General features: G+C 43.6%; 4 protein-coding genes and 2 pseudogenes across 6 annotated transcripts; 3 read left to right on the top strand and 3 right to left on the bottom strand.

The window, feature by feature from the left end:
- Window positions 1-7,248: 7,248 nt before the first annotated feature.
- On the bottom strand, window positions 7,249-16,204 carry LOC311140900 (putative peptidyl-tRNA hydrolase). The gene is made up of 5 exons (XM_084176173.1): window positions 15,785-16,204; window positions 8,434-8,657; window positions 8,199-8,294; window positions 8,050-8,095; window positions 7,249-7,820 (listed from the first exon to the last, which is right to left on the bottom strand). Exons 1-5 carry the CDS (start codon window positions 15,968-15,970, stop codon window positions 7,554-7,556), a joined length of 819 nt encoding a protein of 272 aa, XP_084032299.1. The 5' UTR covers window positions 15,971-16,204; the 3' UTR covers window positions 7,249-7,553.
- A 432-nt stretch (window positions 16,205-16,636) lies between these two features.
- LOC311140952 (natterin-3-like) lies at window positions 16,637-18,800 on the bottom strand (the record flags this gene model as incomplete). Its single annotated transcript, XM_084176211.1, has 2 exons — window positions 16,637-17,847; window positions 18,686-18,800. The coding sequence occupies 2 exons, from the start codon at window positions 18,798-18,800 to the stop codon at window positions 16,751-16,753; spliced, it is 1,212 nt and encodes a 403-aa protein (XP_084032337.1). The 3' UTR covers window positions 16,637-16,750.
- A 1,602-nt stretch (window positions 18,801-20,402) lies between these two features.
- Window positions 20,403-26,851, top strand: LOC311140923 (natterin-3-like; annotated as a pseudogene). The gene is made up of 5 exons: window positions 20,403-20,421; window positions 21,767-21,817; window positions 22,191-22,610; window positions 23,605-24,297; window positions 26,839-26,851. The product of its transcript is annotated as a natterin-3-like (transcript).
- Window positions 26,852-40,231: 13,380 nt separating this feature from the next.
- On the top strand, window positions 40,232-40,888 carry LOC311141249 (protein FAM163B-like; the record flags this gene model as incomplete). Its single annotated transcript, XM_084176510.1, has 2 exons — window positions 40,232-40,324; window positions 40,472-40,888. The coding sequence occupies 2 exons, from the start codon at window positions 40,232-40,234 to the stop codon at window positions 40,886-40,888; spliced, it is 510 nt and encodes a 169-aa protein (XP_084032636.1).
- A 979-nt stretch (window positions 40,889-41,867) lies between these two features.
- On the bottom strand, window positions 41,868-69,145 carry LOC311141226 (ADAMTS-like protein 2). Its single transcript, XM_084176487.1, has 19 exons — window positions 69,061-69,145; window positions 66,143-66,245; window positions 65,161-65,303; window positions 64,921-64,996; window positions 64,183-64,285; window positions 63,919-64,064; window positions 63,610-63,733; window positions 63,225-63,305; window positions 62,604-62,779; window positions 61,953-62,280; window positions 48,900-49,218; window positions 45,918-46,021; window positions 45,702-45,828; window positions 45,087-45,300; window positions 44,739-44,894; window positions 44,419-44,589; window positions 44,032-44,208; window positions 43,511-43,655; window positions 41,868-43,055 (listed from the first exon to the last, which is right to left on the bottom strand). The coding sequence occupies exons 2-19, from the start codon at window positions 66,242-66,244 to the stop codon at window positions 42,934-42,936; spliced, it is 2,814 nt and encodes a 937-aa protein (XP_084032613.1). The 5' UTR covers window position 66,245; window positions 69,061-69,145; the 3' UTR covers window positions 41,868-42,933.
- Window positions 46,276-48,609, top strand: LOC311141780 (X-ray repair cross-complementing protein 5-like; annotated as a pseudogene). The gene is made up of 3 exons: window positions 46,276-46,279; window positions 46,768-47,751; window positions 47,869-48,609. The product of its transcript is annotated as an X-ray repair cross-complementing protein 5-like (transcript).
- Window positions 69,146-71,889: the final 2,744 nt, after the last annotated feature.

Raw genomic sequence — 71,889 nt, 5'->3', positions numbered from 1 at the left:
TTTTGGCAATTGTTTTGGTTGTTAATAACATATTCATTACATATTAATTAGTAGAGCCTTTATAAGACCATAAGATACATATGATAACTATAATTAGGCTACGGAGGAATAAAATATTGTGTAGTTTAGGCCTAAGTCTATGCCTAATTTCTCAAATAAGGCTATTGCAGTAGTTTTTAGGAAAATCTTCAAGACATAGACTCGAATTTTTTGTATGGCACAGGTGATTGACAGGTGGACCACAAATGCGCAAGGGTGATGTGGTGCTTATGGGTCTAAAATTGTGACCTCATTCTGATGATACAAACTTACCAGTTACTGTCCAGGCGCTCAGAAGACCTGCAACTATTCTCACTACTACTATTCTTCTGGTTTTCCGACTAAAACATATTTTTCAAATGGCAATTCGATCGAATGGGTAGGATTATTCAATACGTTCGATTGCTATATCACTTCCCTTCGAATATCCATCGCATGGTGTCGAGGTAGGTAAACCTTGCCGAAAAGGCATGCTACTTGCGCTTCACACTCTGATGCTTTAGGCCTATAGCTTGGGTTTATAGGCTACTCCTCTCTGATAAATTATTAAACAGTGACCGCCTTCGGGGTTGGGCTCTCCTCTCTTTTCCCTTTTAAAGACACCTCAGTTGGTTTAATCAGTTAACATTTCCTTTGCTGGGAACATCTTCTCACTTTCGAAGCTCATTTGCCTCTTAAAGGGCCTGCCCGCTGCTTCCTTTTCACTGCCATGTCAGAATAATTTAGTGCAGGAGGCAGGAGATCACTGGAGATTTTGGCTAAAGAGAGGGAAAGGACGCGTTAAAGCGAGTGAGGACTTCACTGTGATTCACTAAACCCATTCAGTTCATTGGAGGAAAAAAAAGACATTATGAACCCACTTATGAAAGTCATAGACTAAAAATATCTGCATTGGGAAGAAAGATAATTATATTTCTCAGATAAGCCTGCAAGTTTTCTGCTGTAGTTTAGCACATCATGGAAATATACGTTTCTGAGAGCTGATAAATTGGTCTTCTTGGGTTTTCTGACAGCAAAAAACGTATCCTGTATTAACAGCATCCTATGGCAATATGCGGGTAAATTTCATTTAATTCATTTCCAGTTTAAGAGATTGAATCTCCATTCATAATTTTTTTGTTATTGTCCTGATGTCAACTTTGGCATTTCAAAAGTTTCAATGATAGCTGATGCTTCCAAGTTTGTCACCACCAGTCACCACTACATGGAACAAACACAAACACTTTCCCCAGTGCAGTGCAGATTTGAGTAGGCCTAGCCTATTTTTCAAGGTCTGAATATAATAACATAATTTAGGCTATAGGAAGCATTTTCGTAAACGTTCAAAGTACACTGTTCAAAAAAATAAAGGGAACACTAAAATAACACATCCTAGATCTGAATGAATGAAATAATCTTATTAAATACTTTTTTCTTTACATAGTTGAATGTGCTGACAACAAAATCACACAAAAATGATCAATGGAAATCAAATGTATCAACCCATGGAGGTCTGGATTTGGAGTCACCCTCAAAATTAAAGTGGAAAACCACACTACAGGCTGATCCAACTTTGATGTAATGTCCTTAAAACATGTCAGAATTAGGCTCAGTAGTGTGTGTGGCCTCCACGTGCCTGTATGACCTCCCTACAATGCCTGGGCATGCTCCTGATGAGGTGGCGGATGGTCTCCTGAGGGATCTCCTCCCAGACCTGGACTAAAGCATCCACCAACTCCTGGACAGTCTGTGGTGCAACGTGGCGTTGGTGGATGGAGCGAGACATGATGTCCCAGATGTGCTCAATTGGATTCAGGTCTGGGGAACGGGCGGGCCAGTCCATAGCATCAATGCCTTCCTCTTGCAGGAACTGCTGACACACTCCAGCCACATGAGGTCTAGCATTGTCTTGCATTAGGAGGAACCCAGGGCCAACCGCACCAGCATATGGTCTCACAAGGGGTCTGAGGATCTCATCTCGGTACCTAATGGCAGTCAGGCTACCTCTGGCGAGCACATGGAGGGCTGTGCGGCCCCCCCAAAGAAATGCCACCCCACACCATGACTGACCCACCGCCAAACCGGTCATGCTGGAGAATGTTGCAGGCAGCAGAACGTTCTCCACGGCGTCTCCAGACTCTGTCACGTCTGTCACGTGCTCAGTGTGAACCTGCTTTCATCTGTGAAGAGCACAGGGCGCCAGTGGTGAATTTGCCAATCTTGGTGTTATCTGGCAAATGCCAAACGTCCTGCACGGTGTTGGGCTGTAAGCACAACCCCCACCTGTGGACGTCAGGCCCTCATACCACCCTCATGGAGTCTGTTTCTGACCGTTTGAGCAGACACATGCACATTTGTGGCCTGCTGGAGGTCATTTTGCAGGGCTCTGGCAGTGCTCCTCCTGCTCCTCCTTGCACAAAGGCGGAGGTAGCGGTCCTGCTGCTGGGTTGTTGCCCTCCTACGGCCTCCTCTACGTCTCCTGATGTACTGGCCTGTCTCCTGGTAGCGCCTCCATGCTCTGGACACTACGCTGACAGACACAGCAAACCTTCTTGCCACAGCTCGCATTGATGTGCCATCCTGGATGAGCTGCACTACCTGAGCCACTTGTGTGGGTTGTAGACTCTGTCTCATGCTACCACTAGAGTGAAAGCACCGCCAGCATTCAAAAGTGACCAAAACATCAGCCAGGAAGCATAGGAACTGAGAAGTGCTGTGGTCACCACCTGCAAAACCAGTCCTTTATTGGGGGTGTCTTGGTAATTGCCTATAATTTCCACCTGTTGTCTATTCCATTTGCACAACAGCATGAAAAATATATATATATATTTTTATTGTCAATCAGTGTTGCTTCCTAAGTGGACAGTTTGATTTCACAGAAGTGTGATTGACTTGGAGTTACATTGTGTTGTTTAAGTGTTCCCTTTATTTTTTGGAGCAGTGTATATGCTAGGCCCAAACATTTGGCCCTCTTATTGGAAACACATTCTCTTTACATTCCCTTACTTTCATTAAAGTTCATCCTGTTTTGTACGCCTATAACAGATGCAATAATATACAAACCAGGCCCATAGCCCATGATCTGTGCATCTCAGTGTAGCCTAACTCATCAAGTTATCATATCTACAGTATATTTTCTGTGACCGTCTGTGTTCTTTTGTTGATAGGGAGAAACCTTCACAGTATTTAGGTGAATGTGTAAACACATTTAGGCTCCAAGCCTCTCTGTGAGTCAGTAGAACTGGGGAATCCTCTTGTTTTCACTTCTCTTGTCATGTTCACCTTTCTCTGGACTTAAAACAGCATGCCAATACTGCACAGTTGCTAGGTAACGAGGGTATAGGGGCCACAATAAGCTAGGTGAGGGTGGCTGGCTGTGACATATGGCATCCCTAAACAGGAGCCTCAATATAAGGTCCTGCACTAAACCATTAGGCTTAGCTTCACAGTCATATCCCAAGGAGTGGGAAGACAGACAGTATCCTCCTTGATAATTACAAAGGGCTTTGTTGAGAAAGTTCACCTTTACAACCAGTCAATTCCATCCAGATTCCTGTACTGATCATGTCCATATTAAGTTATTATTGTTCCCAGGTCAGTGTTGGAAAGCTACTCTGAAAATATAGCTTGCCAAGCTACCAATTACTTCACACTGGAATAAGTTAAACTACACTAAAGCTACCCTTTAAAAATATATAGTTACTTTGAAAAAGTAGTTCACTACATCTAAACTACTTTATGAATAACTAATATATGTAAATATGAAATGTCATAGAGTACAAATTGCAAGAACAGATCACTTTGGGGTTAAAGCTAGAAAACGGTTGACCCCGCCTCTGTTATGGTCAAAAGCTGAGGGATGGGCCTGGAGAAATGTAATGACTCTCCAATTCATAAACAAATCTATGAATGCAAGACTGACCATCCAAGATATCAACATTTTTGTTTTAACCAGGATATACAGTGTTTGTTTACATTTACATTGTTTACAAACATTGGAGTAAAACAAGCTTATATTTTGGGTTCTGATGGGTACGACAGTTGAACTAAGCTCATGAGGCATTTATACATTATATTAATTTATAATTTATAAGTCCAAAAATTGATATAACAACTAAGGATTTCATCTTGAACAGAATGTGTAATTTAGTCTATTAAACACAAAAACAATGTTTTAAGTGAGAATGAGGCTGGTCTGATGACAAAAAATAAATTCTTGCCTACTTCACCCACATTTTTATTTTTTTATTAGTAGTGTGTAGTTCCAGTAGTTATAGCTACACCACTACATGGCAAACAAGTTATTAACTGCTGAAAACACTACCAATATTTTAATTTAGTTCAACTACCACCAAGCACAGCAAATGTAATTAAATTACTAGTTGAACTACATGTAGTTCACTACTCCCCATCACTGTCTATTGGGGATCATGGTGAATAACGAATCCACTTTAAACTCACCTCAACCTCAAGAAATCTCTAAGGGTCCGCAATTGGGAGTGTCAAGAATGCAGTTTGTGTGTGTGTCCATCCCCCCTCCCTGCCTTGTTGTGTATCCCTGGTCTTAGCACATACAGTGGGGGAAAAAGTATTTAGTCAGCCACCAATTGTGCAAGTTCTCCCACTTAAAAAGATGAGAGAGGCCTGTAATTTTCATCATAGGTACACGTCAACTATGACAGACAAAATGAGGAAAAAAAATCCAGATAATCACATTGTAGGATTTTTTATGAATTTATTTGCAAATTATGGTGGAAAATAAGTATTTGGTCAATAACAAAAGTTTCTCAATACTTTGTTATATACCCTTTGTTGGCAATGACACAGGTCAAACGTTTTCTGTAAGTCTTCACAAGGTTTTCACACACTGTTGCTGGTATTTTGGCCCATTCCTCCATGCAGATCTCCTCTAGAGCAGTGATGTCGGGGGCGGCAGGTAGCTTAGTGGTTAAGAGCGTTGTGCCAGTAACCGAAAGGTCGCTGGTTCTAATCCCCGAGCCAACTAGGTGAAAAATCTGTCGATGTGCCCTTGAGCAAGGCACTTAACCCTAATTGCTCCTGTAAGTCGCTCTGGATAAGAGCGTCTGCTAAATAATGTAAATGTAATGTTTTGGGGCTGTCGCTGGGCAACACGGACTTTCAACTCCCTCCAAAGATTTTCTATGGGGTTGAGATCTGGAGACTGGCTAGGCCACTCCAGGACCTTGAAATGCTTCTTACGAAGCCACTCCTTCGTTGCCCGGGCGGTGTGTTTGGGATCATTGTCATAATGAAAGACCCAGCCACGTTTCATCTTCAATGCCCTTGCTGATGGAAGGAGGTTTTCACTCAAAATCTCACGATACATGGCCCCATTCATTCTTTCCTTTACACGGATCAGTCGTCCTGGTCCCTTTGCAGAAAAACAGCCCCAAAGCATGATGTTTCCACCCCCATGCTTCACAGTAGGTATGGTGTTCTTTGGATGCAACTCAGCATTCTTTGTCCTCCAAACATGACGAGTTGAGTTTTTACCAAAAAGTTATATTTTGGTTTCATCTGACCATATGACATTCTCCCAATCCTCTTCTGGATCATCCAAATGCACTCTAGCAAACTTCAGACGGGCCTGGACATGTACTGGCTTAAGCAGGGGGACACGTCTGGCACTGCAGGATTTGAGTCCCTGGCGGCGTAGTGTGTTACTGATGGTAGGCTTTGTTACTTTGGTCCCAGCTCTCTGCAGGTCATTCACTAGGTCCCCCCGTGTGGTTCTGGGATTTTTGCTCACCGTTCTTGTGATCATTTTGACCCCACGGGGTGAGATCTTGCGTGGAGCCCCAGATCGAGGGAGATTATCAGTGGTCTTGTATGTCTTCCATTTCCTAATAGTTGCTCCCACAGTTGATTTCTTCAAACCAAGCTGCTTACCTATTGCAGATTCAGTCTTCCCAGCCTGGTGCAGGTCTACAATTTTGTTTCTGGTGTCCTTTGACAGCTCTTTGGTCTTGGCCATAGTGGAGTTTGGAGTGTGACGGTTTGAGGTTGTGGACAGGTGTTTTTTATACTGATAACAAGTTCAAACAGGTGTCATTAATACAGGTAACGAGTGGAGGACAGAGGAGCCTCTTAAAGAAGAAGTTACAGGTCTGTGAGAGCCAGAAATCTTGCTTGTTTGTAGGTGACCAAATACTTATTTTCCACCATAATTTGCAAATAAATTCATTAAAAATCCTACAATGTGATTTTCTGGAGAAAGAAAATCTCAATTTGTCTGTCATAGTTGACGTGTACCTATGATGAAAATTACAGGCCTCTCTCATCTTTTTAAGTGGGAGAACTTGCACAATTGGTGGCTGACCCAATACTTTTTTTCCTCACTGTATGTGTGCTTAGGGGAAGACCCCCCACTGTGCTTTGGGATAGTGAAGCTCAGCCTATAGCTGCTGAGGAGGGAAAACCATTCCTGAATAAATTAGCCTAGTGTCCAGCCTTATGAGTGACCTCTGACCTTTCAGAGAAAAGTTATTGAGGCCACCACTGCACTCTCCTAGGCTGACCACTCAGAGGGGCTGGGAAAGTGCCCTGGTGGGGGAGGGACTGGCTCAAGGGGGTTCACACAAGAGAAAGCGAACGGGGTAGAGAGGTGGGGGTCTGTCATGAGTGGAGAGATTCCTTTTGAGTCCCATTCCCCACATCCACAAGTGTGTCCCTGATGCTTTGTTGTGACTCTGAGCTACGGCCAAACAGAAGGCTTCAAACAGCCCTATCCTACAATGTTTGGCCCCCATTGTTTTCTCCCCCGCCCTTTCTTTCGCCCTGCATCGCTATCTATTCGGCCCATTGTACCGCTTTTCCTTTCTCTCACTCTTGTCTCTTTACGTACTTTTTATATGCTCTTTTCTCAGTTTTTGTGGGCTCTGGTATTCACTGTGGTGAGGTGCTCCACTTCTTGACCAATTGCTACTTTTCATTAAGAACACTCGTTGATGAAGTGTGGTTATAGGCTGAGAATTAAAGGATGGAATCAATATGTTGAACCAGTAAATACAGCAAAGAGAATGAGCTTAAAATATGTGAGGCTTTTGGAAGCTTTCAGGAGTGGCTGCAACATGAGTGGAATAGGTTATGTTATCAGGAAACCCTCTGGTTATACCTCAGTTCATTCACCACTAGTTCCATTTTTTCTCACCGCTATTGATATGATGGTTTTATTGTTTAATCATTGTAATATCAAGTCTTGGTCTCTCCTTGGACCTTGCACATAATTAGACCACCACAAGCCATCCACAAGTGGTAGAATTTATACCATTCTAGGAGATATGCAATGATTATCTTATGCATATGTACATTATTTGTCTTTGAAACGCAGTGTGCTTACATTGTATTCATTTCACATACATCCCAAACCAGAAAATAAATAAAGTCCCAATAATTAAAAACATGTTCACACTTTCATGTTTCTGCAAGATGCAGCTTTGTTTCATCAGCAGCAAAGCTACTATCCCAGAGTGCAGTCATAGCTTCACTGGCTCTGTCAAAGTCTCTTGTCAGTCTCATGTCTGGCCAGTTGTGTCCTTTGGTGGAAAGATTGAGCACACCCTCTGTTTCCCAGTCTGTAATGCTGGTCTGCCTCCTGGTGGCAACAGTGGGGACTGCACATCCTCCTTGTCAGTGAGCTGGGAGAGGAGAATGTCCACACTCTGTTCTAGAACCCCGATGAGAATCTTCTGCTCCTCCTGAGAGAAGCGGCCCAGAACATGCCGGTGCACTGATGTTTTACCCGATGGTCTGCCAATCCCAACACGCAGTCTGGGCATCACCTGGAGGGCACAAGATAGAATAGTACTTTGTCTATCTTGAGAAATAAATGTGTCTTTTTACTCTGCTCTTACCCTCCCCTCCCCTTTAAGACACCAGTTCCCTTTGACAGACATGACATTTCTCTGGATTGTCTAACACTTTCCCAAAATGTGTCAAAGGGAACAGTCATCTCTCAATTCCTCCCAATGTGGGAAGGGAGAGTATTTGTCTGTGTGGAAAGCTACTTACATCAGTCTGCAGACACTCAACACAGGACCGTACACCATTGTGACCCCTGTCAATCAACAACATATAGAAGGAGCACAAAGTTGGGAGGATCACATTGTTGTCAGATGGCATCATTACTAATGCCGATAACTGTCTGGGAATCAACTCACCAGGCGCTCCCTCCTTGTTTCATGGCAAGCTTCCCAAGGGTCTTGTCCAACTCATCATGAACCAGGAGGATGTGCTCAGGCTTGATGCTGTATTTGCTCGCTTGATTCAAGGTCATTAAAACAAAACAATATCATGAACAATGAATTTACAGTAGGAATAGCTCACTTTTGTCATAATTACTCTGACAGTCAAAATTGAAAATTTATAAAATGTCAAAAGACATCAAGTAGACACAAGAATCCACACCTGCTTTGGCCACCGTTCATGTTCATCAGTAGTCGTGGTCGGAGAAGCACGATTTGGATGTCCTGGATGTCAGATACGATGACCGCACCAGACACGTGCCTATCACCATGCCAGCTTTCAGCTAACCCAAGCCGGGCAGCAAGTGCTTCGAGCACTGCCATGCCCACGCTGTGGCGCGAACCGTTCATTCCAGGGTTGCCCAGTCCCACAACCTGCACAAGGACAAGAAATACTTATTTTCCATCTTTGCATATTATATTTCTCTAAACGCCACTGGAGAGTACAGTGATCTCCTCCCACAAGAATGGACCGATTTGTGTAAATTTAGCCACACATTTGACCTGATATGAGGGTTTTAACTAACAATAATACAAAGTCCTGTTTCAAATGTCAAATACACTATATATACACAAAAGTATGTGGACAGCTGTATAAAATCGAGCACACAGCCATGCAAACACCATAGACAAACAAACATTAGCAGTAGAATGGCCTTACTGAAGAGCTCAGTGACTTTCAATGTGGCACCGTCATTGGATGCCACCTTTCTAACAAGTCAGGTTGGCAAATTTCTGCCCTGCTAGAGCTGCCCCGGTCAACTGTAAGTGCTGTTATTGTCAAGTGGAAATGTCTAGGAGCAACAACGGTTCACAGAACGGGACTGCCGAAAGCTGAAGCGCGTAGCGTGCAAAAATCGCCTGTCCTCGGTTGCAACACTCACTACCAAGTTCCAAACTGCCTCTGGAAGCAACATCAGCACAAGAACTGTTCGTCAGGAGCGTCATGAAATGAGTTTCCATGGCCAAGATCACCATGTGCTCGCCGCCATTGGACTCTGTAGCAGTGGAAATGCGTTCTCTGGAGTAATGAATCACACTTCACCATCTGCCAGTCCGACGGACGAAGCTGGGTTTGGTGGATGCCAGGGGAACGCTAACTGCCCCAATGCATAGTGCCAACTGTAAAGTTTGATGGAGGAGGAATATTGGTCTGGGGCTGTTTTCATGGTTCGGGCTAGGCCCCTTAGTTCCAGTGAAGGGAAATCGTAATGCTACAGCATACAATGAATTACATTCTAGACGATTCTGTGCTTCCAACTTTGTGGCAACAGTTTGGGGAAGGCCCTTTCCTGTTTCAGCATGACAATACCCCCGTGCACAAAGCGAGGTCCATACAGAAATGGTTTGTCGAGATCGGTGTGGAAGAACTTGACTGGCCTGCACAGAGCCCTGACCTCAACCCCATCGAACACCTTTGGGATGAATTGGAACGCCAACTGCAAGCCAGGCCTAATCGCCCAACATCAGTACCCGACCTCACTAACGCTCTTGTGGCTGAATGGAAGCAAGTCCCTGCAGCAATGTTCCAACATCTGGTGGAAAGCCTTCCCAGAAGAGTGGAGGCTGTTATAGCAGCAAAGGGGACCAACTCCATATTAATGCCCATGATTTTGGAATGAGATGTTCGACGAGCAGGTGTGCACATACTTTTGGTCATGTAGTGTATATTGTTGAAAGCAGGTGCATCCAAGCAATTAACATCCCATTATGCTTAGGTCGTCATGTTTAAAAATTCTGGGCAGGCTATTATTTTGCCTACCATGGCTATGACCCAATAGGATGACAATGCCTTCATCCACAGGGACATACTTTTGGCCATGTAGTGTACTTTGTATCCCTCATTTACTCAAGTGTTTCCATTATTTTGGCAGTTACCTGTAACTCGTCAGCCTAAAACAAACTCAGACTGATTGGTATCCCGCTGCAAGCCTAGATAGCACTAATTAACATAACTCGTACACCTAAAACAAACTCTTAACCATCTATTAATAAAAAGACAAAGTCATCAAAGTTAGTTAAAAGCCCTCATTTTTATTTAGAAATCCTTCCCCAGTGATCTTTGCAGCCCAAAGGACACTTACAGTGCTGTGAAATAGTATTTGACCTGTTTTTTCTCTACTTTTGCATATTTTTTATGCTGTTATCAGATCTTCAACCAAAACCTAATATTAGATAAAGGTAACCTGAGTGAATAAATAACAACAATTCCATACTTATATCATTTATTTCATAAACAAAGTAAGTGAAAAATTAATTGCCCCCTTACACTTAATAACTGGATGTCCCACCTTTAGCTGCAATGACTCCAACCAAACGCTTCCTGTAGAGTTAAAGCAGTTCTGCATGGAAGAGTGGGCCAAAATTCCTCCACAGCAACGTGAGACTGATCAACAACTACAGGAAGCATTTGGTTGTTAATTAAATCAATAAGTAGATTTTCTGTTGTTGTTATTTGTAAACAGGTTCTCTTTATCTAATATTAAGTTTTGGTTGAAGATCTGATAACATTCAGTATAAAAAATATGCAAAAATAGAGAAGATCACAGCACTGTACCTAGGTAGGTGATGGCTAGTTGGCTAAGGCAGGGTTTCCCAAACTCAGTCCTGGGGCCCCCCCTGGGTGCACATTTTGTTAAGGTACCTAACGTCTCCTCCTGCCAACGCAACTACTGCACCTCACAGCCCGAGTGGCTCTACGCCTCCTGCGGACTGGGCGAGAGGTGGATCGTCTGGCCATGATTATTGTTACACCCACTGAGCGGCTAGACCCGCGCTTTTATAGGCATTGCCTGGGGACCAAAACTTATGTCATAATGGCACTGACATGATGCAATAGTGATCTATTTATTTTTAAATGTAAATAGTGTTCTGTTTCTTTGGCCAACCCAATAAACCCTGATAGAAAAGAAATTACTCAGGGCTTTATTAACTAGTACTAGTCATTACAAAATATAGCCTAGTTCCCTCAAACTCAACTCTGGACCTGGAAGCCAGTTCCACTGCTTTTTTCATTGTTCCCCTCTAATCAGGGACTGATCTAGACCTGGGACACCAGGTGGGAGCAATTAATGATCAAGTAGAACAGAAAACCAGCAGGCTATGGACCATAATTTCATTGAAATGACGTGGAAACAACGTTGATTCAACTAGTCTGTGCTCAGTGGGCAGAAGATGCAGATCAACCTCTCGCCCAGCCCGCAGGAGGCATAGAGCCACTTAAGCCATTAGGCGTAGGAGGAGCCGTTAGGTCCCTTACTTGCCATTAGCTCCCTGTTTAACCTAACATAGCTAAGTGCCCTTTGGGCTGCAAAGCTCACTGGGCAAAAGTCTAAATTTGAAGACATTCTCTTTTCATTATTAAACGGTTAAAAGTAAATTTCAAAAGGTTCAACTTCATATTCATTATCTCCAGCACCACCCCAACATCAACATACAGTACCAGTCAAAAGCTTGGACACCAGGGTTTTTCTTTATTTGTACTATTTTCTACATTGTAGAATAATAGTGAAGATCAAAACTATGAGATAACACATATGGAATCATGTAGTAACTAAAAAAGTGTTATTTTTATTTGAGATTCTTCAAAGTAGCCACCCTTTGCCTTGATGACAGCTTTGCACACTCTTGGCATTCTCTCAACCAGCTTCATGAGGTAGTCACTTGTAATGCATTTCAATTAACAGGTGTGCCATGTTAAAAGTTAATTTGTGGAATTTCTTTCCTTCTTAATGCGTTTGAGCCAATCATTTTTGTTGTGACAAGGTAGGGGTGGTATACAGAAGATAGCCCTATTTGGTAATAGACCAAGTCCATATTATGGCAAGAACAGCTCAAATAAGCAAAGAGAAACGACAGCCCATCATTACTTTAAGACATGAAGGTCAGTCAATACGGAACATTTCCGACAAACCATCAAACAGGCAAAGAGTCAATACCGGACTAAGATTGAATCGTACTACCCCGGCTCTGACATTCGTCGGATGTGGCAGGGCTTGAAAACTATTACAGACTACAAAAGGAAGCACAGCCGCGAGCTGCCCAGTGACACAAGACTACCAGACGAGCTAAATCACTTGTATGCTCGCTTCGAGGCATGCAACACTGAAGCATGCATGAGAGCACCAGCTGTTCCGGATGACTATGTGATCACGCTCTCCGTAGCCGATGTAAGTAAGACTTTTAAGCAGGTCAACATTCACAAGGCCGCTGGGCTAGACGGATTACCAGGACGTGTACTCAGAGCATGTGCTGACCAACTGGCAAGTGTTTTCACTGACATTTTCAACATGTCCCTGACTGAGTCTGTAATACCATCATGTTTCAAGCAGACCACCATAGTCCCTGTGCCAAAGGACACTAAGATAACGTGCCTAAATGACTACCGACCCGTAGCACTCACGTCTGTAGCCATGAAGTGCTTTGAAAGGCTGGTCATGGCTCACATCAACACCATTATCCCAGAAACCCTAGACCCACTCTAATTTGCATACCACCACAACAGATCCACAGATGATGCAATCTCTATTCCACTCCACACTGCCCTTTCCCACCTGGACAAGAGGAACACCTACGTGAGAATGCTGTTCATTGACTACAGCTCAGCGTTCAACACCATAGTGCCCTCAAAGCTCATCACTAAGCTAAGGGTCCTGGGACTAAACACCTCCCTCTGCAACTGGATCCTGGACTTCCTGATGGGCTGCCCCCAGGTGGTAAGGGTAGGTAACAACACATCTGCTACGCTGATCCTCAACACGGGGGCCCCTCAGGGGTGCGTGCTCAGTCTCCTCCTGTACTCCCTGTTCACCCATGACTGCATGGCCAGGCACGACTCCAACACCATCATTAAAAGTTTGCTGACGACACAACAGTGGTAGGCCTGATCACCGACAATGATGAGACAGCCTATAGGGAGGAGGTCCGAGACCTGGCCGTGTGGTGCCAGGATAACAACCTCTCCCTCAACGTGATCAAGACAAAGGAGATGATTGTGGACTACAGGAAAAAAAAGAGGACTGAGCACGCCCCCATTCTCATCGTCGGGGCTGTAGTGGAACAGGTTGAGAGCTTCAAGTTCCTTGGTGTGCATATCACCAACAAACTATCATGGTCCAAACACACCAAGACAGTCGTGAAGAGGGCACGACAAAGCCTATGCCCCCTCAGGAGACTGAAAAGATTTGGCATGGGTCCTCAGATCCTCAAAAAGTTATACAGCTGCACCATCGAGAGCATCCTGACTAGTTGCATCACCGCCTGGTATGGCAACTGCTCGGCCTCCGACCGCAAGGCACTACAGAGGGTAGTGCGTACAGCCCAGTACATCACTGGGGCCAAGCTTCCTGCCATCCAGGACCTCTATACCAGGTGGTGTCAGAGGAAGGCCCTCAAAATTGTCAAAGACTCCAGTCACCCTAGTCATAGACTGTTCTATAATAATAATAATAATAATAATACGCTATTTAGCAGACGCTTTTATCCAAAGCGACTTACAGTCATGCGTGCGTACATCTTTATGTATGGGTGGTCCCGGGGATCGAACCCACTACCCTGGCCTTACAAGCGCCGTGCTCTACCAATTGAGCTACAGAGGGTTCTCTCTGCTACCGCACGGCAAGCGGTACCAGAGCGCCAAGTCTAGGTCCAAAAGGCTTCTCAACAGCTTCTACCCCCAAGCCATAAGACTCCTGAAGAGCTAATCATTGCTACCCGGACTATTTGCCCTGTGTAGCTCAGTTGGTAGAGCATGGCGCTTGCAACGCCAGGGTTGTGGGTTCGTTTCCCACGGGGGGCCAGTATGGGAAGAAAAAAATGTATGCAGTCACTAACTGTAAGTCGCTATGGATAAGTGACTAAAATGTAAAGAATGTATTTGCACTGCCCCCCCACCCCCATCTTTTACGCTGCTGCTACTCTGTTTATTATTTATGCATAGTCACTTTAACTCTACCCACATGTACATATTACCTCAATTACCTCGACTAGCCGGTGCCCCCGCACATTGACTCTGCACCGGTACCCCCCTGTATATAGCCTCCCTACTGTTATTTTATTTTATTTTACTGCTGCTCTTTAGTTATTTGCTTTTATTTTTTTTACTTAACACTTTAAAAAATTCATTGTTGGTTAAGGGCTTGTAAGTAAGCATTTCACTGTAATGTCTACACCTGTTGTATTCGGCGCATGTGGCAAATAAAATTTGATTTGATTTGATTTGTACGGGCTATTTGACCAAGGAGCGTGATGGAGTGCTGCATCAGATGACCTGGCCTCCACAATCCCCCGACCTCAACCCAATTGAGATGGTTTGTGATGAGTTGGACCGTAGAGTGAAGGAAAAGCAGCCAACAAGTGCTCAGCATATATGGGAACTCCTTCAAGACTGTTGGAAAAGCATTCCTCATGAAGCTGGTTGAGTGAATGCCAAGAGTGTGCAAAGCTGTCATCAAGGCAAAGGGTGGCTACTTTGAAGAATCTCAAATATAAAATATATTTTGATTTGTTTAACACCTTTTTCGTTACTACATGATTCCATATGTGTTATTCCATAGTTTTGATGTCTTCACTATTATTCTACAATGTAGAAAATAGTAAAAATAAAGAAAAACCCTTGAATGAGTAGGTGTGTCCTTTTGACTGGTACTGTATGTAAAAATTGTGGGTTTCTATGTTTTGTAGTAAAAGGAAGATTAGCGTTTCCAATGACATCAACCAATTAGTAGACAATTAGTAGGCAATGCCTACTCATAATTGGTTAAGTTTACAAGATGCACACCGATGATGTCTATCTTTTTTACTACAAAACATAGAAACGTGCAATTTTCACACATGTTGATGTTGCGGTGGTGCTGGAGATGGTGAATATGAAGCAGAAATATTGGGAAATTTCCCTTTAAGAATTCGTTTAACTTTTAGGCAGTTGTTGGTTAACTAGGGGGTAGGCTAATCAATTTGAGAATATAGCTGTAGACTTAGACTACTCATTGACAGACAAGTCAATAACAACCAGGAGCAACGTTTTTGTATTATAACATTAAAACATAGAGTGCTCTCAGGCTACCAAACACAGTAAGACAAATGTGAAAGTACATTTAATGTAGCACTCCTACATTACATTTACTTTTAAATGTGTCTTATTGTGGAACTTTTGACTAGGTAAGCCACTACATTTAAATTCCATTTAGATAAATTGTAATTATAATATTAGCAAATACTTATAAACAGTTAATAATGCGATGTTTGCTAAATTGTAGGCTACTGTGAACAACATCATGTACAGCATCCGATGCGCCCTGTTGACACACTGTCCGCTGTGGTATTACATTGTCGCCTACAACATTATTACATTGTAGGGATGGGCTGCTATGCCAACAGCAACATTGCAACAAGAGGTAGACCTACGATTATTACGTATCAAACTCTGTGAGCAAGACAATTGGCTGCAGTGCACTAGACCAGAAGACATTTGTGCAGCAGTCTTTCTTGAATAATTTACTTACCAGCCTCCGACGAGCATTTGTGTGGACTCCTGCTTCACTGTCCATTATTGGTGGAAAGGCTTCAGTCAGCAACGCTCGGTTTATCATTGTCGATAAAAGTCGTCTCATTGTGACAAATTTCAACAGCGTTTTGAAAAATGGTGACACACAATACCAAAGTTTACCAGCAACAGTGACGTTTCTCATGACTGCAGAAGAGCCAATGTCATAAACACTTTAATCTTGTTGTGTCAATATGCTACTGTCTGTGACCATCAATATCTCGGATTCAATAATGTACTCCTGACATTTCACTTAATTTATAAACAAACCTATTTTAAATGTTTATAGCGTTGACATTTCGAATTTATCAATACAATTGTGAACACAAAAGAAGAAACGTTGGAAAAGAGTAGTTCTGTTACTGAACTAGACCTGCCATGCAACTTCAAACATTAGTCAAAGAGATTGGTGGCCAGAGAAGTGAGAGAGCTCATTGTGACCAACGTCTGGTATTTTTAATCGTACCGCCACCTAGCTAGGAGGTTTATAAATGCACTTATACATGCCTACACACTCATAGCAAACGCACAGTGTAATATAGTGATGTTTTACCTTTCAGCCTTGTGTAACTTTGTGCTGAAATGATATTTCACTTATAGGCCATTAAAACAAATTATGATGATGATGATACGACTATATGTGCATGTAGCCTACAGGAGTACATGAGGTAAATCAAGAAAAGTTACACAAAATGTTGCACCAAGATCATATTTTTTGTCTGGAAAATAGTTACACTGGGAAAAAATGCTTTTCTTGATCACAAAACTAAATTGACTGGCTCTTTTATCTGAATATGGAGTTATATCAGTTTATTGATGAAAAGGTATTGTGACACAAGGGTTATAATTTGTTCACGTTGTGTCTGGAGGGATATACCACGGGCACATTGGAGTTTAAAGTTCTCACATCTAGAGTTCTTCTGTCTCAGTAGTCTGTCTCAATGGGGTAGCAGGGTATGGCATCAGGGACAGGCTGGCATCTCTCCACCACAGCATTGATCTCCCCCACCCTCACACCATCATAAGTGCCTATGATGGTGGTCCAGTGGGTGTCTCCGTTATGGTAGGTCCGGCTCAGCCTACCCGTGAAGGGGATGTCGGCGGTCATCTTCCTGCCCTCCATCCGCACGGCACAGGAGTGGTTGGGAGGGACCAGCAGCTCCACAGAGATGGAGTGGCTGATAGACTCCACCATGGTGGTTCCCTCTGAGAAGCTCACCGTCTGCTCCTTGGTGAAGTCCACGGTGCCTGGGCTGATAATGGGCACCTTGGCCGTCATGGTGGTGGAGCTGTTGCGGCTCTCCCTGCCAATGTCCCAGGTCTTCTCCACAGTGCTGGTCTTCTCCAGCAAGACCTTCTTCTCCACACTGCTGCACTCCAGGTTGGTGACCCTGACAAACTGCATGGTCTCAGGAGGGTGGTTGAACAGCTCGATCTGGTCGATGGCATACTCCACGTGAGAGATGTGCTGGCTGTAGGCGTCCCTGTTGATGGCCAGGACCTGGTACCTCTTGTACCAGTACTCATCGCCCTCCCAAGGCAAGAAGAAGGCTTTATGTTGGGTCACAACCTTTCCCAGACCGTATTTGTTCTTGCCGACGTATATCTCAACGCCTTGGCAGGTCTTGACAGAATGTTGGGGGACAGCACCATATTCCTCCTCGATCCACTCCACAAACTCAAAGTTGTCCACATTGACCAGGACTTCGAACTTGGAGGATGAATGCTCCTTGTCAGCATAGGGGTACTGGCAGAAACTGCCTTTGCTTGCGGTGTAGAAGCCGGCTTCGCAGTTGACTTTGCAGATGTAGTCATGTCGTTCGGTGTAACTGTTGTAGATGCCCACAGCACCATTAGGGAGGGACTGTTCCCATTTTACCCATTTAAGGTTGGCGTTCTCCCCATACATAAACAGGGAGTCTGGGAACTGGGGCTCTAGATCTGAGGTCTCTGTCAGTGTGGATGGACTGTGGATGTCCAGATCAGGGACCACATCTTCCAGCAGAGGGTTGAGCCAGGGCTCTGTGATGGAGTACAGAAAGCAAAGGTCATAGGTTGCAATGGAGTATCTTTTGTGGAGTTGAAATCTAACCTCTTTGGCTTCATTCACTCATTATGAGTTAGTTAAGAAGAATATTACGAGCAACAATTTTAGTACTCATCACTGCATTCTCTACCAGAAAGTTGGTTGGCCCTCTTTGATGTCACGCAGGTTGATACATTTCTATGTTTTCATTTATAAAGCCTTTTTACAAAAAGTCCTACTGTACCTAACATCTTTACTAAACGTTAGACATACGAGTTACCACACCGGGTCTCAGGGATGGTTAACTCTGGAAATTCCTTTGGTCTCTACTGAGTTAGGTAAATCAGCTTTTAGTTTTCTTGCACCTTATTTGTGGAACAATCTTCAACATTTTCTTAAATTTTATGTTTTGGTGCCTCTAGGGCAATTCAGAAAGCTGATTGAGGACCTTATTACTGATGAATGTGTGTTTTTTTATGACAATGTTGTTCTTTCTGCTTGCATTTTGTATTTATATTGATGCATGTATTTTCTGTCATTTCTGTAATTCAGGGTTCAGCTGTAAAAGAGACCTTGGTCTCATTATGACTCCCTGATAAAATAAAGGTTAAATAAATAAAATAAATACAATTATTTAGTTTGGTAGAGAATATTCAGACAACATTTTTACACTATGAGACCCAGTTGAAGGTTTTTGATCAACGTGTTTGTGTAATAGGCTGTAATACAGGGGAGGCTGGTAGGAGGCGCTATAGGAGGACGAGCTCATTGTAATGTCTGGAATGGAATAGCTCCTCCCACCAGCCTCCTCTGGTGTAATATAATCAGACTCACTGATGGGTGCATCCTGCCCCTCCTCCAGCTGAGAGGTGTAGAGCAGGGGGTCTGAGAGGAAGACTGGCCTGCAGAGTTGCAGCACTCCCAGGACGACCAGGAAAGTCAGCCTCATCTAGGAACACACAAACACACACACACACACACACACATCAGCTTACCTATCTGAACTGACATTAGCAGAGTGCTACACTGTGCATTTTTTAGATTCACCACCTTCAATCTGGAAAATGGTCAGTGTTCCTTGTTGCTGGCATAACCACATAAATACCCATGCGTTCCCCATCTACAGTATTTCAGACACTTCCTTGCATATCAAATCAAATCAAATCAAATTTTATTGGTCACATGCGCCGAATACAACAGGTGCAGACATCACAGTGAAATGCTTACTTACAGCCCTTAACCAACAGTGCATTTATTTTTTACAAAAAAAGTAAAAATAAAACAACAACAAAAAAAGTGTTGAGAGAAAAAAGAGCAGAAGTAAAATAAAGTGACAGTAGGGAGGCTATATATACAGGGGGGTACCGTTGCAGAGTCAATGTGCGGGGGCACCGGCTAGTTGAGGTAGTTGAAGTAATATGTACATGTGGGTAGAGTTAAAGTGACTATGCATAAATAATTAACAGAGTAGCAGCAGCGTAAAAAGGATGGGGTGGGGGGGGCAGTGCAAATAGTCCGGGTAGCCATGATTAGCTGTTCAGGAGTCTTATGGCTTGGGGGTAGAAGCTGTTGAGAAGTCTTTTGGACCTAGACTTGGCACTCCGGTACCGCTTGCCGTGCGGTAGCAGAGAGAACAGTCTATGACTAGGGTGGCTGGAGACTAGGGTGGCTGGAGTATTGCTGATGGACTGAATACATTAAGATGACCATTTGTAGGGCTTGCCTATCATTTACTAAAGAGTTCTGAAATCACAAAAAAACTGCCTCTCCAGCTTAGTAAAAAATCTAACATTCGAAATGAGATGGATTGTTTTATGTTCCATGAATCAGATGCACAATACAGTAAATCATGATATTAGTATTCAGCACAGAGCTAACAGTAATATAACATTTTATACACATAGGTTGATGTAAAGAAGCTGTTTTACCTTGACAGGTTCCACCTCCAGTGGCGTGATCTGCAGCCCCTGCAGCGTTTTAAACCTTCCTGCAGGATAATTGCCCCCAATAAAGCAGCCAGCGCTACAGTGAGTGGCCCCATGCCCATTGGCCTAGTACTCTTACTGAATAAGAGTCCCCTGCTGCTGCTTCCTCCCCATTACTTTTGGTGTACAGTGCTTATTGTTTTAGTGATTAAAAAAGTAAAGTGAAGGACACTGCACTAAACAGATACAACTAGAGAAAAAAACATTCAAGAGGGAGCTGGTCAACACCCTGCCACAGAGGACAAGGGGCAGCTACACAAGGAGAGACAACACCAGGAAGGCCCAACCACCACTCACCCCTGTCCACACTGCACCAAAATATGTGTCTCCCGGATCGGCCTCTACAGCCATCTGAATACCCACAAATAGAAGACCCCATTGAGGACAATCATACTCAACTCGAGTGATTGCCGATGATGATAATTTGACCATGTAGTTTTGGTGCTCTTGCAGTGGTTGTGTAAGTAATGCACTGGGCTCAGTGTGTTCATTTACATAATCATAGGTTGAGATGATACCTTTCTACCCCATTACAGCAGTAAATATGAGCTTATATATCACTGGACATGATCTACCTGGAATCACGTACAATGTCAAAGAACAAAAACTAATTGCATAAGAAAGGCTTTGGTATTGTGATGCAAGTGAGGTTGTTCTTGGTAAGCAAAGACAAAGAACAATGTGGTAATATCCTTTAGAGTCCCCCGTTATCGATTATTTCAGAGACTATCACCATTATCACAATAACTATTAACTCGCAGCAACACAGAGAGAATATTGTTGTCCCTGTCAGGATGAAGGCCAAAAACATGGAATTGTTCTGACTGACAAAATCTACTGATGATCACAAGTGTCAAGGCCATCTCTATGTCCTTGAACAGATAGCTATTATCAATTCCTTTATCATGGTAGATTGAAAAGACTCAATGTTCCTCTGCAGATAATGAAATAGGACAGACAGTGTAAAGGTCTTTACACTGATAGAATCTGTCTTTGATCATTCATTATCACCCCACTTGTTGACCCATTTAACTGTATATCAATTACACATGAATTGCTCTTCTGGGACAATAAAGATCTATTGAATTAAATCATGCTATTATGCTCACAACTAAATTGTGCTTCCAAATGAAGGAAAGGCCATGTTTGTGCTGTGTCTGTGTATCATTTGACAGGACAGGAGCCAACTTTTGAGGAAAGGTAAGGTCACTGAGTTAAGGCTGTCTGATATTTCAGGACAGTCCGCTCTGTTCTAGAAGCTTTTTATCTCTGTTATCACTCTGTTTGCTTAATCAGGTTAATAATCCTCATCTTATCTTCAATGTATCTTCTGGTAAGAGGATGGGATGAATGAGATGACAGGGCAATTTTTCTTTCAAAGCTTCTACAAAAAGACTGTAAAGTATCTGAACTATGTCCAACGTGCATTATTTTGTCATAGTGTGATGCTGACTGTCAAGGACGAGAGAGTCAGAGAGACAAAGGGAGAGAGACAGAGAGAGAGAGACACAGAGAGAGAACGCATACAAGAGAGAGAAAGACTGGCTTACATTTCAGATGATTATAATAATGAAACAATAATAAGAATGTAAAGAAGAGTGAGTGACATCTTATCCACATTCCTCCTCTTTCTTCTACCATGCCAGTCCATGACAGCTCTGAGAGCGTTAGAGTGTTGTAATATAAGAGTGTCATAAAGGAGCTATATAAGCCCGGAGAACCAACAGGTTCACTGCTCACGAGGGGAACACTGTAAGGGTGCGTGCATTGGCTCATCTATGTGTGCATTTAGGGCACTATTTCAGAATCTGAAATTATACAGTATGTTGCTGTTCAATGGAGCCTACATCAAAACTGGCAGAAACAATGAGGAACTGGGGCTTGACTGCAATGTCATGTTGATTTAATGTGAATTTGTGTAACACTATAGTTATAACTATAGTCCGGGACATAGTGAGGAAGAGCTCCCTGAGAAGGAAGGGTAAATTAAAATACATTTGTATACTTCTCTAATTTGATATACTCCTTTTATTCAGTCAATCCCTGCCTTTGACCTCTTAGAAAGGAGAACAGAAAACATTCAAAAGGTAATTCAATGTCAGTTGTTTCATCACAACAACCTGGGGCGGCAGGTAGCTTAGTGGTTAAGAGCGTTGTGCCAGTAACCGGAAGGTCGCTGGTTCTAATCCCCCGAGCCGACTAGGTGAAAAATCTGTGGATGTGCCCTTGAGCAAGGCACTTAACCCTAATTGCTCCTGTAAGTCGCTCTGGATAAGAGCATCTGCTAAAATAATTTAAATGTAAAAAAACAAGAATAGGTGCATATTGAGACACTGTGTTATTCTGTCTTCTAGTGTCCCTCTTGAACCCAGTACTGGAAGGTAGGGTCCCCCCACTGGACAGTATAGGTCCAGTCCAGGGCCCACTGACCCCTCCTGAGTTTGAGGACGAACAGAAGTCTGCTCCATTCATGTTCGGGGACAATGTCAACCTGCAGTGGCTGAGCTGGAATGGTTCTCTCCCCACTGCAGCTGAGGGCATCTACAACGGCTACACAGAACGCACAGACTATATCTGCAAATACAACTGCGAAGCCGGCTTCTACACTCCTATCAAGGGGCCTTACTGCCAATACCCATACGGTGACAGAAAGTACTACACCCCAGAGTTCGAGATTCTGACCAACAGTGACAACTTTGAGTTTGTGGAGTGGAAAGAGGACTCGCTCGGTGCCCAAAGACTCAGTCAGAACGTGCTCCGGAGTGGACATCTACGTAGGATGACGGATCACCACCTCAAGCTGAACCCTGGCAAGACGGAGCTGCTCTTCCTCCCGGGGAAGGACTGCCCGTTCCATGATCTCGCCATCACGGTTGACAACTCCGCTGTGTCCTCCTCCCAGAGTGCGAAGAGCCTAGGCGTGACCCTGGACAACACCCTGTCGTTCTCCGCCAACATCAAGGCGGTGACCCGCTCCTGCAGGTTCATGCTCTACAACATTCGGAGAGTACGACCCTGCCTTACACAGGAAGCGGCACAGGTCCTAATCCAGGCACTTGTCATCTCCCGTCTGGACTACTGCAACTCGCTGTTGGCTGGCCTCCCTGCCTGTGCCATTAAACCCCTACAACTCATCCAGAATGCCGCAGCCCGTCTGGTGTTCAACCTTCCCAAGTTCTCTCACGTCACCCCCCTCCTCCGCACACTCCACTGGCTTCCAGTTGAAGCTCGCATCCGCTACAAGACCATGGTGCTTGCCTATGGAGAAGTGAGGGGAACGGCACCTCTGTACCTTCGGGCTCTGATCAGTCCCTACACCCAAACGAGGGCATTGCGTTCATCCACCTCTGGCCTGCTGGCTCCCCTTCCTCTGCGGAAGCATAGTTCCCGCTCAGCCCAGTCAAAACTGTTCGCTGCTCTGGCACCCCAATGGTGGAACAAGCTCCCTCACGACGCCAGGACAGCGGAGTCACTCACCACCTTCCGGAGACATTTGAAACCCCACCTCTTTAAGGAATACCTGGGATAGGATAAAATAATCCTTCTACCCCCCCCCCCCAAAAAAAAAAAAAAAAAAAAAAAAATTGTAAAGTGATTATCCCACTGGTTATAGGGTGAACGCACCAATTGGTGAGTCGCTCTGGATAAGAGCGTCTGCTAAATGACGTAAATGTGCCCTTGAGCAAGGCACTTAACCCTAATTGCTCCTGTAAGTCGCTCTGGATAAGAGCGTCTGCTAAATGACTAAAATGTAAATGTAAATGTAAGAACAAGTACGGCTTGGGGAAGGTGGTCCCTCAGTTCAAGGCTTTCTTCCTGCCCTGGGAGGGTGATGAGTACTGGTACAAGAGCTACCAGGTCCTGACCATCAACAGGGACGACTACAGCCAGCACATCTCCCACGTCAAGTACGGCATCGATGAGGTGGAAATATTCCACTACCCCCCCGAGACCATGCGCCTCTCCAGTGTCACCAACAACGAGTGCCAAACTGTTGTGAAGACAGTGACCATCTCCAAAATGTCAGAGGTGGAGAGCACCTGGAACATCAGACATACCACTATGCTGGGCATCACCGCCGGCATCACAGCCAAGATCCCCCTGATTAGCTCCGGAGGGGTGGAGTTCAGTGGGGAGAAGACCCTACAGTTCAACAGCGGCACCACCATGGTGGAGGCCCTCAGCCACTCTGTCTGTGGAGCTCAAGGAGCCACCCAACCACTCCTGTACCGTGCTCATGGAGGGCCGCAAGATCACTGCAGACATCCCCTTCACAGCCAGGCTGAGCCATACATACGGCAACGGAGAGACCCAGTGGACCTCTATCTCTGGGGTGTACGATGGGGTTCAGATCGGAGAGATCCAGGCCATGGTGGACCGCTGTGAGCCTGTCGTAGACGCCAAGCCTAATATCATCCAAACTAACTCTAAATTTAAATCTACATACATCTACACTCATAAGTATACAGTCTACTGTATATGTCACAATCAATATTATCCAGTACTCCCTAGGTCAGGGTTCTTCAATTCCGGTCCTGGAGGGCCGAAACACCTCTGTTTTTCATCCTCTCCTTCTAATCAGGGGCTAATTCAGACCTGGGACACCAGGTGAGTGCAATTAACTACCAGGTAGAAATAAAAAACAGAAGTGTTTCGGCCCTCCAGGACCGGAATTGAAGAACCCTGCCCTAGGTTATACCAACACTGATTAATGTGACACAAATAGCACATTTTACACAAGTATGTGGTACATTTTCACAACTCTAAGAACAAAAATCTAAATAAATCATCAAAATGGCTTGTTTCAAAACTAAGCACATTTTCAATTGACTGAGTACAACCAACAAATTCACACTTGTTCACTGCACCAAATCACTCATTCGATTTGGATACATATTCAATCTAAGTATCAGCTTTTCAAAATGCAATGTTCACTTTACTTTTGATATGATTTTCTTGTCATTTGTTAACAACACAATCAACTATCACTTAATCAAACTGCTCAAAACTGATAACTACTGAACCAAAATTATGTAGTGCCTAGTTAACATATATAGTTAGATAACTGCTGAACACTGTACATTTCTATATTTGCACCTCATAAATGTATTAATTTGACATCAATTTATGTTGGAAGGTAAAAACAATCATATATGGATGTGGCTGTAAATACTACATCATTCTCCATCAGCCAGTGTGCTTCTATAGGACAAAGTGGAAATAGTATTTGTGCTTTGTGCTACTATTTGGCATTATAGTGTAGTGTCCAATGCACTGCTGAAATACATGGGTTGTATGTAACAATATATTCCACTCATCTGAATTTCATTGATACACTGTAAGCAGATGAATTTCAAGCAGAAAGACAATAGATACTGTATCAGTTGACAAGTCACTTAAAAAAGGTGATCTTGCACAATGTTGCATGGGCAGAAATGGCATACTTTACCGTGCTACGTTTTTACAGTAGCCAACTGCTCTACAATACTCCTATTTCTGATGATTTGTCCTAAGTGTGTACTATATGAGGATTATGAAACTGTAAGACTGACATACAGTATTTCTCAACATGCTCACAATCTGCCATTGGCTAGAAATTATATAAAATAAATTGCCAAGTTATAGTGAAATACTGTATGGAAAATGATATTACCATCTATTATTCTTTCTATTCAGCACTTCAAAAAGAACAGTTTTGAAATGTGTATCTTGTATTTTTTGCTATTGGATTAAATGGTGAATGAATGAATAAACGTTTTTTGCACAATCAAATTTTCTGAACATAAGATAGGGGGCATTACAAGTGTTATCAGTTTAGAGTTTTGTAATTAGAGTTTAGAAAATATACCACATCTGAAAAATGTGCCAAAGTGATTGAAAAAAAACGCATTTGGAAAGTGTCTCATAACAGATCATAATTTTGCCTCCATTGCCATTACTATAATAGAACAGTAGGGGGCAGCAACAGATAATGGCGTTCAGAATACAGGAGTAGACCTGTGTGTGTGTGTGTGTGTGTGTGTGTTTGTGTGTGTGTGTGTGTGTGTGTGTGTGTGTGTGTGTGCGTGCGTGCGTGCTTGGAAGTGTATGTGTGTGTGTGTGTGTGTGTGTGTGTGTGTGTATGTGGGCATGTGCGTGCGCATGCGTGTGTGCGTGTGTGCTTGAAAGTGTGTGTGTGTGTGCATGTGCTTGTGTGTGTGTGTGTGTGTGTGTGCGTGTGCTTGGAAGTGTGTGTGTGTGCATCCTCTCCAAAGAGACCTGACTGTCTTCGCTTGTTCTATTACAGTATCAATAAGCAGTTACTGCTTACTGCGACCCCATGCTGTGTCTGAGAAGAGAGATGGATCAGGGTTCTACATGAAAGCTGTGTATTCAGCTGCCCCCATCCCAGTGTTGCTATTGACAGTTATTGACGGCTATCTTTCTTAGAGATGGTCTGTACAGTAGAGAGGACTGTGATGTCATTAATGTGGCGGCCAGTCTCTCAGTATAAAACCTCTAATCTAGAGTAGGGGACCTGCTGCCTCCTCCCTCCACTGTGACTGCACTTACCAGTGAGATAAATAAAATATGTCCCATGCCCTCTGTTCTCCCTCTCTCTCTCATGGCTGAGATGAGACGCTCCAGTAATTCTCCCTCATGTGGAATAATGGCCAAGGTGTGCTCTGTATCACTCTGTATCCTCTCCCCTCATCGATTGTGTCGGGGGGGCTGGGGCTGGTCTATGCAGCCGTTGGAATGGGAATGATGCTGTGAATCGGATGTGAGCTGCTTGTATGATATAACGCTACCACAGTAACTCAGAACTATAGATTTGAGATGATTCCTGATAATAGGACACTCTCAATCCTTTTGAAATGGATACTTCTAGTATTTTCTAGAATAAAAAGATCAGAATGTAAATTAGAGAATTTCTCAAAGAACTCAGTTGTTTTGGAATTGACTCCAGTCTTGCTCTAACACTCTTTATGTTTTCTATGTGAATCTCTGTCCATCAACTAGTAGTGTGGTCTGATAGGCCAGATAAGGCTCCAATATGGGTGAGTGAACACTTCCAGCTGGATGACCATATACTTGTGTGCAGGGTGGCAGGGACAAGGCAGAGGGCTTCTTCAGACTTCTTCATTACTTCATAACTTATAAATCCATGTTAGTTTTAATGAGACTTCTTCATTACTGTATAATTTATAAAGCCATGCTAATTTTAATGAGACTTCTTCATTACTGTATAACTTATAAAGCCCTGCTAGTTTTCATGAGACTTCTTCATTACTGTATAACTTATAAAGGAATGTTAGTTTTAATGAGACTTCTTCATTACTGTATAACTTATAAAGCCATGCTAGTTTTAATGAGACTTCTTCATTACTGTATAACTTATAAAGCCATGCTAGTTTTAATGAAACCCTAACAGTAGCTCTGAATGATCCAAGTGCCCATGGATTTCACTTAGCTTGAAGATGGTCCCCATTCTCACTCCATTACTGTTACAGGAGGGGGTCACAGTTCCGGAGCGACCCACTAGGTGTCATCCTCCGACAATCTAAAGCACCTCCTCACTCACAGTCTGGACTAATCATTATCCTATTGGTGTCACCTGTGTATTTATGCCCTCACTTCCCTGTGTTCCCTTGCTCTGTTTTCTCTGCTAGTTTTTGATGCCAAACAGTACTAATCAGTGTCTGATCACGAGACGTATGTACAGGTACTTGAGAAGTTTTCTCCCTGTTTCATTGTTGTTTTCAGTCGTAGATTTCATATGTTTGCTGTCAGCCTGTTTTTGGAGACCAATTTGCTCCTCCTTTATTATAAGTCTGTTATTTTGTATCCTGGTTTTGGGACCACCAGTAAAGATCCTTGTTTCACCATCTCTGCCTACTGCCTACTGTCTATCCTGCACCGCACCTGGGTCACACTTCACACCAACCCTTACACAGTACTGCAAGAATGAAGGGGGTGTGTGTGTGTGTGTGTGTACCTGTGTGTGTGTGTGTGTATGTGTGTGTGTGTCTTGATTGACTGTGTAGTCAGTAAGGATCACAGTTGTGTAACCAGAAAGCAAACTGCACACACTCAACACCACCCTCTGTGTCCCACTCAAAGTATGTGAGCAGAGTTGAGCGGTTGGAAATCCCTCTCATGGCTCACGGAGCAGTGCTCCAGTTTGCTCCATTCATTAAAATCACAATTTAACCAACACCCATCTATTTTTGTGACTACCTGGACCTACCAATTGGTTTTTAAGTATTGAAACCAAACCATATTGATTTGTATAAAAAGCATTTGAATAAACATGAAAAGGTGAATGTAAGAAGCGAACATCATTTCAAATAGGCTAAATGCAGTGGTGATTTTAGCATGTAAATCTTGGTGGGGCAAAAAAGAAACAATGGGATGCATGCCAGCAAAGCCACTACACAACACAACACTAAACAATACATTAATTGCACTATAACGGTGACAAATGGTGCCCACAAACTGTAAGGGCCTATAAAAAGCTGTCCCAACAGCAGTCCCAACATCTTACCACTGCTACACCTGGCTATCAGCGAAGCCTTGTCTGGCAGCGAAACAGTTCATTCAGCCTCATTTACTGCCTTTAAAAAAAACATAGCTGATATGGCTGACTTGCTTAAACAAATGTGGTTTCTAATGACAAATGAGATGTACAAACTATGGCATAAGGGGACGACAAGCGGATAAGAGGCAATTCGTAATTTCGATTAAGACATTAATGAGCGAGCTAGGATGGACGTAGTCAATATAACTATTTGTTTGGCACTTTTGAAATGTACAGCGACAGAATTCAGAACATGGGCCGTTCTTACAGTGTTCTCCCTGTACACCAAGTCAGAACCGTAGGATAAATAAAGGGGGCATATAAGCAGACAATGAAAGCTCTTACAATATTCGATGATTACATTTCTCTAAAACAGGTTATAGGCTACATGTGCACAACCAAGTCAGAACAGTAGGCGAAATTAAGAGGGGTAAATATACCAAATTATTAGGGTGAGGCACATGGGCTACTAACATCTTACTGCACAACATACACTTAGTATTACTTTCTTAGCTACAGTATACATATCTCCCTGGCATATTACATAATTTATGCAGCAGCATACAATACATTTTTGGACTCACCTTGTTGTGCTGTGCTCACTTGAACAGGAAGGTGGCGCGGCGGTCCTTCGTTGGCAAAGTTTGTCATCAAAGAAAGAGAAAGAGTTTCGAGTTGGATGACACAATTCCGAGTTGGATGACCGTTCAAAACGTATTTTGCCAGTCGGAGATCGTTTATTCCCGACTTCCCAGTTGTCTTGAACTCACTGAAGTCAAGTTTCCGCAGTTCAGAGTTAACAGTTGTTTTGAGCGCGGCACAAATCATGCTTCATTGACAGCATGGCCAATGTTGAATGTTTATTATTTTAACTGTGGAAAAGAGTCCCTTAGTCCCAGATTAGGGACCACACAGCCACTCCACGGAATAGCAGGCTAGTGATTGCTTTGCAATGCTTGCAGTTAGCCACTGTCACCGATTCCTTCCAAACCACTCATTGTTGAATTTGCGATTTCCAACTTGTTGTGTAATGTTTATGTCCAATGACCGATGAGCACCAATATGTTTTATCTATAATTTATCTTTATTTTTTCTCTTCATATGACAAGGATTAAAAAGGATTTGCCAGTAGATTGTCGACTTGATTCATGATGATGACTGCTAGCTAAGATTTTGAAAGTATGATGTTGACGTGGTCAGTCCAATCAAAGCTACTGTAGATATAACGTGATTTTACATCATTTATCTGTGGCCAATGACCTTGAGCCTTCTTGGATGGGCACTTCTAATATAACTCTATGGCAGCACGCAAGGGGCTTGAATTTTCAAGTTCTACCCTTAGACTTGGTAGTGAGTAGTGTCCCCATGAGTGACAGAACACTGAGCCAATCACATAGCAACGCTCTGTATTTTCTGCTGGCTTGCCCCACCACCACAGAAAGCACTGAGCTAGGCTGAAACACCTGCATTTTGGAGCTGCCTTACTCAAGAAAACAAAAAAGAGACCATGTTTGTATGCGGCTTTATTAACTCAATGATATTTATATACATACATATATATATATATATATATATATATCTTTTTACATTGTTTGCAAACTGATATGTGACAGGTATTAATGCCAAAATAACATGCAAAACAGGCAAGGCCATTTTTGCAAAAAATGTGGGGCTCAAAACGAAAAATGACTTATTAGTGCCTTTGAATTCATTTTTAGAATTCATTTTTAGAAACACCAGTTTGGCCAGTCTGTGGCTTCAGGCTCATGCGATGATGCCTGGAGAGCCGGCCAGCGGAGAATATCCTCTCCACACTTGCAGAGCCACTTGGGATGCTAAACAACCCTTCTCTTGCCAGGCTGGGCAGAGATGCAGAGTTGTTTTTTTATTTTTCTATACGTAGGCCTAAAGGTTTTTAGGCAAAATAACCCAATCAAAACGGAAAGCTCCTTGAAAGTGTGAATATGGCCTATTTGGCCAAAATCAATTATGGCCATTGTATAGATAATAGAACGAAAATGAACGAAACTTTAAGAGATCTGATTTTTAGTTTATACATACTTTGCTACAATGACACACTTAGTTATCTACCCACCTTGTTCCTTTCTTTTAGCATGTGCACGTAGGCCATCATGCTTTTGGGATAAGTGTGTTTTCAGATTCCACAATGATTCTTTAGTTGTGGACACTACTTCACCACACTCCCTCTCTTGCTCTTGGTCCTCATCTTTGTAAGTCACCTTGATTTTTTATTATATTTTTTCACCTTGATTTAGCACCTGTGTTTTATCAGTTTCTTTATGAAAATATTTAGCGAACTGCATGACAGTAGCTAAAGCAAGGGGCTATAGCAGCACACAAGTCCTCTGGTCCCGCTCAATACATAAACACAAACAAACTCTCTCACACACACACACACACACACACACACACACCTGCGAACGAGCACACACACATACAGTGAGGGAAAAAAGTATTTGATCCCCTGCTGATGTTGTACGTTTGCCCATTGACACAGAAATGATCAGTCTATAATTTTAATGGTAGGTTTATTTGAACAATGAGAGACAGAATAACAACAACAAAATCCAGAAAAACGCATGTCAAAAATGTTATAAATTGATTTGCATTTTAATGAGGGAAATAAGTATTTGACCCCGCTGCAAAACATGACTTAGTCCTAATGAATAAATGAATGGATGAATGAATTAAATGAATTGAGGGGATTGGAGTTGCAAGCAGGTTGGTTGGCTGCTAGGTGAAAACCCTTTTTGGGTTACTACATGATTCCATATGTGTTATTTCATAGTTTTGAGGTCTTCACTATTATTCTACAATGTAGAAAATAGTAAAAATAAGAAAAACCCTTGAATGAGTAGGTGTGTTCAAACTTTTGACTGGTACTGTATGTAGTGGCGATCGAGGCTGTGTACTATAGGCCAGGTGCTCTTAAGCTCTGTATCCTTTAATAGCCTTCCAGTTCCTCCTCTCCAAAGAAAGGTTACTCCTGGGATGCTTTCCCATGTGCTTCAATGGATACGGGCCTGAATTCTTTGAAAAAGCCTCCTCTCAAAGTGGGGTCGTAGAACAACTTGGAGGAGTGCACCATCAAACGTAAACATTTTGATTAATTATTTATCTCCTGTTGGTTCCTAGTTATGTGCTCTGAGTGGGTTTGGGGTATTTGTAATCAGTTGGGACATGGATGGTATAGTAGATTGACTAGAGTAATGTAGCTCGGCATGTAACTCATGGATTCAAAAGCTGTGTTTGTTCATCTGGCTGTTATGGTACATGTGTTTCAAAAGCATGCGTTTCGTCCATTTCTGAGTAGCTGCTCCAGCTTGTTTACAATATGTAATCGATTATATAGTAAAAAAATACAAATCAACATGAACACTGTATTTAGTGCTGCTTTGTTAGTACGTATTCTTTAAATAAGTTAGGGTCAAATGTCATCGTCCTGCTCGAAGTTAAGTTCTCCAGGGGCATTCAGGGTGAAGTCAGAGACAGTGCACTTGCAGTGTTGAATTTACTCCAGTCAGTGACTTGAAACCATTGACCCAAAACAGAAAACCATGTTGAGTGGTCCTGAAGATGTAGACCTAGAATATTACTGGAAACAAACGAAAATAATGAAGGAAAAAAGCACCCCACACTTAACCCCAAAGACAGGCAGAAGACAGGTTCTTACTTTGTTTTGTCTAAACGTAAGGGTGTTTTTCTAATATTCAAGAGCTGAGAGATGTTTGAATGAATCCAGACTCTGTATCCTCATAACCAGACCCATTGGTGACGCATGGAGGGGGCGCTAAGTGGTAGCCTCCCGTGCATTCTGACATCAGAGGCAGTAACTCGAGGCTAACTCTATATATTTTATAAACATTGGGGTTTGGAGTTTTGGGGGCAGCTATGAGGTTTGGTAGAGAGCCGCGACTAAGGCTAATGCACTGGATCCCTCTAACATCACATTTCCTCGCCCGCAGCACTTTTGGTGAATTCAACTAAAGCCTTACACACCCACAGTACTGAAACCTTCACACTAAAGTCACTGTCTAGCCAGGAGCCTGACCTTTAATGGACTAACACCTATCCCCCTGAAGTTAACAAAAAGATAAAGATATCCAAGAACTTCCAACAGGTCAGTGTTGGTCACTGAACTTCTCATATTGAACTTTCTACAGCACTAGTTGACATCTGTATGGATTCAGTCAATCAGGAAAATGTACATAACAAACATACAATTGGTGGTAGGTATAATAGCGCTTAAATGCGTTGGGCCAGTAACCGAAAGGTCGCTGGTTTGAATCTCTGAGCCGACTAGCTGAAAAATCTGTCAATGTGCTCTTGAGCAAGGCACTCCTGGAAGTTGGTCTGGATAAAAGTGTCTACTAAATGACTAAAATGTAATGCAGCATGATGACATATTTCCCAAATCTATACATCAATATGCCAGTAAAATCGACCCAGGCAGGTTTCAGATAGGAGTATATGACTAAGGCCAATTGGTCTGGTTGTCCATGCAATGTGACCTCTCTCTTCAAAAACCTATAGTGCCTTCAGAAAGTCTTCACACCCCTTTACTTTTTCCACATTTGTTGTGTTATAAAGTGGGATTCAAATAGATTTAATTGTCATTTTTTGTCAACGATCTACACAAATACTCTGTAATGTCAAAGTGGAAGAAGAATTCTAACATTTGTAGCAAATGTATGAAAAATAAAACAGTAATATATCTTGATTAGATAAGTATTCAACCCCCTGAGTCAATAGAATCACCTTTGGCAGCGTTTACAGATGTGAATCGTTCTGGGTAAGTCTCTAAGAGCTTTGCACACCTGGATTGTACAATATTTGCACATTATTCTTTTAAAAATTCTTCATGCTCTGTCAAGTTGGTTGTTGATCATTGCTAGACAGCCATTTTCAAGTCTTGCAAAAGATTTTCAAGCTGATTTAACTCAAAACTGTAACTAGGCCACTTAGGGACATTACATTTAGTCTTGGTAAGCAACTCATGTGTATATTTAATCTTATGTTTTAGGTTATTGTACTGCTGAAAGGTGAATTTGTCTCCCAGTGTCTGGTGGAAAGCATGTATGTTCTACGTTCAAGTGTCTTTTCGAAATAAACACCTCATTTATTTAGAGTATTTTTCATAATATAAGTGACAGGTAGGCGATACCTCAGTAGCTGCAGATGTATTAACTACAACTCAATTATCCAACTTTTACATGCAAAATGGCACTTTGGGAATGCTAAGGTACCAGAAGTCAATAGAGACTCAACATTATCATCGGGGTAGAGAAGGTTGTGAGGTGTGAGTGTGTATTTTACTTATTTATATAGTTGATAAATACATTTTCCCAATATATTTTAATATATTTCTATTTTATTTAAATATATTCCAATATGTCATTTTTCCATATGCCTCATGCATGGATATCTGGATGTGAAAGCTGCAATTCATTAGAGCCTGCATTGGGCTTCTTAGTCAACATCTGATTTGGCAAAGCTGGACACCACAAGCAAAAGGACTCATCTTGACTTGTTATTAATGGACTGTAAAGAGTGCTGAAGAACTGTCAGAAAACATCATAATAACTGTGAAATGCAGCTCTGTCCAAATGCCAAAATTAATTGGATATAAACATAGGACTATTTAAACACCAATCTTTCTCAGACAGTCACAGTACACCACTTCAGCAAAGTTCCTATCAGATCCTTAACATTCAAATGACGTCTTCTGACTGGTTGATGTTTGAGATAGACCCCTCAGCAGCTGTATCAATCTGTATCAATCTGCCAGTCCCAGGAGCTCCTCTCATTCAGTCATTCAGTATGAGTGATCAGGTGGGATGGGCAGTCCTTACCCAAAGGAAAGTTTTATGGGCCCCGGGTGCACTGCAGCTCCCCAAATCAATAGCTGCAGCAGGGAGAGGGTTCTGTCTATTATGATGGATTGTGCATAAATGTTTATTGCTATAATTATGGAAAATAACCCTCAAGTGCAGCAGCACAGATGCACAGGGTGGTGATGGAGTGAAGCATCCTGCTTTCAGCTGTGTTTGTGGGCTATTCTACTGTAGCAAGCCCGTTGCTCTTGTTGTCTCTTGTAAGAGAATTCAGAGATGCGTTGGGTTTAAAATCATGTTCTACATTACACTCTTATTGAGCCCATGCTTGTACAAACACAGCAGTGCTTTGGAACAGGGGCCTTGTCAGAATGAGAGATACAGGATGCACAATAACAGTTGGTGGGTATCATTATACCAAGCCACATTAAGCATTCACCAGCTTGTTCATGCCTTTCTATCTTTCTTCGCCAGTTTAGTAAGTTAAGTCAGTCATGCATAAATATGAGCTTTGGAATGACACAAACCCAGATGAAGGGAGCTCTTTTGAACCTCACATTTTCATAGACAGCAGAGAAAGAAAATAATAAGAAAACATTATAGTTTGAGAAAGAGTCATTCAGAAATAGTGACACCGATGGTTTGCATTGAATAATATAAGCAGTTTTACCAACCTTCGAAAAAAGGCTTAAGTCAAAATTGTCAAATTGACTCTGTATAGAAGTTACATTTCATATAAGCATTCCACAAGCAATTCCAGACTCCTATTATAGGTTGAGTGAACAACCATTGAAACCTATACTGTGTATCTACTAAATTCAGAGGAGACGGTTAGTTAGTGAACCACATAGTAGACAGGGTTGGTATCTGTCAACTGAACTTGTTAGGTGACCTTGACAACAAGTGTCCTAATGTACGACATTACCGATTGAATCAGTGCTAAGTAGATGACTTAACACTGGAGCCATGTTTGTGGTATTGAACTGTGAACAGCACAGCCAACAGTATCAGACATCCAATCAAATCAAATAAAGGGAAAGAGAGAGGGGTGGGGGAGAGAGGGAGGGATATGGGGTGGATAGACACCAGAACAGTGAGGGCTATTGGCAAGTACAGACAGATGAGGTGGAGAGGACAAAGGAGGGAAAGGAAGTCAAGTGAACAGCAAGAGACTCGTTTTTTTATTTCATGTTGGGTTTGAATTCATTAGGGCAGGAGTAGAAAAGCATAATTGACTGGAAATGGCTGAGAACTTCTGAACACAGACCCCTTGATGGGTTGCCTGCTTGCCCTGACACCTGACCCTCAAAGCAGTGTATTTATTTTATTTGTTTATTTGACAGGGACCATGTTCTCCAGATTTTAGTATCTGCAGTCCCTGCATGCCTACACTGTTCTATCATGTTGAATCAGATTGCTGAAACCAAGGCCTCAGACACTATACAGTTATACATCACCAACACACCTCAATGGAAGACGAACCAGAACAGGAAAAGAGGGAAAATAACCCAACCATCATCGCACCACATCTCCACTAATAAATATTACACAGCCTTGTCTGTACAATACAGTGGAATCTCAGCCTCCTTTAACATCTGAATAATTAATGCAATAAAATCAGTTTTTTCGCTTCCCTCAAACTATCTTCTTTTCTTGGCCGTACTCAAAGTGGTAGCAATGGGGAACAGGACTTCAGAGCCAGGCAAAGAGCTGGAAGATAGTGGAGGAGAAGGGGACTGAAGGATGTGTGTGTGTGTGTGTGTGTGTGTGTGTGTGTGTGTGTGTGTGTGTGTGTGTGTGTGTGTGTGTGTGTGTGTGTGTGTGTGTGTGTGTGTGTGTGTGTGTGTGTGTGTGTGTGTGTGTGTGTGTGTGTGTGTGTGTGTGTGTGTGTGTGTGTGTGTGTGTGTGTGTGTGTGTGTGTGTGTGTGTGCGCGTGGGTGTGTGTGTGTGGGTGCACGTGCCAGTGTGAGACAGAAAGAGGTCATTATAGAAAGATGTTAGATAATACTTGTGGAAAATAAGTCCATGATTCTAATTCAGTGCTTCTCAAGGCTGACAATTTGATTAATTGCATAGTCAAGATCAGACTTAATGATGGCAATGTTTGCTGATTTCTCTGCTATTGAGATAATTAGAAAGTTCAAATCATTACAGATATTGAAGGGTTTCTATGAAAAGTACAATGATAAATTAATAATCATACGGGATTTGGCATTTATATATTTTTTGTAAATGTTGCATTTCCTTCTAAGAAATACCATCAAATGTTATCAGTAGGCTACTCTACTAAGATCACTGTCCTAGTTTTGTAGCCAACAACTCATCCAGTGGTCCTAATAACTGTCAACTCATGGCAATCCTTCAGGGAAACCGACCAAGGATGCTTTAATCAATTACATCCTACTCCATATCTTTGTGTGGCAAGAACGATGACAGTAGATGTACGGTTATTCTATCATGAAAGTCAACTCTATGCCCTTTAGCAAAAGGGCGTCAAGGATAAACTACTCACCGCTGCTTTGCCACATGGACACATTTCGTCAGATCAGCACAGAAAATTAATGGGCGAGTGGAGGTCCGCTGTCCTGCTCAGGTGCAATACAGAGGGGACAGGACAGGACAACGCGCGCGGAAAATTTAATAAATTACGTAGTATCCGCTGTACCAATCCCCAACCTTTTTTCTCTCATTTTGGGGAGTCATTTTTCTTCTTATTATTTGTTGGCTGGAAAAGGCCAAACATTGCATAATAAATGTAACGAGGATTTTTTATTTGCATAAAGATATTTGGAGTAATGTGTTTTGCATCATTCTTCAGCGTTCCCCTATCAAATGTAGGCTACATGATCAAATAGAGCGGGAAGGAGAAAATTAACTAGGGAGCGCGGGAAATAATTCAGTTGTGCATAACCATTATTGTATAAGCATCCAAATAAACAAAGCAACTTGTAGGACTAATTCAGTAATCTTCAAATTGTGCTTGCAAGGACCCATCCTTTTAACCCTTTTTCGAAGTGAAGACAGATGGAGATAAACGTGGGAATTGTGATGGGAATTTAATTGAAGGGTTTGGTTTCTTTTAGATTCGACACGTTTTTTCCAAGGAAATACGTGCTTTACCGCAGAATATCCACAGGGATAGTCACTTTTGTGGTTTTCAGTGTTAAAGGTACGAAACAAATATGCGCTCTGAAGAGTAGCGTACCTGATGAGAATTCCATTAATCTCCGTTGAAAGTCTATTAATCACCTTCAGGCGCGGCTGCCTTTGAGCGTCACGTGGCTGCCACACAAATGCCCAGAACGAGGGCTGCGCGAACCGGAGGCGCCGGGGACGCGACATGGGACGATTCAAATACTTATAGAGGTAAGATTATATCCTGCGAGTAGTTTATTGTTGAAGTAGTTTTGTGTCTTTGCTTTCACACACATTACACACAATTAATTTGGACTATTGCTTGTGCTCCTGAAGTAGGCTTGGTTAATTTAGGCCTATTATGAAAGCCTATATGCTTAATATTGTTTATTGGATATTGAGAAAATGTTGTATTTCATGGATCTCTCAAATTTTGGTGACTATGAGCGTTTTTTAAATAAATGGACGTGGTCTAAAGGGGAGCGAAGACTGAAGACAGAAGTTTGGATCATGAAACTGGATAGATAAAGAGATCCAATGAGACAGATATAGAAAGTGAAATGTGTCATGAGAGTGAAAGAGAGACAATCTGGATATCATGATAATTGAATACCTACGACATGTTTTTAGAAATTCAGTTCACTGTCGCGTACTCTGGTCACTGAGCGGCTGTCCATGGTGCTGATATGCTCTCCATGTAGTTTTGCAGTTGAATCCTGAGGCAATTGTAGCCTGTGTGATTTGTGCAAATGTTTAGATTGGCTAAAGTGCGTAGCCTATGTTTTTTTTTCGCTCGTGAGGGGGATAGTCATCTCTGTATTGGACCCAGCGATTATATGATGTGATGTATGATGTGATGTGTTATGTGATGTGGAGGTTTTTGCAATTTTGTTATCAATGGGTCAACACTGCAATTATTTAGTATGGTTAGATGCCTTGTAAATGTGTTAAACAAATACATATTTGAACTCTCTCCAAACAAATAGCATTCTGTAAGTCTAGGGAAAATGTAATGGTTAGTTGATGATAGAATACCAAGTCTAAAGGCCTATCCATTGACTTTGAGAGTTGGCCCAATGCCTTTAGAGCCTCAAGAGGTCATGTCAGACATTGTTCTCTGAGAAATCTATTTCAATAGATTTTAACCTGAGAGACAATATTCTAATGCTATGGTCTAATGATAGTCAATAGAAAGTCCTTTGCACTTCTTGTTTAGGATGCGGTCATGGGCGCTGTGTGTGTGTGTGTGTGTGTGTGTGTGTGTGTGTGTGTGTGTGTGTGTGTGTAATGTAACCAAAGTGACATTCCATGTATTTTTTAATGGATACAAAATACACCAGTGAGGTGGATCATTATGTAGATCTAGAGGACAGTGTGCCATGGAGAGTTATAACACACAACCCCAGCTATCAGATCTACTGTGAAAGTAGTTGTGTGTGTACTGCAATGTGGATCATGATGAACTTTTGAGTCCTGACTGCATGTGGATGGCCAGTGATTTGTGTATGATGGTGAATCACAGCAGTCAGTGTAAATGACTCCCTTCCTGCAGGGACTCTGATGCCAGGCCAGGTCGTCATTGGAACAGAATGCAATATGTTCCGTTAATTCTAGATCCTGGGTCTGAGAGATGTGGCGAGCTGAGCTGCCACACACAGGGAGGACAGGAGAAGTAATGGTCTGAGTGTTTGTGGTGGCCTCCATTTTCCTTATCTGCCACAAGATAGCTTCAGCTCGGTCAGACATTTTGCCGTTAGAGAATACCGTATCTGTGTGGTCATCGCGTGAAATTGTGCAGCTCTTCATGCAAGCTAGTCTTTCATAGCCATTCAGATGCAATACCAGCTGAGTATATGACTATCAAACCTATCACACATCACTTCTAACTGCTTTAGAATGGATCATTCCATTAATGTTTTCTGGAGCAGGGGACTTTCAATAGACCAGTCCAGGTTACTTTCTGCCATATTTATTGGAGGTCTACAGCATCAATCATCTTCTACTTTGGTCTGATGATATATTCTGCAATATTATTCATATTTCTTCTTCTTCTTCTTCTTCTTCTTCTTCTTCTTCTTCTTCTTATTATTATTATTATTCTTATTATTATTATTATTATGTGTGACTGGTTGCTTTGGGCTTTGATTGCGTTTATTTAGTTGGAGGTGAGAATCAGTGGAAAAAACAACTATCTACTTGAAATTCACTGGAAGCCTTTCTCTGTCTCTGCCTTAGTGTTGAGGTTATTTCTGGGTTTGATGTCATTTCTGCTGTGTAACTCCCATGCATTATTCCAGGATGGTCCTACACTGAGTGACACGTTCCGTGAACCTTTCCCACAGTACCAAACATTCTCAGCAGGAAGGAAAGCAAACTAAGATGGACTCAACCTATTAGGAGGCTTTTGATTTAAAAACCATACAACGTGTGCATTTATAGTATGTGCCGAAGTTCATTTGTCTTTCTTTTACCATGTCTCTGCGTAGACCAGTAGATTCTTTTGAAATTCATCATTACTTGAGCTTGATTTTCTTTCCAAAACAAGTAAATCGAGGGCTTTTCAATTCCCCCTCTAATGTACATATTTCCGTGAAATAACTGAAGTTAACCTGATGCTCAGAAGGAATGTGCAATTACTGCACTATGCCCAGGTCCATTGTTTCAAAGAGTGGAAGTAATCACTAAAAGCAGCAACAAGATTCCCAATGAGGGCTGTTGTCAAGGATACAAATCTATATAACAGAGATAGATTATATATGTTTAAGCACCACTCCCCCCTTCAATCTGTCCCCCTTTCTCCTTCTATTCTCTTTTCTCTCCAGAGTGTTGATGGAGAGGACTTCGAATGTCAGCCGGGACAGTGGTTATCTGTGGTGGAATTCTAGCTACAGTTATCTTACTGACTATCGTTGCAGTACTGTGCTACTGTAGGTTGCAGGTAGGCTATAGTCTTGCCATGAAGAATTTGATTTTGTGAAGTAGCCATGTTTTGTCTACCTTGGCTGTAATGAGTGCATGTATGCTAAGGTTTTACGGCAACCAGCTTGTTCACTCTGTCACATGTTTCTCTCTGCTCCATTGGCAGTATTATTGCTGTAAGAGGGAGGAGCCAGAGAGGGAGGAGGAGGAGCAACCGGACCTCACCATCATGTCCTCTCTCCCCACACTAGTGCACACGGCTGGTGACTCCGACGTGATGACCACGCCCCCCTCCGAGCCCAACGGGCCCGCGTTTGTCTACACTCCACCCCTGATCCGCAAACCAGTGACACGCTCCCATAGGTTCTGCCCATCCTGCACACGCGACTCCCTGCCCTTCTACCTGCAGCACCCCTCTGAGAGACTGCATAACGGTGGTGGCCGCAGCTACAGGACTGTGCAGCAGCAGGAGCTGGACCTGCCCATGGACCTGGCCAGCTTCAACCACAAGCTCAACCTCATCCGCTCTGTCACCATGAGGGAGGTGGTCACCCACAGCCACAGTGTCAGTACCGATGTGTAGCCCCATTGTGGCTGGGAGGACCAATGTCAGGGATCTGACCTGGCTGGAGGGAATTTTATTGCACTCTTACTTACTGTAGATATTTTCCACCTCACCAAACCGATGGATACGTTCACTCGCTCACATGATGTAGAGAGGTTTTTTGGTCTCACATGCAGATATAGGGACACCTACTACTGAATTCACATGAACAATATTTTCTTTTTTTAAAGGGCTTAATATCATAGGCATATAGGATCTGTGATTATGAGGGAGACATTTTTTCTCAAGAGAAGCTTAAGCAGGCAGATTAATAACTTTGGTACTGTGTATGTTGTGTGATACCTGTACTGTACATTCTCTTGGGGTTTATGCAGGTGATGACACATAAGGTACTGTAAGCTGCTAAAATAAGTACAGAACCCTAAGTAATATTTGAGTCCCACTAGAGTAGACAGAAAATGACTTGAACCTGATTCCCCAATCTTCTGAAGTGTTTTGGTTGAAGTTTTGAGTGTCCCCATAATAGCTTTTTAATAGAGTGTGGAAACTAAACTATTTTAAGAGCTCATCTGGTGACAATTTAAAGGGAAAATATGCTTAAATATATATTTGAAGGGATTTTCATGTCTCTCATTGTCAAGTCCGATACTTCAAGTTCCACAATACATTTGACATACGTAAATTGAGTTGGTTTCTCCAGTAATGTGTGTAATGTTCACTTGGCAAGTATGGGTGGCCAAACCCTTTTCGATTTACGAAGAAATGTAACATGGCATGTGTTGTTTGCTTTAACAGTGTTTTTTCTTCTTAGTGTATAGGATATTTGTTTGTTATTTTAGCAGTAAATGTGAGAGGGAAAACCCCACACAGAAACCAGCAGGTGGCATCAGGTCCTAATCCATGCATTTCCCATCAAATATACTACTACGTTGGATGAACCATATGTGGAATACAGTGTCAACAATAAACAGATGGAAAAATGAGTGCATGTTTTTTTGTATGTCTGATATTCTGAACCCAACATAGCAAACAAAGAAACAGCTTTAATTGACACTTTTTCATGGAAATACAGGGACATACATTGAGCATTTCAGTTAATAACAGTACAAAATGTCAATGATAACTTTTTTGTACAAAGAGGTATCAGTTATACAAAAACAGTAAACTAGATATAGATATTATCACAAAATGAGACACACGCTCTTGAATGTATTTCAACCTTTAAGTGTCATAAATCTTTCAGTCCATAAATGGGATAACTGTATGGTCATACTGTATGTCATTACTCTCTAAATTCACTCTCTCATTCACACTTAGCTAACTAGCATTTAGCAACTTCAAGAATGTTATGCCATGATTGATAAAATCATGTGTGATGAGCAATAAATAAATGGTATGTCCTGCAAAAATACCCAATAATATAGAAATAGCGGTATGGACATAATAACAATAGAATGGGCAGAATAAAATGGGGCAGTTACAAGAGATGAAGCAGCAATGAGTCTTGAGACATTTTTCAAAGCTTTTCTTTGACATATTGTATTATTTCTCATAGCATAGCCAAGGATAACACTCAGTAAGGCCACCTTCCCTGTGCCTGACACTAATGAACAATATAATGAAATAATATTCATAATCAATATTTATCATAAATACAGTCTAGACATGCAGTATAGTCAACCAGGAAATAATGTCATGTATCTTTCCACATCAGTGTGGCCCATTGTCTTAATAGGTTGTTCATATTTGGAGTAATGACTGCTGATTTCAGTGATTTCTGGGGTAGGATTCTCTCTTCAAAAGACACAAATAGATGAACCAGTTCGCTCTTCGCTCTCTTGTCTTCCCCCCTTGACTCTTAATACTTCAGGGTTTCAGTCTTTGCATGTGCCCAATTGACAACCTCTGAAAGAAAGGTATGTGGTTGTGGTTCAGACTGAAGCCTTCATCATATTCTACTGTTCCTTCCTTATTTAGATCAGGCCCTTTGGATATACCGTAGCCTACTGTGGTATAGTAGAGTAGCCTCCTGGGGGGAAAGGTTTTGTGGGTGTCAGGCAATACTAAGAGGCGTGCTGGGCCCTGCAGGAATGGCAGCAGGCCTTGCTGTAGTACCAGTGGCTGCACAGGTTCACCTTCAGAGCTAGAGAGCAGTTGGTGGTGGGCCGGTCCTGACAGCGCTCATCTGCATGGCAGAGAGACATTTATGATATGTTCAATCATATGGAAAAAGTAGCCTCACCACAATCAGGAAATACTGTACAGACAAATCTATTAATTAATTAATTAATTAATCAGCCTTTTTGCCTCCATAATCTAAACGCTCAGGACTTTGGGCTGTTATGAAAGAAAGAGGTGCTTGCCCACACTAATAATTCTCTCAGTTGTGAAAAGGAAAAAAGTACTACAAATAATACATTTAAAAACAAGTGCTTTGACGATGCTGTGTTCTCCAGTGTACTTTTGCCTGTGACTAGACATAAGCTACTGTAACTCTCCTAAAGTTGCCAGAAGCTGTGGTGAGGTGCTGCTTGTATAGCCTGATCCCAGATCTGTTTGTGCCGTCTTGCCAACTCCTATGGTCATTGGCGTTGGAAAGACAGCACAAACATATCTGGGACCAGGCTATTGCTTACATACCTGGGGGTTCAGTGGGACAAGGTTGCAGGGCGCAGGTCTGCTTGGCCACAGGCTTGGTCAGGGGGTCACACCCTCTCACGATCTCCCTAGCCTGGTAGCACTTTACATCTCTCATCCTGACACCCACACCACACGTCTTAGTGCACTGAGGAGTGAACACACCACACGTCTTAGTGCAATGAGGAGTGAACACACATTTTACATTTAAATTTTAGTCATTTAGCAGACGCTCTTATCCAGAGCGACTTACGGGAGCAATTAGGGTTAAGTGCCTTGCTCAAGGGCACATCGACAGATTTTTCACCTAGTCGGCTAGGGGATTAGAACCAGCGACCTTTCGGTTACTGGCACAACGCTCTTAACCATTAAGCTACCTGCCGCCCCAAACCACACGTCTTAGTGCAGGAATAAACACAGCAGCACTGCTCACTGTCGCCATATATGTGAGGTGTGTAGATAGAATGTATTGCTCATGTCATGATGTTTTTAGATACCATTTCAACCATGGCATTGTATCTCACCTCAGACCAGGGCGTGGTGTACCACTTGAAACAGGGCCTCTCAAAGCAGGTGTTCTCGTCCTCTGGCCTCTCACTGGCACCACAGTCCTCGTCGTTGTGGGTCTGGAACTTCCCAGAAGTGATGCCGGCGCATTGCACGATCCTCCACTTCACACCACGGCCACATGTCGTGTTACACTGAGAGGAAAATAAGATTGCTCTTAGCTAATGAATCTCTAACCAAAAAAACATCAACAAAACATAAAGAGAACATATATAGAACATCAAGAGAACATCAAGTAAACATTGCCAAAATGTTCATCATAACATCAACAGACCATCAATAAAAAACATAGAACACCAACAGAGCATTAAGAGAACATCAACAGAAGGACCCAGTTTCCTTACCCTCTCCCAGTCCTGAGTGAGCCAGTGTGGGGCACAGTCCTTCTCCCCACAGGGATGGATGGCCAGGGGCTTATTCTCCGGAGAGCACTGGGATTCAGGCACCACACGACCCTCTGGTGTCTTACAGTACACGTGGCGTACCATCTTCCCCTGGCCGCACGACCCCGAGCACTGCAGAGGTCAAAGGTTAACAGGAATGACAAGGCCAGAAAATATTGTATCAGTGATCAAGAGCGACTTACAGTCAGTGCAATCCCTATTCCTATCAGTAATCAATGTACCAAACAAATGGAGTAGTATAGTGAAAGTAGTGTACTCACCGGCCCCCACTCTGACACAGTCCACTGGCGCTCGCAGGGCGGGCCTGTGCAGTTCTTGGTGTTAGGGGGGCTGGTCGGGGGATCACATGACTTGGTTTCGTCTGAACACCTGACCTCCCGGGTCACCTGGGCCCTGTGGCCACACTTGGCTGGACACTGGACAGGAGAGAGGAGAGGCACAGGACAGACTCACTTTCAATATCATCTACAGCTGCCCAAACAGTTGTAAGTAGGATGCAACAATGTACTTACTACAGTTTTCCTACGCAGTAATTCCTGTAATGTAAACCACACACACACACACAACCCCTGTCCCACCGCCAACTCCCACAGTATAGCTCCACCCACCTCAGTCCACTCTGCCACCTCCCATTGGGGGCCACAGGTGGGGCTCTTACAGGCACGGCGCTCCAGGGGCCTCTCCAGCTCTGCCAGGGTGCAGAGGTCACTGTACACAGAGCTGTCCAGCCCGGGGGACAGCATCTTCCAGCAGCGCACCAGACGGAACTGGAAGCCCTCGCCACAGGTACAAGAACACTCACTCCAGTTGCTGGCCTCCCACCTGAGGGTGAAGGAATGCACACAGAGTAGAGTTCAGGTATAATTAGTTATCTTCTGAAGTCAATGAAATCAAATATTATTACTGTAAATGGTATGGTAGCGGCCAACACCAGTTTACAGTTCCTTGTTCAACGTGGAAAAGAGACAAACATTGTTCTCAAGGAACTTTGATTCCCACAACGTCCTTATTCACTGAGTATACAAAACATTAAGAACAGCTGCTCTTTCCATGACCTAGACTGACCAGGTGAAAGCTAAGATCCCTTATTGATGTCACTTGTTACATCCACTTCAAATGGGGGGAGGGGGGGGGGGGGGTACAACTCAATATTAGGAAGGTGTTACTAATGTTCGGTATACTCAGTGTAGTACTTTTTAAGTCTGTTATTTTCTGGTGCATACCTGGGCTGGCACTCCCTCCCAATGCAGAAGTCATGAACAGGCTCAGGTCGAGTCATAGTGTCACAGTGCATGTCATCTACCTCAGCGCCGTCGTAGCGCACACACATGGCAAAGGACTTTGACACTCCTGTAGTGGAAATTATAACAGGCCAGCGAAGGAATAACTTAAAATGTCATAACTTATCCATATACGTGTGTGCGTGTTTGTGTGTCTACCTATAGAGCAGGTGGAGGTGCAGGGTTCCTGAGAAGACAGTTTCCAGCGGTACATGTCTGCAGGGCTCAGCTTGAAGTTCTTCTGCAGGAACCTCTGATTAGTCCTGTCAAACACGACATAACCAGGCCTTCACAGTGAACCCACTGAACCCCAGCTCTCCCTCTCACGCACACACACACATTGCTGATTCACTGCTACGGCTGATTAACCTCACCATCAAAATCATAACAACCAGCGACATTCTGTTTTTCATTCATTCACATAAAAGTGACATATCACTGGCCATTTTTTATTACCAGAGCAGAGATGCTTAGAGGAAAAGGGGGACCAGGAGAGGGAGGGAGGAGGAGAATGAGAATGAGTAGGAGGAAAGGAGGAAGAGGAGGAGGAAGATGAAGAAGAGGAGGAAAAGGAGGAAGAGGTAGAGGAGGAAGAGGTAGAGGTAGAGGAGGTAGAGGAGGAGGAGGAGGAAGTGGAGGACGAAAATGAGGAAGAGGTAGAGGAGGTAGAGGAGGACGAAAATGAGGAAGAGGAGGAAGAGGAGGAACTGGAAGTGGAAGTGGAGGAGGAAAATTAGGAAGAGGTAGAGGAGGAAGAGGAAGAAGAGGAAGTGGAAGTGGAGGAGGAAAATTAGGAAGAGGTAGAGGAGGAAGAGGAAGAAGAGGAGGAGAAGAAGAAAAAAAGGGATACAGTCTTTCACTTAAAAACAAATAATTTAAGGTATTTGCGGCAAAGTGAAAAATATGACTGGGAAGAAACATACTGTCAGACTGTAGTCACCTCTAGGGAGAAATGTGCAGAAATTAGTCACAGTTACACTGAGATATGCCAGTGAAGTATGATTCAAAGTTCCTGTGTATTTTCAAATAATCTGTCCCCCTCCGTCTCCTACTTGCCCTTCTCTCTACAGTGACATCAAGCTTCGGCTCTCCCACAAACGCCTCATGATCTTCACCTGCCGAGACATGCCACACAGGGGCGACAGCGAGCACGACCGCCAGGCCCGCACCAAGGCTAGCGACCTCAAAGAGACTGGTGTGATGATAGACCTGATGCATCTGATGAAGCCAGGTGGGTTCGACGTCTCGCTCTTCTTCTGCGACGTGGTGAGCCCCCCCGAGGACGAGGCTGAGCTGGGCCTGCAGATGGAGCCTTGTAGGAAATTGGAGGACCTCCAGAAGAGGGTCAGAGCCAAGGAGATGAAGAAGAGATCGTTCGCAAGGTTGAATCTGTGTCTGGGGGAAGGGATGAACATGGCGGTGGGTGTGTACATCACGGCCCTACAGACCAAGAAGCCTAACGCCATAAAGCTCTACAGAGACAACAACGAGCCTGTCCGCACTAAGACACGACTCTACCACACACAGACGGGCAGCCTGCTGCTCCCCAGCGACACCAAGAAGGCTCAGGTGTATGCAGGCAAGCAGATAGTGATGGAGAAAGACGAGGTGGATGTGATAAAGAAGTTCTGACCCGGGTCTGGAGCTGATTGGGTTCAAGCCCATGGAGCGTCTCAAACTGCACCATCACCTCAGATCTGCTGTCTTCATCTACCCAGAGGAGGAAATGGTCACAGGGAGTGCCTGTGTTTTCACAGCGTTGCTGCGCAGATGTAGTGAGAGGAACGTGTTCAATCTGTGTAAATACACACAGATTCTTAACTCTCCCACGCGCTTCTTAGTGCTGGTGCCCCAAAGAGAGGTGGATGAGGGCCAGGCTCAGATTGCAGCTCCAGGCTTCCATGGCATCTTCCTGCCCTACGCGGATGACATCCGTACCCTGGACACTCCTCAGCTCCCCATGGCCTCCAACGCCCAGGTGGACAAGATGAAGGTGAAAAATCTGTCGATTTGCCCTTGAGCAAGGCACTTAACCCTAATTGCTCATGTAAGTCGCTCTGGATAAGAGCGTCTGCTAAATGACAAAAAAAATAAAATAAATAAAAATAAGGAGATAGTACACAAGCTACACTTCAAATACAGGAGTGATGCGTTTGAGAACCCAGTCCTCCAGCAACACTACAGGAACCTGGAAGCCTTGGCTTTAGATCTCATGGCCCCAGAGCACGTAGAGGACCACACCATGCCCAATGTGAATATGATGGACCAGCGTCTTGGTTCCCTGGCTCAGGAGTTCAGAGATCTGGTGTACCCTGCTGACTACAACCCAGAGGGCAAGACTGCACCCAAACGCAAACCAGCTGAGGCGGCAGGCGGCGCAGAGAAGAAGCCCAAGGTGGAGATGTCTGAGGACGAGCTGAGGGGTCACGTACAGAAAGGCACCCTGGGTAAGCTGACGGTGCCCGTGCTGAAGGACGCCTGTAAGCAGTTTGGGGTGAAGGTCACAGGGACCAAGAAACAGGAGCTAATAGACGCCCTGACTGCACAGCTCACGAAATTAGGCTTAGATGTCAAAATATGTTGACATCTACGCTGTCGATATTCTGGTCAGAGGCACTAGGAAGCAGGATTATTGGTCTGTCTTTGCTTTAGGCTTACATTTCAAGATGTCTAATCTGAGATATAACACTGTACTTCAAATGGGGAAAATATGCAATGTTTCTCATTTGCGTTGCTAGAAGAAGAATATTACTTTTTGTTTCTTTACATATTTTAAACTTTGAAAAAAAAAATGAAGAGGAACAATGTAATTGTCTGTAATTGTCTGAGATTGTGTAGCTCAGTTGGTAGAGCATGGCGTTTGCAACGCCAGGGTTGTGGGTTTGTTTCCCATGGGGGGCCAGTATGAAAAAATGTATGCACTCACTAACTGTAAGTCGCTCTGGATAAGAGCGTCTGCTAAATGACTAAAATGTAAATGTCTTCCTCTACTCCCCTCCTATCCTTCTCCTCCTCCAATATGTTCTTCTCCCCAGGGCAGGGGAAGACAGGGTGGGTCATGTGATGTGTTTTATGGGGCACTGGCAGGAGAACTGGCGAAGCGGTGTTTGGACGCAGGGAAGCCAACATGAATTACTGTACCTGGTTCTGTTGGTACTGTTGTTGCTCCTCACCCCCATCAGCAGAGTCCTGTTGGGGAACGGCAGGTCTCCACTATCATTTCTCCGCCGGCCCAGACTGAACTCCCCCAGTGAGCTTTTGAGGGGGAACTTCACGCTGCTATAGTCTACCTCCAATGGCCCCACCTCCGACGAGAACAATCCCTCTCCCTCGTCCGGACCAATCTGCTCGCCCAGCAAGACTCTCCAGATGAGATTCTCTGAGTCTGGCACCTCCTCTAAAGGCCTGCTGGCTGCCGGGGCAGGGACTGCTACACCGCCTGTGTGACTGCTGTTGCCGTCTGTTGGGATGGCAGGAAGGGAGAGGAAAGATCGAGAAATTATAGGGAGAAAAAAGTGTGAGAAAGCCTTATACTAAGCCGAACAAGAGGTGTTTCCTGGTCAGGTGGTCAAGAAGAACTCCTGGTGCTTCTTATACTGTATGTAAAGAGGAAAAACTCCTGGTGCTTCATATACTGCATGTAAAGAGGCATTTTATGTGCAGTTTGTGCACTACAACAAAACAGCACACAAAGCCTTTCTGCACATTCCTAATGGCAGTAGAGAGGGCCTCAGTCTCACCCAGTGGTCAAACTCCCTGCAGAACTGTCTCACAGTCCGAGTAGAGGGGCTGTCTGAGACCCTGTTGCAGGCAGGTAGGCAGGCAGGCCTGCACCCATTACCACTCATGTTTGTGATGCAGCCAATTTTATTAAGGAGAAAATGCCAGGGCTCCCTGAATTTTTCATCTACACGAGCTCATCTTTGTATATACACTACTGGTCAAAAGTTTTAGAACACCTACTCATTCAAGGGTTTTTCTTTATTTTGACAATTTTCTACATTGTAGAATAATAGTGAAGACATCAAAACTATGAAATAACACATATGGAATCATGTAGTAACCAAAAAGGTGTTAAACAAATCAAAATATATTTTATCTTTGAGATTCTTCAAAGTAGCCACCCTTTGTCTTGATGACAGCTTTGCACACTCTTGGCATTACTACATGATTCCATATGTGTTATTTCATAGTTTTGATGTCTTCACTATTATTCTACAATGTAGAAAATAGTCAAAATAAAGAAAAACCCTTGAATGAGTAGGTCTTCTAAAACTTTTGACCGGTAGTGTATATAGTGTATAATCAAATCAAATTGTATTTGTCACACGCGCCGAATACAACAGGTGTAGACCTTACTGTGAAATGCTTACTTACAAGCCCTTAACCAACAATGCAGTTCAAGAACTAGAGTTAAGAAAATATTTACTAAATAAACTAAAGTAAAAAAATCAAATCAAATCAAAAAGCAACACAAGAAAATTACATAACAATAACGAGGCTATATACAGGGGGTACTGGTCCGAGTCAATGTGCGGGGGTACAGGTTAGTTGAGGTAATTTGTAAAGTGACTATGCATAATTAATAAACAGCTAGTAGCTGGGGGGGGTCAATGTAAATAGTCTGAGTGGCCATTTGATTAATTGTTCAGCAGTCTTATGGCTTGGGGGTAGAAGCTGTTACGGAACCTTTTGGTCCTAGACTTGGCGCTCCGGTACCGCTTGCCGTGCGGTAGCAGAGAGAACAGTCTATGACTTGGGTGACTGGAGTCTTTGACAATTATTTGGGCCTTCCTCTGACACCGCCTAGTATATAGGTCCTGGATGTCAGGAAGCTTGGCCCCAGTGATGTACTGGGCCGTACGCACTATCCTCTGTAGCGCCTTACAGTCAGATGCCGAGCAGTTGCCATACCAGGTGTGATGCAACCGGTCAGGATGCTCTCGATGGTGCAGCTGTATAACTTTTTGAGGATCTGGGGACCCATGCCAAATCTTTTCAGTCTCCTGAGGAGGAAAAGGTGTTGTCGTGCCCCCTTCACAACTGTCTTGGTGTGTTTGGACCATGATAGTTGGTTGGTGATGTGGACACCAAGGAACTTGAAACTTTCGACCCGCTCCACTTCAGCCCTGTCGATGTTAATGGGGGCCTGTTCGGCCCTCCTTTTCCTATAGTCCACGATCAGCTCCTTTGTCTTGCTCACATTGAGGGAGAGGTTGTTGTCCTGGCACCACACTGCCAGGTCTCTGACCTCCTCCCTATAGGCTGTCTCATCGTTGTCGGTGATCAGGCCTACCACTGTTGTGTCGTCAGCAAACTTAAATGATGGTGTTGGAGTCGTGCTTGGCCACGCAGTCGTGGGTGAACAGGGAGTACAGGAGGGGACTAAGCACACACCCCTGAGGGGCCCTATGGTGTTGAACGCTGAGCTGTAGTCAATGAACAGCATTCTCACATAGGTGGGAAAGGGATTGAGATGCGTTATCTGTGGATCTGTTGGGGCGGTATGCGAATTGGAGTGGGTCTAGGGTTTCCGGCATGATGGTGTTGATGTGAGCCATGACCAGCCTTTCAAAGCACTTCATGGCTACCGACGTGAGGGCTAAGGGGCGGTAATCATTTAGGCAGGTTAACTTCACTTTCTTGGGCACAGGGACTATGGTGGTCTGTTTGAAACATGTAGGTATTACAGACAGGGAGAGGTTGAAAATGTCAGTGAAGACACTTGCCAGTTGGTCTGCGCATGCTTTGAGTACACGTCCTGGTAATCTGTCTGGCCCCGCGGCTTTGTGAATGTTGACCTGTTTAAAGGTCTTGCTCACATCGGCTACAGAGACCGTGATCACACAGTCATCCAGAACAGCTCGTGCTCTCATGCATGCTTCAGTGTTGCTTGCCTCGAAGCGAGCATAAAAAGACATTTAGCTCATCTGGTAGGCTCGCGTCACTGGGCAGCTTGAGGCTGGGTTTCCCTTTGTAGTCCATAATATTTTTCAAGCCCTGCCACATCCAACAAGCATCAGAACCGGTGTAGTAGGATTCAATCTTAGTCTTGTATTGACACTTTGCCTGTTTGATGGTTCGTCTGAAGGCATAGCAGGATTTCTTATAAGCGTCCGGATTAGTGTCCCGCTACTTGAAAGCGGCAGCTTTAGCCTTTAGCTCGGTGCGGATGTTGCCTGTAATCCATGGCTTCTGGTTGGGAAATGTACATACGGTCACTGTGGGGACGACGTCGTCGATGTGCTTATTGATGAAGCCTGTGACTGAGGTGGTATACTCCTCAATGCCATTGGATGAATCCTGGAACATATTCCAGTCTGTGCTAGCAAAACAGACCTGTAGCGTAGCATCCGCGTCATCTGACCACTTCCGTATTGAGCGAGTCACAGGTACTTCCTGCTTAGTTTTTGATTGTAAGCAGGAATCAGGAGGATAGAATTATGGTCAGATTTGCCAAATGCAGGGCAAGGGAGTGCTTTTTATGCGTGTCTGGGCGTGGAGTAAAGGTGGTCTAGAGTTTTTTTTCCTCTGGTTGCACGTGACATGCTGATAGAAATTAGGTAAAACGGATGTAAATTTGCCTGCATTAAAGTCCCCGGCCACTAGGAGCGCCGCTTCTGGATGAGCATTTTCTTGTTTGCTTATGGCCTTATACAGCTCGTTGAGTGCGGTCTTAGTGCCAGCATCGGTTTGTGGTGGTAAATAGATAGCTACGAATAATATAGATGAGAACTCTCTTGGTAGATAGTGCGGTCTACAGCTTATCAAATCAAATGTTATTTGTCACATACACGTGTTTAGCAGATGTTATAGCGGGTGTAGCGAAATGCTTGTGCTTCTAGCTCCGACAGTGCAGTAATATCTAACAATTTCACAACATATACCCCCAATACACAAAAAACTAGTAAGGAATGGGATTTAAGAATATATACATATACGGACAAGCAATGACAGAGCGGCATGGACTAAGATACAGTAGAATATTATAGAATAGAATGCAGTATATACATATGAGATGAGTAGTGCAAGATATGTAAACATTATTAAAGTGACTAGTGTTCCATTTCTTAAAGTGGCCAGTGATTTCAATAGGCAGCAGCAGCCTCTAATGTGCTAGTGATGGCTATTTAACAGTCTGATGGCCTTGAGATAGAAGCTGTTTTTCATTCTCTCGGTCCCAGCTTTGATGCACCTGTACTGACCTTGCCTTCTGGATGATAGCGGGGTGAACAGGCAGTGGCTCGGGTGGTTGATGTCCTTGATGATCTTTTTGGCTTTCCTGTGATATTGGGTGTTGTATGTGTCTTGGAAGGCGGGTAGTTTGCCCCCGGTAATGCGTTCGGCAGACCGCACCACCCTCTGGAGAGCTCTGCGGTTGTGGGCGGTGCAGTTGCCATACCAGGCGGTGATACAGCCCGACAGGATGCTCTCAATTGTGCATCTGTAAAAGTTTGTGAGGGTTTTAGGTGCTAAGACGAATTTCTTCAGCCTCCTGAGGTTGAAGAGGCTCTGTTGCACCTTCTTCACCACACTGTCTGCGTGGGTGGACCATTTCAGTTTGTCGGTGATGTGTACGCCAAGGAACTTGAAGCTTTCCACCTTCTCCACTGCGGTCCCGTCGATGTGGATAGGGGGGTGCACCCTCTGCTGTTTCCTGAAGTCCACGATAATCTCCTTTGTTTTGTTGATGTTGAGTGAGAGGTTATTTTCCTGGCACCACACTCCCAGAGCCCTCACCTCCTCCCTGTAGGCTGTCTTGTCATTGTTGGTAATCAAGCCTACTACTGTTGTCGTCTGCAAACTTGATGATTGAGTTGGAGGCGTGCTTGACCACGCAGTCATGGGTGAACAGGGAGTACAGGAGGGGGCTGAGCATGCACCCTTGTGGGGCCCCATTGTTGAGGATCAGCGAAGTGGAGATGTTGTTTCCTACCTTCACCACCTGGGGGCGGCCCGTCAGGAAGTCCAGGACCCAGTTGCACAGGGCGGGGTTCAGACGCAGGGCCTCAAGCTTAATGATGAGCTTGGAGGGTACTATGGTGTTGAATGCTGAGCTATAGTCAATTAACAGCATTCTTACATAGGTATTCCTCTTGTCCAGATGGGATAGGGCAGTGTGCAGTGTGATGGCGATTGCATCATCTGTGGATCTGTTGGGGCGGTAAGCAAATTGAAGTGGGTCTAGGGTGACAGGTAAGGTAGAGGTGATATGATCCTTGACTAGTCCCTCAAAGCACTTCATGATGACAGAGGTGAGTGCTACAGGGCGATAGTCATTTACAGTGAGGGAAAAAAGTATTTTGTACGTTTGCCCACTGACAAAGAAATGATCAGTCTATAATTTTAATGGTAGGTTTATTTGAACAGTGAGAGACAGAATAACAACAAAAAAATCCAGAAAAACGCATGTCAAAAATGTTATAAATTGATTTGCATTTTAATGAGGGAAATAAGTATTTGACCCCCTCTCAATCAGAAAGATTTCTGGCTCCCAGGTGTCTTTTATACAGGTAACGAGCTGAGATTAGAAGCACACTCTTAAAGGGAGTGCTCCTAATCTCAGTTTGTTACCTGTATAAAAGACACCTGTCAACAGAAGCAATCAATCAATCAGATTCCAAACTCTCCACCATGGCCAAGACCAAAGAGCTCTCCAAGGATGTCAGGGACAAGATTGTAGACCTACACAAGGCTGGAACGGGCTACAAGACCATCACCAAGCAGCTTGGTGAAAAGGTGACAACAGTTGGTGCGATTATTCGCAAATGGAAGAAACACAAAATAACTGTAAATCTCCCTCAGCCTGGGGCTCCATGCAAGATCTCACCTCGTGGAGTTGCAATGATCATAAGAACGGTGAGGAATCAGCCCAGAACTACACGGGAGGATCTTGTCAATGATTTCAAGGCAGCTGGGACCATAGTCACCAAGAAAACAATTGGTAACACACTACGCCTTGAAGGACTGAAATCCTGCAGCGCCCGCAAGGTCCCCCTGCTCAAGAAAGCACATATACAGGCCCGTCTGAAGTTTGCCAATGAACATCTAATGATTCAGAGGAGAACTGGGTGAAAGTGTTGTGGTCAGATGAGACCAAAATCGACCTCTTTGGTATCAACTCAACTCGCCGTGTTTAGAGGAGGAGGAATGCTGCCTATGACCCCAAGAACACCATCCCCACTGTCAAACATGGAGGTGCAAACATTATGCTTTGGGGGTGTTTTTCTGCTAATGGGACAGGACAACTTCACCGCATCAAAGGGACGATGGACGGGGCCATGTACCGTCAAATCTTGGGTGAGAACTTCCTTCCCTCAGCCAGGGCATTGAAAATGGGTCGTGGATGGGTATTCCAGCATGACAATGACCCAAAACACACAGCCAAGGCAACAAAGGAGTGGCTCAAGATGGAGCACATTAAGGTCCTGGAGTGGCCTAGCCAGTCTCCAGACCTTAATCCCATAGAAAATATGTGGAGGGAGCTGAAGGTTCGAGTTGCCAAACGTCAGCCTCGAAACCTTAATGACTTGGAGAAGATCTGCAAAGAGGAGTGGGACAAAATTCCTCCTGAGATGTGTGTAAACCTGGTGGCCAACTACAAGAAATGTCTGACCTCTGTGATTGCCAACAAGGGTTTTGCCACCAAGTACTAAGTCATGTTTTGCAGAGGGGTCAAATACTTATTTCCCTCATTAAAATGCAAATCAATTTATAACATTTCTGACATGCATTTTTCTGGATTTTTGTTGTTGTTATTCTGTCTCTCACTGTTCAAATAAACCTACCATTAAAATGATAGACTGATCATGTCTTTGTCAGTGGGCAAACATACAAAATCAGCAGTTACCTTTGCTTTCTTGGGTACAGGAACAATGGTGGCCATCTTGAAGCATGTGGGAACAGCATACTGGGAAAGGGAGAGATTGAATATGTCCATAAACACACCAGCCAGCTGGTCTACGTATGCTCTGAGGACGCGGCTAGGGATGCCGTCTGGGCCGGCAGCCTTGCGGGGGTTAACATGCTTAAACGTCTTAATCACGTCGGCCATTGAGAAGGAGAGGCCACAGTCCTTGGTAGTGGGCCTCGTCAGTGGCACTGTGTTATCCTCAAAGCGGGCGAAGAAGGTGTTTAGCTTGTTTGGAAGCGAGACATCGGTGTCGGCGACGTGGCTGGTTTTCTTTTTGAAGTCCGTGATTGTCTGTAGACCCTGCCACATACGTCTCGTGTCTGAGCCGTTGAATTGCGACTCCACTTTGTCTCTATACTGATGTTTTGCCAGTTCAAATGCCTTGCGGAGTGAGTAGCTACACTGTTTGTATTCTGCCATATTCCCAGTCACCTTGCCATGGTTGAATGCGGTTGTTCGCGCTTTTAGATTTGCGCGAATGCTGCCGTCTATCCACGGTTTCTGGTTAGGGTTGGTTTTAATAGTGACAGTGGGCACAACATCACCTATACACTTCCTGATAAACTCAGTCACTGTTTCAGTGTATTCGTCTAAATTATTTTCGGAAGCTACCCGGAACATATCCCAGTCCGCGTGATCAAAACAATCTTGAAGCGTGAATTCCGATTGGTCAGACCAGCGTTGAATAGTCCTTAGCACAGGTACTTCCTGTTTGAGTTTCTGCCTATAGGAAGGGAGAAGCAAAATGGAGTTGTGGCCTTATAACCATCCCGGAAGTTTGAATAGCAATGGTCAAGGATTTTAGCAGCGCGAGTACAACAGTCGATATGTTGATAGAACTTCGGCAGCCTAGTCCTCAAATTTGCTTTGTTAAAATCCCCGGCTACAATAAATGCAGCCTCAGGATATGTGATTTCCAGTTTGCATAAAGTCCAGTGAAGTTCTTTGAGGGCCGTCGTGGTATCGGCTTGAGGGGGGATATACACGGCCGTGACTATAACCGAAGAAAATTCTCTTGGGAGATAATACGGTCGGCTTGTGAGATATTCTAGGTCGGGTGAACAGAAGGACTCGAGTTCCTGTATGTTACTACAATTACACCATGAGTCGTTAATCATGAAACACACACACCTATGTCCTTCTGCTTCCCGGAGAGATATTTATTACTGTCTGCGCGATGAACTGAGAACCCATCTGGCTGGACCGATTTCGACAGAATATCCCAAGAGAGCCATGTTTCCGTGAAACAGAGTATGTTACAGGCCTTGATGTCTCTCTGGAAAGAAATCCTTGCACGTCGTCGACTTTGTTAACCAAAGATTGAACATTAGCGAGTAGGATACTTGGAAGCAGTGGGTGGTATGCACGCTTCCTAAGTTGAACCAGCAGGCCGCTCCGAGTGCCTCTCCTCCGCCGGCGATATTTTGGGTCAGCCGCTGGAATCAATTCAGTTGCCCTGGGGAGAGCAAACAAAGGATCTGCTGTGGGAAAGTCGTATTCCTGGTCGTAATGCTGGTGAGTTACCGTCGCTCTGATATCCAATAGTTTTTCCCGGCTGTATGTAATGATGCAAAACACTTTCTGAGTTAATAATGTAAAAAATAATACATAAAAAAACAAAATACTGCAAAGTTTCCTAAGAGCTAGTCGCGAGGCCGCCATCTTCGTCTGCGCCTTACTATGAGGTAAGGCGAGCAATACCTCAAGACTTCTTTAATATTAGACATTGGGCACCAGCAGTTATTGACAAATAGACACACACCCCCGCCCTCATCTTACCAGACGTAGCTGCTCTGTCCTGCTGATACACGGAGAAGCCAGCCAGCTCTATATTATCCGTGTCGTCGTTCAGCCATGTCTCGGTGAAACATAAGATATTACAGTTTTTAATGTCCCGTTGGTAGGATAGTCTTAATCGTAGATCATCCAGTTTGTTTTCCATTGATTGCGCATTGGCCAATAATACGGAGGAAAGTAGTGGTTTACCTACTCGTCTGCGAATTCTTACAAGGTACCCTGCCCTCCTTCCCCTTTTCCTCCTTCTTATCTTCACGCTTATGACGGGGATTTGGGCCGTATATCCTTCGCGTCGGCCTCATTAAAGGAAAAATCTTTGTCCAGTTCGAGGTGAGTAATCGCTGTTCTGATGTCCATAAGCTCTTTTCGGTCATAAGAGACGGTAGCAGCAATAATATGTACAAAATGAGTTACAAACAATGTGAAAAAACTAACAAAATAACACAGTTGGTTAGGAGCCCTTAAAACGGCAGCCATCCCATCCGGCGCCATTATGTAATGGTGTGTATAAACAGTATGGACAGTATATGAATAGAAAAGGTGTGTACAGCAGTAGTTATATACAGTTGAAGTCGGAAGTTTACATACACCTTAGCCAAATACAATTAATATCAGTTTTTCACAATTCCTGACATTTAATCCTAGTAAAAATTCCCTGTTTTAGGTCAGTTAGGATCACCACTTTATTTTAAGAATGTGAAATGTCAGAATAATAGCTTTTTAGTTATTTAATCACATTCCCAGTGGGTCAGAAGTTCACATACACTCAATTAGTATTTGGTAGCATTGCCTTTAAATTGTTTAACTTGGGTCAAACGTTTTGGGTAGCCTTCCACAAGCTTCCCACAATAAATTGGGTGAATTTTGGCCCACTCCTCCTGACAGAGTGCTATTAATGCTATGTCTGGTAACAGTAATGTTAATGAATTACCGTCATGTGTTTTGAAGGACTCTGTTGCTATATATGACAAAACTGAAATGCTGAATTGTTTCAATGAGCACTTTGTATCATCTGGTAGGCTGTTTGATTCAGTGTCCTCTGTCTCTGTACAACCCTGTGTGGATGAACCAGTGTCCTCTGTCTCTGTACAACCCTGTGTGGATGAACCAGTGAGAGCTGGTCAAACTTTTAGTTTTCTGCCATTCTCAGTGCAGGTGGTACATAAAGCCCTGAAATCCTTAGATCAAAGAAAGCCTGCAGGTCCTGATCTTTTGGATCCCTGCTTTTTAAATCTGGCAGCTGATTTCATAGCTGAACCACTTACATATCTGTTCAATCTAACCCTGGAATGTAATGAAATTCCAAAGATCTGGAAGTCAGCATTTGTCCTACCACTTTTAAAAGGGGGAGATCCAACTCTTTTAAATAATTATAGGCCAATCTCAAAGCTGTCACCCCTGGTGAAAATACTTGAAACCCTTGTAAGTGAACAGCTAAAAGAGTTTTTATTTACTAACTCTATTTTATCAATGTATCAATCGGGCTTCAGGAAGAAGCATAGCACAATTACAGCAGCCATGAAGGTTTTAAATGATATCACTGAAGCCCTTGACAAAAAACAGCACTGTGTCTCACTTTTTATTGATCTCTCTAAGGCTTTTGATACAGTTGATCATGCTATACTAAGGCAGAGATTGTTGAGTGTAGGTCTTTCGGAGCATGCAGTTGCATGGTTTGCTAACTATCTGTCTGATAGAACTCAGTGCACTCAATTTGATGGGCTTGTGTCTGTTAAATTGTCTGTCCTGAATGGTGTGCCCCAGGGCTCTGTACTTGGTCCTCTCTTATTCACTATTTATATTAATGATTTAGACAAAAATGTCCAAAATGCACAACTTCATTTTTATGCTGATGATACTGTTATTTACTGTTGTGCCTCATCTCTTACAAAAGCTTTCCAGAACTTGCAAACTGCTTTTTATACTGTTCAACATACCTTGTGTCAATTGAAGCTTATCCTCAATACTGACAAAACTAAACTAATGGTGTTTTCTAATGCAAGAAATAGACCTCTGAACCTTTCACCTGTTACTACCTGTCAGGGCAAGGAGATTGAGGTTGTAACCTCATATAAATATCTTGGAATTCTAATTGATGACGGCCTCTCTTTTAAATTGCATATTCAACAACTTACAAAAAAATTGAAGCTGAAATTGGGATTTTATTTTAGGAATAAGGCCTGTTTTTCTTTTGAAGCCAGAAGGAGGCTAGTATCAGCTACATTTATGCCTTTACTAGACTATGGGGATATTTTATATATGAATGCTTCCGCTCAGTGTTTGAGATCAATTGACACTCTTTATCATGGTACTTTGAGATTTATTTTAAACTGCAAAACCCTTACGCACCACTGTACTTTGTATACCAGGGTTGGCTGGCCTTCTCTAGTCACTCGTAGGCTCAGTCACTGGTATACTTTTATTTACAAAGCCATTTTGGGTTTACTACCTTTTTATTTGGGCATTTTTATTGTTCAGAAATGTGGTGGGTACTCTCTTCGTTCACTGGACTTTATCCTGCTAACTGTTCCAAATGTCCGAACTGAATTTGGTAAAAGGTATTTTATGTACTCTGCGCCATCGTCTTGGAACACCTTACAAAATAATTTTAAACTGGAAGAACTTGTCCCGATTGGTGTTTTTAAATCTCTGATGAAGGATTTTGAGGCTGATTCCCTGACCTGTCAATGTTTTTAATTTGCTGTTTTTGATATTGTTATACTCTTGTGAATTCATGAATGGTTTTTACTAGATTACTTGTAGTTTTTCATGTTGTCTGTCTGTAATTTTTTTGTAATGACTTGGTGCTGCCTATCTTGGCCAGGACGCTCTTGAAAAAGAGATTTTAAATCTCAATGAGCCCTTCCTGGTTAAATAAAGGTTAAATAAATAAAAATAAAATAAAAAGAGAGGTGTAACTGAGTCAGGTTTGTAGGCCTCCTCGCTCGCACACGCTTTTTCAGTTCTGTCCACAAATGTTCTATAGGATTGAGGTCAGGCCTTTGTGATGGCCACTCCAATACCTTGACTTTGTTGTCCTTAAGCCATTTTGGCACATGATGCCATCTATTTTGTGAAGTCCACCAGTCCCTCCTGCAGCAAAGCACCCCCACAGCATGATGCTGCCACCCCCGTGCTTCACGGTTGGGATGGTGTTCATCGGCTTGCAAGCAATCCCCTTTTTCCTCCAAACATAACGATGGTCATTATGGCCAAACAGTTATATTTTTGTTTCATCAGACCAGAGGACATTTTTTCCAGAAAGTATGATCTTTGTTCCCATGTGCAGTTGCAAACCGTAGTCTGGCTTTTTTAAGGCGGTTTTGGAGTAGTGGCTTCTTCCTTGCTGAGGGCCTTTCAGGTTATGTCGATATAGGACTCGATTTACTGTGGATATAGATACTTTTGTACCTGCTTCCTCCAGCATCTTCACAAGGTCCTTTGCTGTTGTTATGGGATTGATTTGCAGTTTTCACACCAAAGTATGTTCATCTCTAGGTGACAGAACGCGTCTCCTTCCTGAGCGGTATGACGGCTGCGTGGTCCCATGGTGTTTATACTTGCGTACTATTGTTTGTACAGATGAATGTGGTACCTTCAGCCGTTTGGAAATTGCTCCCAAGGATGAACCAGACTTGTGGAGGTCTACAATATATTTTCTGAGGTCTTGGCTGATTTCTTTTGATTTTCCCATAATGTCAAGCAAAGAGGCACTGCGTTTCAAGGTAGGCCTTGAAATACATCCACAGGTACACCTCCAATTGACTCAAATGATGTAAATTAGCCTATCAGAAGCTTCTAAAGCCATTTTTTTCCGAATTTTCCAAGCTGTTTAAAGGCACAGTCAACTTAGTGTATGTAAACTTCTGACCCACTGGAATTGTGATACAGTGAATTATAAGTTAAATAATCTGTCTGTAAACAATTGTTGGAAAAATTACTTGTGTCATGCACAAAGTAGATGTCCTAACCGACTTGCCAAAACTATAGTTGGTTAACTAGACATTTGTGGAGTGGTTGAAAAACACGTTTTAATGACTCCAACCTAAGTGTATGTAAACTTCCGACTTCAACTGTAGGATGAGCCTTGACTAGAATACAGTATATACATATGAAGTAAGTAAACCAGTATGTTTAGTCCCAGGGCCCTGAGCTTAGTGATGAGCTTGGAGGGCACTATGGTGTTGAAGGCTGAGCTGTAGTCGATGAACAGCATTCTTCCATAGGTATTTATCTTGTCCAGGTGGGATATGGCAGTGTGTAGTGCAATGGCAATTGTGTAGTCCGTGGATGAGTTGGGGCGATATGCGAATTGTAGTGGGTCTAGGGTGTGGGGTAACATGCTTAAATAACTTATTCACATCAGCCACAGAGAACGATAGCACCCAGTCCTGAGGGGGGTCTCTCACTCACACTCACACTCTCTCACTCACACTCACAAAGTTATTGTATTGATGCATTGGTTTCTAGTTTATTGGTGTTACCTGTGTATTGTGGTGGGGTTGGGCTGTCCTGGTCACAGTCGATGGCTGCTGTCTCCTCATACACCTCGTTGGTCTCCTGGCCCTTCTGGCCCTCGGCCCCTGCCATCTCGGCCCCCTTCTTCAACACCCGGTTCTGCTGAGTCTCAGGGGCCGCCTTGTCATACGTGCTCCCGTTGGGGGCCCCCATACTGCCCATCTCCACGGAAACCCCAGGGGCGGTGCTGTCGGGGCCGGTGTAGACAGGGGGTTGAGGGACTGGGGACAGGGACTCCCGCAGGATGGTGTACTCGTATGTGATGTAAGGGATAAGACCATTCTGGTTCCACACCTATGAGGAGACAAAATGGTGGGGGGGGGGGGGATACAGATAGCACCCATTCCCTCCTGCTCCCTCCTATCAAACTCAGTCAATTGCACATAAAAAATAAGAAATTATCTTACGTTGATGACTTTTTGCAAATCCAATCAGTTTTCCACGTTGATTAAACCTCATCACATATAATTTTTTTGTTGAAATGACATGGGATGTTGTACCCTGCACCTGCAAGTTACTGGATACGTGTACACTACTTCTAAATTAGAGATTACGCAGAGGCCCTGGCTGCTCGGCGAGAGGAGTGGAACAGAGCAGACCACAGCCGGATACAGTACCAGAACATTGATGGCCTGGTTGATGGGCCCTTTGGCTACAATGTACTCGATCCCCGTCTCATACACATCCATGGGCCGCCGGTACTTGAAGACGGTACCCGCCGCATGGAAGTTCTGGGGGCTGTCCACCTTGTAGTTTCCATTGAAGAAGAAGTTCCCCGCCTGATCGGTCACAGCTGTGTGGGAGATATGAGACTATGTTCTATCCTGGAGGGGATGGAGGACCATTGGAGGAGGACCAGTTGGTTGACTCTATGGAAAGGTAATATCTCTGATATTCACTGTAAACTGGAATTTCTACTCCCCATACATGACCATAAATTAATACTATACAGTCAATTCAAGAGATCAAGAAGGAAATCAAAGTATATAGACGATCAGATTCATTTCAGTTGATTAATGTACTTCCTTTACTAACTTCCCACTGTCCCACTATCAAGATTAATAGTTATCCCATTGCAGGGGAGAAAATATCCTTTGTATTTGCTGAAAATCTTGAATAAAATGTTTTGCACCTTCCTCTTGTCATAACATTATATGGATCCTAATGACATCACACCGTACCAACAGGAGACATTAGAAATGTTTGTATACATGGCATAGGGAGCAGGAAGTACCCACCCAAAACATCAGCTGACTTCTTCCTCTCAATGATCTGGATGTCCCAGGAGCCCTCAGGGATTGTTGTGATAAAGGAGTAACCTTGGAGACAGGAAACAGGAAACATTATGATGACTCCATTTTACCTGCAACTAAATAGCCTGAACATCAGAGGAGTTGGCTAAAGAATCACATCGACCTTGTTGTCAGTCTCAGCTCTAAACTGTCTAGAGTTATCTTTCAGAGACATATTTGGGGGGCTTGTCCCAGATAGGTGTGTTCAAGGTTTGGAATAGATGCGAGAGCCATAACTCCTCCATCAGTACCCTCTATCCTTGCCCACCCATCCATCCACCCACACACCCAAGCTATCAGAGTCTGTGGTTGAGGTTGAACACACTCCTACCCAAACTGGTGGCCCCGCGGCGGAGGTTTCCATTGACCCTGCTGCAGCTGCTGCCATCCCCCTGACACACTCCACACTTATCCAGCGTATTGAGTGAGAAGAGCACTCCATCACACCCGATTGGCTGCAGAAATGATGTTAACACAAACAGGATGATTATCATCTTGAATCATTTCAGCACATGCAAAGCCAGTTGAAGAAGTATTGATACACTTTTATCATGTGACCAGGAAAATAAGCCTTTCGGCCATTCTCACAGAATATGCAAAGCCATTTCCTCGGCAGATGAAGAAACAAACGTTCCCTGACCTCACATCTGCCGTCCACACAGACCCCTCTGTAGTTGCTGTACTTGCAGGATGTTCCGTCCCGAGCAGGAACCATCAGCTGTCTCTGGCCGTCGGCCGTGGTGCAGTGCAGGTCACATGGGTTACTGGAGATATGGACATAGTCATCTGTGGATGGATGGATGGACACAAAGGTCAGCGGTCACAGTGTAATAACAAGCCTCGAGGACAGGCCACACAGGAGGGAATGACACAGAGCTGAGTCGGTTTAATATGATTGTTTTACCTGGATACAGGGGTTTCCAGTGGTAGTTCCTGCCATTGTAGACCTGTGAGTTGAACGACCAGCACTGCTCTTCCCTGAAGCTTCTCCCAGAGGAAGGGCAGTCCTGCACAAGACAGAAAATATACACACACTCTTCTGTCTGTTCCATGCATTTTGTATTTTATAATTGTTTTACAATATGTTATAAAAGGGTGTGACAACTCTGGAACAAAAGCCTGTGCACCCTGTAGCTCTTCAGGACCAAGGTTTATGGCCACTGCAATAAACCTTAAAGGGGCAATCCGCCGTTGAAACAATAACAAAGTGTAAAAAGCTGAGGGATGGGGCTGGAAAAATGTAACCACTCAAATTCATAGACTATATTCATAGATGACAGTATTCATCATTTTGAGGCTATAGGCTGACAGTGTTTGTTTACATTTACTTTGTTTACAAACATTGGAGTAAAACAATCGTATATTTTGGGTTCTGATGGGTACGACAGTTGAACTAAGCTCATGAGGCATTTATAAGTTATATTCCTCAAAAATCAATGGGTACATATCATTACTTTATAAGTCCAGATATGTAATACCTGCAGATTACCCCTTTAAGCAATTTGTATCTCAATTGATTATAAAAAGAGCTGTGCTGTCGACATTGGCTTCTGCATCATATGGTTTGGGTTGTGGGGTGTTGTGTCAACATGCATTTTGCTAACGGCAGGAAAAGTGGTGGCAGTAATAGATGCATGCTAACCTTGTTATTACAGAGGAGGTATTTTTTTGAAGTGCCAGTGCAGGTCATGTTGTCTCTACCAGCGGCTGCTTTCTTTCTTTGGATAGAAAATACATTAATTTAATACATCTGCTAAATTAATAACTTTATGGAGTAGAAAATAATAGAATGGAAAATAAGAGGTTAGAATATAATTGAATATAACAGAATAACAATAGAACAGAACAGTATAGAATAGAATATTTCTGTCAGCGGACTGACCTCTGTTTGAGACAGTGCCTCTCCTGGGACATGACCCCCCCTCCACAGGTGCGGGTGCAGGCAGTCCACTTGGCCCACTCCCCCCACCAGTATGTGGTGGACTCCAGGTCATCCTCCAGACTGTTGGAGGCTGCCTCTTCCTCCTAGACACAACACAGCACCCTTAGAGAACAGCAGCAGAACAGGGCCCTATACACACTGTGACTAATTATAAGCATGTCTAGCCACTCTGCCAATCTGGGTGAAGTGGAGACAAATGATATATTCTGTGCTCCCTTGTAAAAGGTGTGAGAGAAAACAGCTGTGGGTTTTTATAAGAGAACTCATGTAAGAAGGAACAGTCAGGAGACAAGAGGGACAGAAAGAGGGAGAAAGAGTGCGTGAGTAAGTGAGGGAGTGAGTGAGTGAATATTTACATTACATTTACATTTTAGTCATTTAGCAGACGCTCTTATCCAGAGCGACTTACAGTTAGTGAGTGCATACATTATTTTATTTATTTAATATATATATATATATATATTTTTTTTTTTTTTTTTTAATCATACTGGCCCCCCGTGGGAATCGAACCCACAACCCTGGCGTTGCAAACGCCATGCTCTACCAACTGAGCTACATCCCTGCTGGCCATTCCCTCCCCTACCCTGGACGACGCTGGGCCAATTGTGCGCCGCCCCATGGGTCTCCCGGTCACGGCCAGCTACGACAGAGCCTGGATTTGAACCAGGATCTCTAGTGGTACACCTAGCACTGCGATGCAGTGCCTTAGACCACTGCGCCACTCGGGAGATACAACTGGCAAATAGAGAAAAAGAGCGAGAAAGACAGACAAACAGACAAACAAACAGTGTGACTGATGTACTGATATTAGGTCAGTGATAGAGGTGTGTGTGTGTGTGTGTGTGTGTGTGTGCGTATAAGCGAGAGGCCGGAGATGGGCCATCATATGCATAGACGAAGAGAGAGAGCGGTGGAGAGCGACCTGTCCCATGGTTGAGAGGTTCCCTACAGACAAAGCCAGGATGAGGAACCCCAGTAGCACCAGGCTGGTCTCCCCACATTGTTCCCATGACCAGATCCGCATCCTGACAAGAGAAAATATACAGAGATACCTCAATGGGACAGAAGAGTAGGAGCTGAAGACTCACACTCATAAACGTTAACTACAGATGTAAGATCTTAATTTGATCACCCTGTTGCAGGAGAACTTTCCTGCAATGCAGGAAATTTAAAACATATTTGAGGTTTAAAAAGGCTTCTAAAGTTAGTAATTTCCACTTACGAAAAATGCATCAAAATGTCCATTAATTATAATACACATAATAATTCTAATTTCCTTATTTTCCTGCTGTAGGAGACTGCCTCAAATTAAAGATCCTACATCTGTAGGTACAGACCAACAGAGTGGGAAAACACTTTGATTTCGAAAGAGATCCTCAATGAAGACTTGGTATATCTGATACAGTCGACTCATAACAAGGGCACAATGCACTATAGGATAAGTGCAAACTCGGTTCACAGAAGTTCACCAGTCCCAATTTAAACACAACATTTTTACTTACTCTAGATATCCGTATGCTGAGGTACAAAACATGCTTTTATAACAGTCCTTAGCTATTGCATACATCAGGGGTCGACTGTCCATGCAAACGTGTAAAATAGACCAAATTAGAGCACTTACAGGTGTTTCAGAGGAAACATATTCATGCCAGACCCGTGTGGCCTTCAACATAAATGTCTTGAGACATTTTAGTGCACTGGCAATCACTGTATACTTGGATAAAACCTTGACGCAGTCAGGTGGTGACACAGACAGGCTGTTGAGTGAGCACAGGTGTTGGAGACAGGATTTGGACCATGAAAGCAGCATGTAAAAGTTAAACAAGTCTCAGTGCTGGATTGACTAAGGTAAGTTTCCTAACTCAAGGCCTAGGCTTCCACACAGGTAGGCCTTTGTTTCCTCCACTTCAGTGTGAATGCAGCGGCTGGCCCGGGTGCTTACTGTAAGGTAACACAAACAAACACACACATTCATGCAAGTACACACACCAGTGACACACACACATCCAGACACGCACCGATTCTAGGAAAGGCCCCCTTGCACATCCCCCCTGTCCCGCCTCTCCTCCTCATCAGCCCCACAACTCCAGTTAGGTAGGCTTCTTAAAATAAGCAAACAGATCGTCTAGCCCTGTTTGCAGTGTGGCTTTTTATGGCACTATATATTTGTGACAGGTGTCTTAAACTACCCGCTGGAACACCTGGAGTTCATTCATTCTCTCTCTCTCTCTCTCTCTCTCTCTCTCTCTCTCTCTCTCTCTCTCTCTCTCTCTCTCTCTCTCTCTCTCTCTCTCTCTCTCTCTCTCTCTCTCTCTCTCTCTCTCTCTCTCTCTCTCTCTCTCTCTCTCTCTCTCTCTCTCTCTCGCTCTCTCTCGCTCTCTCTCTCTCAGGCTTCCCAGGGCCACAGAGAAGAGTAAACACAGCCCTGTGCGTCTCCCCATAGCCACACCCCCCCGCATCCCCCTCTCCCCCTCCCCTCTGTCCTCCTGGTGCCCCCCGCTCACAGGAGGAGGGGTGTTTTTCCTTTGTTGGCAGCAGACAGACAGCAGGCTGTCCCTGGGGAGGCTGTGGGGAGCTGGGGCTGTCTGGTCTGGACGGAAGGCCCAGGCAGACTCATCCTTTCTGGAGGAGCTGTTTAACCAGACTGGTGCTCCTTCCTCCTCCTTTCCTCCTACCTCCTTTCTTAGCAGCCTTCTCACGTTCATATGTGAAGTGGAAAATGTATGTTGCTCCCACTCAATTGTCCTCTGCTCTCCACAAGTCCTCGACCTCGCTCTGCTTACACCAAGTGCAGAGAGAGGAGCGCAGGCAGACAGACACACAGAGGCTGAGAGAAATTAATTAGAGGTCACTCACGTTTTGGAGTGGAGAGAGAGTGCATGTGGTCTGTCTTTGTTGAACTTCCAGTAGTTTGTTCCACGCCTCATTCTGCGTGCATTGCTTTTCCTCAGTGACCATAACAATAATTGATGTGTCCTTTGTCAGTAATGGTCTAGCTACCAAATCCTTCTCCTTCACACTGAGGCACTTTCAAACAGCTGAGCCTACCATTCTCAGAGCAGCTGGTGGGGATTTCTCCTTTACCAGGGTAACTTTGTGTCACTAGCTAGCTTAAGTCGCTCTGGATAAGAGCGTCCGCTAAATGACTCAAATGTTAAATGTAAGAAAGAAGCTGTCCATAATTCTGCAATCTCTACAATCCCCACTCTTAACTACAAGCAATTCCCTTAATTTCGCTATTGTTTAAGAAATAATAATTACAGAATGTACACTGACTATCTTGGACTGGTGCTTTTTACTGTATTGATTCCACAATCATTGAGTAATAATTTGTGTACATTTCTACTCAACATCCTAATTCTGCTGCAGTTGCCTCACTGAGAACAAGATTTGATCATCTTCACACATTTAACTGCATACCTATGACATAGAAATGGCTGAAATACCTGACATCATCAAAACTAATGCATTTAGTATGCTATAACACATTATATAGTTTATTGTTCAAATCACTTTTCATTGTGGTTTCAGAACTTGAAACTGAGCCTCCCTCTAATCAGTCTCTCCCACAGCAGCAGAGAACTCTCCATCAGCACACACACACACAACCACACACACATTCACAACCACAAACACATTCACAACCACACACACACACAGAGATTTGTTTTGGTCAGGAACAGGAGACGAGTCTCATTGGCTCGACTACCACGTCACAAAACATGCTTCACGGCAGACACCCACACAGAATCACTTATGAACACACACACACACACATTATACACACACACTTTTACACACACAGACAGGCTGGAGGAGTGTAAATATTTACCCACTCACCTAACTGCAGTCCAGGGGCCGCCGAGCTGTGTGATGCCGGGTCAGAGTGGGTGGTGTAGTGATGGTGCTGCTGTGGAGATGTGTGTGCAGAGGGAGAGAGAGAGAGAGGTAAGGTGTGCGCCTTGCATCCCTCTTCCCCTCCCTCCCTCTCCTCCCCTCCACCCCCCTTCTCCTCCCAGCAGCAGGAAGAGAGTGGCAGTAGGGAGGGAGGAACGCCTAGATAAACAGGAGTCTCCCGCCTGGTGCCAAGCACTGGGGTCTGCCTCTCATGCCTCTGCTGCTGCTGTATGTGATGGGGACTCTGTCCTATTGACAGGCCAGCGCAAGCCTGACAACTCTCTCTCTGCTCTCGCCCTCTACTCCACTTCGCTCCACTCCACTTGCAGACAGGCAGAGGAGGATGTCGCTGTTTCCAACAGTGGGACACACCCCTACCCCCTCCCCTAAACCCCCAACTTTCCCTCCCATCACCCTTTTCCCTCATCTTCTCAGTCCCCCGAACATCCTTTCTCCTATCTCCTCTTCAGGCGCTGGTGTCTTGTCCTGTGTGCTCGTTTCTATGTAGAGAGAACACACCAGGAAGTAGGTCATGATGGGTTTCAGAGCAGGCCTCTACTTATCACTGAGGTGAATACTCATTTTAGCTCAGGGGCCACATGGAGAAAAATCTATTCCCAAGTGGGCCGGACCGGAAAAGTCATGGTATATATAACTTAAAAACAACAACTTCAGATTGTTTTCTTTGTTTTAATACGATCAACATACAACATAAAGCTGGAGCCTGAGGACAGTGTGTCCAAAATAGTACAAGCACAACATCACTATTAATCATAAAACACGTCAAGTTTATTTGAAAATTCTAAAGAAAAAGAACACACAAACACACAATGCCTCAGTGATTAACAGAACTGTTTCACAGATCACATAACTATATCAGGGTGTCATTTCTCAGGCAGAAATGTAGATAAAAATAATGAAATCCTGTTCCCCAAACAAGTGCAAGAACCACAGAGTCAGGAATAGGATAAATATACAAATAAAATAAAATCAATTAAAAACAATAGCACATCAACATAAAAACATATAAACATAAAGCTGGAGCCTGAGGACAGTGTCCAAAAGCACAACATCACTATTAATCATAAAACACCTCAAGTTATTTGAAAGTTCTGAGGACAAAGAACACACAAACACACAATGCCTCAGTGATTCACAGAAGTATATCACAGATCACAGAACTATATCAGGGTGTCATTTCTCAGGCAGAAATGTAGATAAAAATTATGAAATCCTGTTCCCCAAACAAGTGCAAGAACCACAGAGTCAAGAATAGGTTAAATATACAAATAAAATAAAATCAATTAAAAACAATAGCACATCAACATAAAAACATATAAACATAAATCTGAAAGCGTTGCTCAAACTCCCGTAACAGTCCCGTTATTTTATCTTTGAACCGCTTCATGTCTGCCACATGTTGGGTCGCGCACACATTTTTCAGACAGGGGAAGTGAGCTGCATCACCACCGGCAAGTTGCGTCTCCCACAATGACAGCTTCAACTTGAAAGAACGTATGCTGTCATAATACTGCGTGACAACTTTGTTGCGCCCTTGCAGCTGTTTGTTCAAGTTATTCAGGTGCTCTGTAACATCCACCATAAATGCAAGGTCCTGCATCCATTCTGCAGAATGAAATTCTAACACTGGTTTGCCCTTTTCTTCCATGAACTGTTCAATTTCTTCTCGTAAATCAAAGAAACGCCTCAGCACAGCACCTCGGCTTAACCATCTTACCTCAGTGTGGTATGGCAGGCCATAGATGTGGTCTTTCTCTCTGAGAAGGCTGTCAAACTGACGGTGATTCAGGCTTCTGGATCGGATGAAATTAACAGTTTGGATGACCACCTTCATGACGTTATCCATCTTTAATGACTTGCAACACAAAGCCTCCTGGTGCAAAATACAGTGAAAAGTCAAAAAATCACGTCCTCCATTTGCAGATTGCACTTTCTCTCTGAACTTTGTCATTGAGGGCGCACCATCTGTAGCCAGGCTGACAGCGCGGGACCAGTCCACTCCGACCCTGTCCAGCGCGCCGACGAGTGCGGTAAAAATATCAGCTGTTGTCGTTGTATCTGTCATCGGCACCAACTCCACAAACTCCTCGGTGACGGTCAATGTGTCATCAACTCCACGGATGAAAATGGCCAGTTGTGCAACATCTGTAATGTCCGTGCTTTCATCAATTGCAACCGAAAACGCAATAAATGACTTTACTTTTTGCTTCAACTGGCTGTCCAAATCCACTGAAAGATCGGAAATCCTGTCTGCAACTGTGTTTCTTGTCAGGCTGATATTTGCAAAAGCCTGCCGCTTTTCAGGGCACACAATCTCCGCTGCCTTCATCATGCATGTTTTTACAAATTCACCCTCACTAAATGGTTTTGAAGCCACTGCGATTTCATTAGCAATGAGGTAGCTAGCTTTCACTGCAGCGTCACTGATGTCTCGGCTGTGAGTAAACACAGACTGCTGTTTCTTCAGACCCGCCAACAGTTCATTCACCTTCTCTCATCTCCGCTGTCCTTGAAAGTTGTCATATTTGTCGGCATGAAGACTCACATAGTGGCGACGAAGGTTATATTCTTTCAGCATAAATAGGATGACAATTTTTCTTGGAACACTCTGCACTCTGCGTCCACTTTTCTCTTTTTTGACAGAGACATATTGGGGCAATGAGGATGCCAAAGCACATAATGTTAAAAGTAGAAGCCGTAATAAATATCGCGGGCAAAACAAAGTAGCTCATTGGCTGCACGTGCTTGACC

The sequence above is a fragment of the Coregonus lavaretus genome, assembly GCF_964263955.1.
Source record: "Coregonus lavaretus genome assembly, chromosome: 14".
NCBI classification, from domain to species: domain Eukaryota; kingdom Metazoa; phylum Chordata; class Actinopteri; order Salmoniformes; family Salmonidae; genus Coregonus; species Coregonus lavaretus.
This window is presented reverse-complemented; position numbering and strand designations above follow the sequence as displayed.

Coding starts and splice junctions, on each gene's coding strand:
- LOC311141226 (XM_084176487.1), bottom strand. CDS start 66,244: ATGCGGATCTGGTCATGGGAACAATGTGGGGAGACCAGCCTGGTGCTA. Junction 65,304..66,142: donor ACCTCTCAACCATGGGACAG/GTCGCTCTCCAC, acceptor TGTTGTGTCTAG/GAGGAAGAGGCAGCCTCCAA. Junction 43,656..44,031: donor ACACCACGCCCTGGTCTGAG/GTGAGATACAAT, acceptor TTCACTCCTCAG/TGCACTAAGACGTGTGGTGT.
- LOC311140900 (XM_084176173.1), bottom strand. CDS start 15,970: ATGAGAAACGTCACTGTTGCTGGTAAACTTTGGTATTGTGTGTCACCA. Junction 8,295..8,433: donor CAAAGCAGGTGTGGATTCTT/GTGTCTACTTGA, acceptor GAATCAAGCGAG/CAAATACAGCATCAAGCCTG. Junction 7,821..8,049: donor TTGAGTGTCTGCAGACTGAT/GTAAGTAGCTTT, acceptor TGTGCCCTCCAG/GTGATGCCCAGACTGCGTGT.